The sequence below is a fragment of the Pseudophryne corroboree genome, chromosome 8, assembly GCF_028390025.1.
Source record: "Pseudophryne corroboree isolate aPseCor3 chromosome 8, aPseCor3.hap2, whole genome shotgun sequence".
NCBI classification, from domain to species: Eukaryota; Metazoa; Chordata; class Amphibia; order Anura; family Myobatrachidae; genus Pseudophryne; species Pseudophryne corroboree.
The window spans coordinates 187,484,720-187,556,808 of NC_086451.1; positions in this window are offsets into that span (position 1 = coordinate 187,484,720).

The window sequence follows — 72,089 nt, forward strand, 5'->3', positions numbered from 1 at the left end:
TATCCACTCCGTGCTAACAACAGTCTGGTTCCAGCCAGTATCCACAGCAGCTGTTTTACCTTCAGCAACCCAGCTCTTCCTGGAACACCAGCTGGTACAATCCTGGGTTATCTCCATTGCTACAGCCGGGCCTGGTAAGGACTTTCCATCTAGAAGATCATAAGAACTATCTCACACTACCAGTGCCCTGTGGCTCCTGCCATGCTGTAGTACTCAGGAACTGTATTTATTCTTTGCTGACTTTTACGTTTTCTTTTATTGCTGCTGTGATGCGGAGTTGTCATAATAAACATCATTGACTTTTATCTAAGTTGTCGTGGTCACGCCTTCGGGCAGTTATTATTCATGTTACTTACATGTCCAGGGGTCTGATACAACCTCCCAGGTTCCGGTACATCTCAGCCCCTACAACTGAGGCTGCCTCCCGTCAGCTCAGGCCCTCAGTTGTGACATTCTTATGGAAATGTTCACCGATGCTATCAGTGCCAGCTTCCACTTTGTGAACTGAGCCGATAAGATATGCCAGGTTTGGGCAGGGTTAAGGAGTGCTGAGACTGCATGAGGAGCATGAACTCTTAAATCGTGTCCTAACACCACGTCCTCACTCTTGCTTACTAGTTGTGCTTTTGCAGCTACACTTCGTAAACAAGTGGGGAGTGAGCAAGCTACCATGTCCAGTTGGGCACTGTAGTATGCTATTGGTCGGTTGGCATCACTATGCTTTTGAGTAAGAACCCCTGCCGCACACCCAGCTGATTCCGTACCATACAAGTCAAAAGGTTTCCCATAATCTGGTATTCCCAGGGCTGTGGCCCTGGTCAAGCTTGCCTTCAGTTCCTCAAAAGACTGCTCAGATTACTCAGTGTGAGAGACTCGGTCAGGATTACTTGAAGAGACCATTTCCTGAAGTGGTAATGCCAGAATCGAGAAACCTCGGATCCAGTTGCAACAGTATCCACACATGCAGATGTGTCCTCAAATATTGTTGCTGCATACCGTGTAACGGGTGCCATGGAGCTCGCGTCATCTCCTTGTGTTATAAATCCCATTATAAATTGCGTTATAAATGTAATGTCACGTTATAATTATAACGTGCATACTACTTTCTGTCCACCAGATGTTGCTTTTCCTAAACTGTACAGTGCATGCCTCAAACAGCCAAAGGACCCTTCCTAGTGCCGCCTGCTGATTGGCTGACATTTATTGTAACAATAAAGAACCATTAATCACTTCCCTTTTTTTTAAAAAAAATCCCTTTCTATAAAATATAAGGCCATGCTGCCACCCTGTTCACACAATTAATTTTGTTGTTACATTGTGTACTAAATCACGGATTTTATTAGCATAAACAGCATTATTATCTTGTAAAGCATTTGAGGTTCAGTTGCTATCAAATGGCCAAAAATATGTAATGCATTGTACCACTGGGTCCGTATATCATTAATATGACTTCCAGATGGTTTCCATTGCTTTTCCGCCAGGCTTAGCGGATTCAATATGATTTTTTTTTAACTTGAATCAGACAAATCACATCACATATACACCAGGAGGGCCTACCTTAACCATGGTTAGCTGTGGCCTAACAAATACAGTGTCCGCTCGCAATGCATGCATGCCCGAGTTCGATACTCAGTGGATGCGCAATTATTATTATTTTTTATGTATTTATTATTTTTTAATCCAATAAAGTTATTTAGTGTGTTATACTTCCCTTTATATTAGAAAAGTCCCCTTCTACAAAATACAAGGCCACGCTGCCACCCTGTTCACAAAATTCACTTTGTTGTTATATTGTGTACTAAATCCTGGATTTAATTAGCATAAACAGCATTATTATCTCGTAAAGCATTTGAGGTTCAGTTGCTATCAAATGGACAGAAATGTCTAATGCATTTTATCACTGGGTCCGTATCTCATTAATATGACTTCCAGATGGTCTCCATTGCTTTTCCGCCAGGCTTGGCGGATTCAATACAATTTTTTGAAAATGCAAATCAGACAAAACACATCACATATACACCCGGAGGGCCTACTTTAGCCATGGTTGGCTGTGGCCTAATGAGTACAGTGTCCGCCCGCAATGCGTGCACTCCCGTGTTCAATACCCAGCGGGGTTGCAATTATTGTCTTTTTTTATGTATTTATTATTGTTTAATGCAATAAAGTTATTTGGTGTGTTGCTACTTCCCTTTATATTAAAAAAGTCCCCTTCTACAAAATACAATGCCACGCTGCCGCCCTGTTCACACAATTCATTTTGTCATTACATTGTGTACTAAACCCTGAATTTTATTAGCATAAACAGCTTTATTATCTTCTAAAGCATTTGAGGTTCAATTGCTATCAAATAGCCAGAAATATGTAATGCATTGTACCACTGGGTCAGTATCTCATTAATATGACTTGCAGATGGTCTCCATTGCTTTTCTGCCATGCTTGGCGGATTCAATACGATTTTTTTATGCGAATCAGACAAATCACATATAAACCTGGAGGGCCTACTGTAACCATGGTTGGCTGTGGCCTAGCGAATACAGTGTCCACTCGCAATGCGTGCACTCCCTCATTCGATACCCTGCGGGCGCATTTATTTTTTATTTTTTACTGCAATAAAGTTATTTGGTGTGTTGCTACTTCCCTTTATATTAAAAAAAGTCCCCTCTACAAAATAAAAGGCCACGCTGCCGCCCTGTTCACACAATTCATTTTGTCGTTACATTGTGTTCTAAATCCCAGATATTATTAGCATAAACAGCATTAGTATTTTGTAAAGCATTTGAGGTTCAGTGTCTATCAAATGGCCAGAAATATGTAATGCATTGTACCACTGAGTCCATATCTCATTAATACAGTATGACTTCCAGATGGTCTCCAATGCAAAATTGTCTTCTACATTATTCTATGCCACCGTATGATGATGCGCTATTTACACTGTATTGTTCACAGTCTATGCAGCTCCCTACACCACAGTATGCAACTTAATGCAGGCTTCTGCACCACCCACCATTGATCACTCAGTATTCTTTCTCACTGAGCTCACTGTATGCCTGTACCAAAGCACGTCCCCCAGCCACGCTACCACACGTTCATGCTAGCTATTGATATTGTTGTTACATTGTGTACTAAATCCTGGATATTATTAGCATATACAGCTTTGTTATCCCAGAAAGAGTTTCTGGTTTGTTTGCTCTCAAATGGACAGAAATATGTAATGCATTGTACCACTGGGTCCGTATCTCATTACTATGACTTCCAGATAGTCTCCATTGCTGTGCTGCCACCTTGTCAAAATGATCAAAAACGGGCATTCATTTTTTTGTTATATAATGTACTAAGTTCTGGATTTTATTAGCATAAACAGCTTAATATCTCAGAAAGCATTCCATGTTAACTTGCTATCAAATATGATAAAGGATGACCGTCTCTCCCAAATTCTTATACAGGTGCATTTGCATTGTGGTCAACCAATAGCAGTGCAGACCCACTGGAAACGCATACAATGGCAATTTGCAGCTTTGTCTAAGGTGTCAGCCACAAAGAGCTCACACAAATGAGTCTTCCTTTTTGAAAATTGATATCACAGACTTGCTGGCACTGCAGACAAATCTGCCACACACTTTACAGACACCTCATACTGTATAAAGCCACTTTGTAGACACAAGTAGCTATCCATTCTGTGGCTCTGCATCTAACAGTGTAGACTTGCTACTCGGATCGTCTCTTCGGCCATATCACCCATACAAGCCCTTGAGATACATTCTGCAGCTTCTGCTGACTTCAAAGTCAAGTTGTTGCTGCACTCTACTTTTTCTACCACAAACTGTGCTTATTACTGAACGATCATCTCGCTGATACAGTAAGTTCCGTGTAATTTATACATTATACAGTATGCCGCTGATTGCCGCATTTCTATACACTAATGCTACTTCCGTTTACCTACAGTATAAACTAGCCCCTTGATTTGTGCAGTGAGCAAATTTGTCAGACTCCCTCCTGCTACAGTAGCTAAGGGGTCTATTTACTAAGCCTCAGGTGGAGATAAAGTGGAGGACATAAAGTACCAGCCAATCACCTCCTAACTGTCATTTTTCAAACCCATCCTGTAACATGGCAGTTATGATCAGATTGGCTGGTACTTTATCTCCATCCAAGGCTTAGTAAATAGACCCCTAAGCCCCCTGCTGCTACTGCACTGTATCATACTGTACCTCCAAACATGACCCTCTCCACTGGAGGGACACAATGCTCTATTCCTGGACTTCCCTCTTAATTAAAGATTGCCATCACCTGTGGTGAACTACAGTGTAGTTATTTGAATATGAAGGTGTTTCACCACAGGTGATGGCAATCATTAATTAAGAGGGAAGTCCAGGAACACAGCATTCTGTCCGTCCTGGAGAGGGTCATGTTGGGAGGGTTCCGGTATGAATGGTCGACCACGCTAAGGTTGACAGTCATTAGGTCGGCCACTAGTGGTCGACATTAACATGGTCAACATGTAGGAATAGTCGACACATGACAGTGGTCGACACATGAAAAGGGTGACATGAAATTTTGAACTGTTTTGGGTGTCTTTTTTTCTGTAACATGACCAGGAGCCCCAATCAGTGTACCGCATCCCCTTGCTTGGCTTACTTCACTCACAATGCTGCAGGCAAGGTGCCTCGCTCTGCTGCCGCAGTGCTCAGCACAGGTTACTATTCCCAATCGTAGTCCACATGGATGTTAAAGTATGGAAAAGTTACAAATCTAATTTTAAAAACAACACGTTGACCTTTTCATGTGTCGACCTGTCATGTGTTGTCCATGCTGACCTAGTCAATGTCGGCCAGTAGTGTACGACCTTAACATGGTCAACCATCCAAACGGATAACTGTAGGGAGGTATGCAGTACTGTATGTCCATGTATTGTTACAGTACCTAGCCCCTGGCCTTGTACACCGCCCATGTCTATGGACGCACGTTTACTGTATGTACTGTAATTTGTCACACACCCGTGTGGGAATTACTGTATACTGTATGTGCTGTGTTGCACACATTCCCAGGTGCAGAAGGTTGCCTACTGTATAAACTAGCTCCTTGATTTGTGCAGCGAGCGGCCATGTCTTTGTCATTTGTCGTACACCCCAGCAGGTCGTAAGCAGCAAGCCATGTGCAAGCTCATAGGAGGACAAAATGTCCGCTTTGTCCCCTGAACAAGCCTGTCTTCTCTCCTGTTACAGTAGCTAAGCCCTGCACTGCTACCATATGTCCGTGTATTCTTACCTTGTACACCAGCCATGTCTGAGGATGCACATCTACTGTATGTAAAGTAATGTGCAGTGCTGCAACTAGACATTTTGTGCAAGAAAGTTCAACACCCATTCGCAGACATCACGAGGGGCAATTCAATTGTTTTAACATCCATAATACTGTACACAGTTCTGTACTATACAGTACTGTATACAGTATTGTAAAAAAAACTTAATATAATGGAGTGCAAAAAATTACAATACAGGTCAGTATTTACAGTACAGTGTCTTGTCTCCATAGTTCCTGCCATGAAACATGCCGGTAAAAATCAGCAAATCTATGAGCCTGATAATTGCTAAGATGAAAAAAGAAAAGACAACATGACAGATCCAGGCTTGGCTGAAAGAAAGTGGTGTTGTAGTTCATTTACAGACTGTGCACAATCATGCTTTTAGGAGGATGCACCGCAGATATAGAACTCCTTCTAAATGCACATGGTAAGTACAGTCGACGACTGTACATACAGTACTGTACTTTACAGATTTATTGTACAGTAGATCAGTGACATGTGGTGAGGTCAATGGCTGGGGAGGCACTGGCTTCTCCAGTACATCCCCAGTGCATCCCCAGCAGCACAAGAATTCAAACCTCAGCTCACTTTTTAGGAACAGCAGATAAAGTGCAGTACACATAATGCCTCCTATAGTGTCAGTTACATGTACTGTTCCTGTAGTGCAAGTTACAGTACATGTAATGACACCTTGGAGTGCCACTATTCCCACTCCCCAGTGCTGTCGGCTGTGGGGACAGGGATAATAGCCGGGCGCAGGATGCTCCCACGACAAGCAGCAGGCAAAGAGTCAGGGAAAAATGAACTAGAGAGAAGAGTTGGCAGTTCCCTTGTCCAGAAGACTCGTATGGGTGAATGGACCAGCGGATCCAGCATTGGATACGCTGTCCAATCACGCTGAAAGCCCCATCACTGAGGCAGTTACACTAGTGCTACTTTTCAGTTTTTTTAAAGGGCTTTTAAAAGTCACTGCTTCTTCCCCCCCACCCGCTCTATTCCAGTTCCCATTGTCTATGGGAGGCACTGCTATCAGTGCCTCGCCAAACTAATCTAATGTATTAAAATTATTAGAATACTGTACAATAAAGATACAGTACTTATTGTATGACATATAGTAAAATATGTATCATACAGTAAGTACAGTATTTTCTTTGAATTAGTTCAATCATTAATCACAGGGGAGGCACTGCCTCCCCTGACTGCATGTCCCTGCAGTCGATGTTATTTACTGTAGATTAATACTGTATACAATATACTGTACTGTAGTACCGAGATAGATGGAAAGCGCTAAGTATAATAAAATTAATCGTTAGAATGGTTATAGATAAAGTATAAAAGAGCGGTACCTGTAGGGGAAAAAAAAGTATTAGTAATATGTTTACACTCTTTTGAGTGAATTGGTAAGGAGTGGCCCACGCACTGTTGTTATTAGTCCAGGTTTGCCAAATGATTCTTTCCTACCTGTCCCTGCACTTAGTTGTCCCGGAGCCGCTGGTGAGCACTGCTGCTCTGATCTTGAGTGCGGCGGGTGGCGTGGCTGGCGGCGCTGAGTCCCGCTGCGTCCAGCGGGCTATGCGCGCAGATGGTGTTCTTCCGGCTCCTGTCACCGCTGGTGTCAGCGGGTTGTGTCGCTGCCGGTGTCCTGGCCGTGCAGTGGGCTCTCTTCTCCTTAGAATGCAGTCTCCAACGCGTTTCATGCAGTTGCACTTTTTCGAGGAGTGGATAAAAAGTTATTTATTTAGTTTTCACTTTATATTATAAAATACCGGAATTTCCGCCCGGAAATGACCTCATTTTTGGTGGGAACCATGTGCCAGGTTCTCCACATAGAGGGAATGATAAAAACTTTGGATATAGATTTATTAAAAAAATATTTTTAGGTACCGCTGTATTAAATAAATGGAATGTTAATATTATGGAGTGTAGATTTTTATTATCTATGGGTCATGTCTAATTATTATTGCAGGCAATTTATACCAATTATTAATCTTTAGTAATAATTATTTTTTTCGTAGAAATGGATTCAATTAAAATTCTATGTTCAGGCCTTTCGGGGCCTTAGTTTTCAGGCTGAAGATCCATCTTGTTTCCACCATTTTTAATTTTTCCGAAATGTTACCTCCTCTCCAATTGGCATGTATTTTTCTAATCACCATGAATTTAGTACCAGTTGGATTCCTATTGTGGACTTCATGGTAATGTTTAGAGACATTGTGCGTGATTAGTCCTTTCTTTATATTATTAATGTGCTCTGCAAACCTGGTCTTTGCTTTTCTTTTCGTTTGTCCAATGTATTGGAGGTTGCAGGGGCATTGTAAAAGGTAATTTACCCCTTCCGTATTGCAACTCAGCATTTTGTTAATGTGATACGTTTTCCCTGTTACTGTAGACGAGAAAGTTGTTGTGTTTTTCGTTGTCCTATTACTTATTGTGCAAGCTTTTCAATTTAGGCACTGTCTGTAGCCTTTGTTGGCGGGATCGCAGTCTTTTTTACCTTGATGGTGTAAATGGCTTTTCACAATTGTCTGTTTAATGGATTGGGCTTTTCGGTAAATGATTCTTGGTTGGTCCGGTAGTATATGTTTTAGTGTCTCGTCCAGTTGTAGAAAATGCATGGACACACTGTGGTTCTCAAATCCTTTTTTTAATATTTCGTACATGTTCTGATAAACGTTCTTTAAGCATTCTGCTTGTTCGACCAATGTACTGGGTCCCGCACATACATTCTAAAAGATATATGAAGTTCTTACTGTTGCAAGTAATGAACTCCCTAACTGAATATTCCACCTTTAGTTATATTGGATTTGTACTTTTCCACCTTATTTGGAGTTTTACAATGTTTGCACATAAAGGAGAAACATTGTAACACCTGTATGGTTACATAATCGTTACTGTGTCAGGACAGGATCATGAGATCTTATCAGGCTGTGTTTCTAATGATTTAAATTTTATTATATGTTCTTATATTAAAAAGAAGGGATTATCGCTGCCCTACAATCACCATTAGAGGTTAAGTACACACACCCATTTTATAGAAGTGGCAGCAATATACGGTATATAATACTGCTGTATTGGTTTTTAGCGCAGGCAACCTGAACTATTCTTTTTTCCATGTTGTTTTAACTACGGGTAATGGTGTAACCCGATCAGGCTGTCAGCTGCATTAATTAGAAGCGCAGATTGGAAACATTCCATTGTTTCACACTTGTGCAGCCCTGCTATGCAATAAAAGTTTTGTGCAGAACAAGACCAGGGTAAGAGTTGCTTACCCTGAGCGATGAATCCAGCGTTGCAGGTCCCAGAATTGACGTCAGACATCGGCCCTCCAAACGCCTCGACATGCCTGCGTTTGGATCTCCACGCCCAGAAAATGGTGAGTTGCCGCCCGGTTCCGCCTTCCTCTTGTTAATCTTCTTGCGGTCGTCACTGCAACCGCTTTCTTCATTAGCGGCTTCACTACATGCGCAGTTCTGACCTGATCGCACGGCTGCAGCGAAGCGCAGCATGCGATTCGGGTCGGAATGACCCCTCATTGAGCGGTTCTACTACAACTTCATAATTTGGGGCAAAGGAGGCCAACCACCCACCTGTCCCTGCAGCAGTTCAAGTGGCATGTTTTCAGCAAAGCTGCAATTGGATGCGACACTAGAGCAGTCTCATTTTATACTTTGTAGTTTTTTTAATTTGGTTCTCATTTATCAACACATTTTATCGTTCTAGGGTATATAGTGCTCCTGAGACTCATGTGACTAAGGCCAATGAACACGTGCCATAATGGCTATTTGCAGCACCATATTTTATTGGGTATGATAAAACTTGTTGATAAATGGGTACTAAATTAAACACAGTAATGTTAGCCTAAAGTCAGAGGGTTGTGTTAGTTAAGAAAGTGACCATATGGAAGCTTTATATAAATTGTTCAAATCAGAGGTAATGGGAGAGAATAGTATATGGAGGTTATGTGTGTGGTTAAGGAATTTAATACATTTGCCTGAAGAGGTATGTTTTCCTAATGCTTGAAGTTTTGGAGTCTTAAGAGAAGTCTTGTTGTATAAAGAGAGAACATTCCATAGAGTGGGTGAAGTCCCTAATTAGTCCTGTAACTAAAGGGGAGCAGGTAATGAAAGTGGATGGGAGCCATAGATATGCGCAAATTGAAGGGGGAGGGTTGGAAGATTTTTTGAGAAAAGTGAAGAGAAGTATGTTGTTTTGCCATATTGTTAATAGTCTTGTATGACAGTAGAAGTATTATGAAAATCTCAACTGGACCGTGGATTGTGGTTGTGATGCTTTCAATACTAATGTACAGTACTTCAATTTTGTCTTCAGAAGTTTGCAGCTCTTTACTGCTAATTACATGTCCACAGTAAGAAATTTCTTCTTTAAAGAACACACATTTATCTTGATTGGCTCGCAGCCCATATTCATGTAATTTCTTGAGTAAATTTTTAAGATTTTTTTAAATGTTCTTCATCATCGTTTCCTGCAAAAATACTGTCATAATCAAGGTAATACTGGATAATAGGTATCCCCTATAAACTTGAACCACATCTATGCAACATTTCTGTAGCTAAAACTTTTCCACAGAAAAGACACTTAAACTGAAATAAAACTGTGTAGATTACACAAGTAGCAGCTCTTTCTACAAGTACAATGCTAACCTTCATTCTTTTTCATTCCTCCTTCACGTATACCCTTTTTCAGATATAGTTTGTGCATCATCAAATAATTAAATTAATTTCTTATTAGTAGCGTCATTACTTGATACTGCATTACTTGATACATTACTTGATACCTTCATTGCTCAAACAGGTGTTTCACATCAACCTTATTACAGTCCATCCATTTGCAAAGCATTGTGAATGGATGTACAGTACTGTAATAAGATGGGATCCGGTCTGAAGAGCGACAGTATTTAATAATAGGCAAGTCTCTCTTAAAGTTGTACATGTTAACACGACAAGAGCAATATTTATCCACCGAAGAGGCGTACCCCAACTCACTTTCCAAGCGATAGGTAAAAGACTATAATGGTATCTTTCATCCACCACTGTGTTAGAAAGCATTAATTTGAGTGATGAACCCTCTTTACCAGGAGAATAAGCGTACCTCACTCACACAAAGGAGGTATACTAGAAGCACATAAAGGTTTCTTTTACACTTTAGAAGATGAATGTAAGGCATACCCTACTCACGGAAATAAAGATTATACTCAGACACATCTGGGTTTCTTTCGATGATCAGCCGTGTGGGTTGTTATCATCAATTTTTCTCCATATATTTTCCAGAGAGGGCATCAAACAAAAGTTTGAATCACAAAAGCGTCCATTAAAGATTCTTTTATTAAAAAACACCCCTTACATTTGGGGTATAGCACAGTAAAAATACAAATCGTGCAAAGTCTATCAGGTGTTATAGCAGCAAGACTTATGCATCCAAAACAAAAAACAGTATTCCAAATATATAAAAAAATGGACAAGAAAAAAGTTGTTTTTTAAAAACAAACTCCGTTCATACCTAAATGGTGTAATAGCAGGTCCACACTCTCAGCTGGTCAACATGTTTCGGCCTGTCATAGGCCTTTATCAAGACATACTGAGAGAGTGGAAAGACCAGGAATTTATATGTGGCGTGACCAATCAGAAATCCTCTAATTCTGACATCATCTTAAAGTGACATTTTCTCATGATATAAAACCATTGTATAAATTGTAAAAATAAAAGTACATAGATGATTTCTATATAAATTAACAGAGTTGTCAAAGAAAACAACATTAAAATGAACAATATTGCACATTTTATTCGAGGAGTCTCCATGGCAACCTTGTATACAGAATGGTGTCAGATTTGTATTTACTGCAATCAGTAGCAGGCCTGAGAGATCGATTATACTGGTGGAGATGTTATTTAATGGTGTTAACAATCAAGCTGAACACCTTTTTAAACCACTAAATGGATAAAAAAATAAAATAAAATAAAAGGGGGTTTTCATTTGGAGCGGTCCCCGAGGAGGAAGTGACATCCATATGTGTCACTATCCCCTCTTGTGGAGCGCATCGTGGAACGTGGCACCGGATCAAATGCGGAGGAAGTGATGTCGGCCACTGATCCGTCTCCTGGGACGCACTGTGGAACGCAAACTGGGTCCCAAACTTCCTGTCTATTGACAGGAAGTCCCGGCATGACTGAAAACAATATTAATCCCTTAAACTTTTCAGACCCTAGTGAATCCATGATGGAATTAACTTCTAAATAGAAAAGAAGTATAGCCCGCTCAATGTAATTTTCACTGGTTACTAAAACGAACTGTATCTTAATTCTTCCTAAATAGTATACATAGATACCGGAGCGGCCATTTTTAAAGTGGGCAAACATTGCCCATATCAAAGAATTTTAAGTATTTTAGACAAAGAGATAATCTTACCCAAAAAGTGATGTTGAAAATGATTTTAAACCGTGACATATATATGTACATGTGGGACAAGGCCATAATTGGTTGCCATGGAAATTCCTACCCCTCATTATATAACATATAATGTCTGGATGAATGTCAGATAATCATTTCTTCTTCAGGCGAGGTTGTTCTGAATGAAAAACCGGCTTGGTCTAAAAAACTAAGGAAATAACAGTCAAGATCACTGTACACCGTAAAAAGATCAGTTAAACAGGAATATAAAACAGCCTTACAAAAACCATTTAAGGTCAAAATCGTTATTCAAACCTCCTGGAGCTAGCATATGACAATTGTAAATCAAACTCATCTCTGCTTTTGCTAGTTGTTTTGAACTGTCTCTATATCTTATATTCCCTTTAATTGCTTTTATACCGTGAAAAGATATTAGCCCTGAAGTAGAGCAATTGTGCACTTGTCTGAAGTGGGCCGAAAGTGCATGCGTCTCTAGCCCATTCTTGATATTGCGCATATGTTCATTTAACCTAACCTTAAATGGCCGTGAAGTTCTGCCAATATACACTTTGTCGCATGTACATCTTAGGGCATATATTACATTTTTTACATTACACGTGATAAATTCTTTGATATTTATCATGTATCCATTTATAGTGATTTGTTCAGTTTTGTTTCCTCCTAAATTTTTTAAATTTTTACAGCTCATTCAGGATCCATAACCGTAAAAGCCGACTGATGTTATGGTGGACATGGAAGGTGTTGGGGGCAAAGCACTCGATACCAACATTGATTTTAAGTTTGGTGCTCTTCGATAAATTAGCTTAGGTTTATTGGCTAGTATGGGTCCTAATACTATATCCTTTTTGAGTAACGGACAGTGTTTATTAAAGATTTTTTTAACCACTTTATGTTCTTTCATATAATTTTGTGACAAAAGACAAATTAAAGTCATTTTTTTCCTCCTTTTCTTTTGGTATCGCTTCATTCACAAATAGCTCTACACGCCAAGGTCTTTGCTACCTCAATGGCTTGATCTATCTTTCTGTCATTATAACCACAGGCTTTGAACTTGGTGCCCATAGTCTGTGCTTGATCAGAGAACACCTTATCATTTGTACAGATTCTCCTAAGCCTTTTTAACTGCCCATTAGGTATAGAGCTTAGCCAATTCTCATGATGGCAGCTATTAGCTGACAAATAAGCCCCTGAGTCTGTGGGTTTAGTATAAACTTTGGAGCATATTTTACCTTCTTCTATGTAAACTGTCACATCCAGAAAGTTAATGCTTTGTTATTGAATATCAAATGTTAACACAATATTTTTATCATTGGAGTTTATTTCTGTGCAGAATTGTGTGAAACTAGTTCTATCTCCACCCCAAACAAAGAATATATTATCTATGTATCTCGCATAAGACACCAGGTCTGCCCCGAGCTCCCCACTCGACCGTATGGCGCTCTCCTCCCAAGTGCTCATGAATAGGTTTGCGTAGCTTGGGTTGAACCTGGTGCACCTCGCGGTACCCATTTTCTGTAAATAGAAATGATCCTTAAATAGGAAAAAATTGTTTGAAAGAATAACCTCTATCCCCTCTAACAGGAATTTCTGAAGATTGACAAAGAAGATGCCTCAAGTGCACCACGGGTGGCCTCTACACCATCCTTATGATTGATAATAGTGTAGAGGGCACTCACATCTGCTGTTACCAGGAGATAATTGTCCTCCCATGTTATAGTTTCTAATAGTTGTAAGAAGCTAGTAGTGTCCTTGAGGTGTGATTTGTTCAGTCCAACTAGAGGCTGCAAATAATAATCTATGAAATATGACAGATTCGCTGTAATAGACTCAACCCCCGATATGATGAGTCTTCCGGGAGGTTTAACTAGACTTTTATGCATTTTGGGTAAAATGTATATGACGGGAACTACAGGATCATAATTAATAATAAATGTTGCTTCTTTATCCATAATTGTCCCTTTCGCTACTGCCTTTTCCACTATATGCATCAATTTTTGTTGTGTCTGTTTGGATGGGTCTCCCCGTAATTTTTTATAGGTCTTAAGGTGTTCTAGTTGTCTAAGTATTTCGGCCTCATAGTCTGCAATGTCCATCAACACTATACCCCCCCCCCCCTCCCTTATGTGCTGGTTTTATTATAAGCTCATTTTCTTTTAGATCTTTTAGGGCTCTTTTTTCCTTATTCGTCAAGTTGGTGCCCCTTTTATCTATTTTGATATTGTTAATATCCTCCAAAACCAATGAACTATAGGTCTCAATAAATGGGCCTTTTACATGTTGAGGGAAGAATATGGATTTAGGGCAGAACAGGGTGAGGGACCTCAACTCTGCCTGTCCCTGGTTCATCCTTTCCTGAGTTGCAAAAAATGTTCTTATAGTTAGCTTACGTACAAATTTTTGAACGTCTATGTATGCATCAAAAGGGTTAAGATGGTTTGTTGGGGCATATTTAAGACTTTTCTGAAGGAGAGTGTTTTCCTCCTGAGAAAGTATATGTTTGCTTAAATTGAAAATCTTTATCTGTGGTGAATTCTTATTACTTAATTCTCCCAATGTAGGATCATTCCCATTTTCTATATATCCCTCCATTTGTTTTTGTTTCCATTTATTTTTACTATTTCTAGTCCTTTTTGTTATGATTCCCGTACTCCAGACCAGAGGAGATCTTATGGCAGAGGTCTGAGTACTGGAAAGATATACTGGTTGTGGGAGCAGGAGAGCCTAGTAACCCCTGGCGCCCTAACTCCGTTGTCTCGCCCGTGTTATCAGAAATCCCCTGCGAGACTATGGTTGCTTGAGCCCATGGCAGCCGCGTTCGAAGGGCGGATTATGTCTGCCCAACCCCGATGCCCCCTCAGGTCTTAATGGGAGACAAAGGGAAATCCGAGACAGGGTGATAACAAGGGGCCCTCTGACTAAGCAACCAGGCCAGGGGTTACAAGCTAACTAACTAAACCAAAAAGTATGTGCGGACTAGCCGCCAGGGAAAAGGACAACCAAAGATCCACTGATCCGTAACTCCTATCCAGCACCGCTGGATACCAGAGTGGATCAGGGGGAGCGGAATCCTCCGCAAAAGCTCCAGAACACAAAGATACAAAATAATAAACAGTAAGCGGTCAAGCCGCAACACACGGCTACGCCGCGACTCACGAACACCACAGGATGTTAAAGGTGCTCGGTCAGACTCCAGGAACAGATGACAATTTCCGAGTACAGGATCACTGAGGACAGGAACAACCGGATTGAGCAGGACTGGAAACTCTCTGTAACCAACACAGGCAAACAGGAAGCTATCACCGGCGTCTGTGAGAAGTCCAAAGGGTGCTTATAACTGTGAGCTCCCCAATCAGGAGCCAGACTGGGTAATCACAAGTAATGCCGTGCAGCTTGCATGCTGCATGGCCAGCACACCATTATACAATTAGAAAAGACCCAGCAACGGGGAACGCGGCCCGAACGTGGCGTTCCCGTTGCTAGGGTCTGAGCGGCTCCGTGCGCCCGGCGTCTAGCGTTGCCAGGGAGCCGGCGGCTGTACGCGCACGGCGTCCCTGGTTGCTAGGCGCCGGGCCGCACCGACGAGCGGACCCCGGCGCCTAACAGTACCCCCCCCTTGAGGAGGGGTCAAGGAACCCCTAAAGCCCGGTTTCCGAGGAAATTCTCGAAAAAATGCCCTCTTGAGCCTCGGGGCATGGAGATCCTTATCCAGGACCCAAGACCTTTCTTCTGGACCATAACCTCTCCAATGCACCAAAAAATAAAGCCGACCCCGGGACAACTTGGAATCGAGAACCTTCTCCACCAAGAACTCCTGCTGACCCTGTACAACGATTGGTGATCTCCCCTGAGATATCTTACGAGGAAATCTACTGGACGAAACATATGGTTTCAGCAATGAGCAATGGAAAGTATTTCCGATCCGTAAAGTTTTTGGTAAACGTAACCGGAAGGCAACTGGATTGACTTTTTTGATAATGTGAAATGGTCCAATAAATTTAGGACCCAATCTGGCTGAGGTTTGTCGAAGTTTAATGTTGCGAGTCGACAACCACACCCTATCTCCTACTTTAAAAGTGCACGGCCGCCGGAGCCTGTCAGAAAATCTCTTTTCCTGAAATGCCGCTTTTCTGAGAGCCAGGTGCACTTTTCTCCAAATGAGCCTAAGATGAAAGGTCAAGGTCAGTGAGGAGACAGAGGAATGTTGAAAAAAGGAATTAGCTCTGGGGTGAAAACCAAAAACTGCAAAAAATGGAGACACATTGGTGGAGGAATGACAGGCATTATTGTAAGCGAACTCCGCCAATGGAAGAAACTCAGACCAGTCATTTTGGAGTTTGGCCGAGTACAACCGCAAATATTGTTTTAGTGATTGATTAACTCGCTCAGTCTGCCCGTTGGATTGGGGATGGTAGCCTGACGTTAAAGATAATTTCATCTTCAATGAGACACAAAAAGATTTCCAAAACTGTGCAATGAATTGTGGACCCCGATCGGAAACAATATCAGAGGGTAACCCATGGAGTCTGAAAACATGGCGGAGGAACAAGACTGCCAATCCCTGGGCAGATGGCAATCGGGGAAGAGCAATGAAATGGGCCATTTTACTAAAACGGTCCACTACCACCCATATGACTCGGCATCCGGCTGACAGAGGGAGGTCCACCACAAAATCCATGGAGATATGAGACCATGGCCTAAGAGGAACATTCAAGGGCATAAGCTGACCGATAGGCAAAGAACGGGGAACTTTATGCTGTGCACAGACCTGACACGAAAAAACAAACTCCTTAATGTCTTTGGAAAGACCAGGCCACCATACTGAGCGGGAGACTAATTCCAAAGTCTTAGCGATTCCCGGATGCCCGGCAACTTTGCTATCATGAAACTCCGTCAAAACAGTTGCTCTCAAAAACTCAGGGACAAAAAGACGACCAGCAGGAGTATTTCCAGGAGCCTGATGTTGAAGCAGCTTTAACTGGGTAAATAAATCCTGTGTGAGGCCTGCCCGAATGACTGAAGACGGAAGTATGGGAGTAACAGGACTGTTGTCTTGAACTGGAAGAAAACTGCGTGACAGGGCATCTGCCTTGGTATTCTTGGAACCTGGCCTGAAGGTGATAATGAATTTGAAACGAGTAAAAAATAAAGCCCAACGAGCCTGCCGGGCATTCAGTCGTTTAGCTGATTCAATGTATTGAAGATTTTTGTGATCAGTCAAAACTGAAATGATATGAGTCGCTCCCTCAAGCCAATGCCTCCACTCCTCGAAAGCCCATTTAATAGCCAGCAATTCCCGGTTACCAACATCGTAGTTGGATTCAGCAGAAGAGAATTTTCTGGACATAAAGGCACAAGGGTGTAATTCAAGGGAATCCGGATCCTTCTGAGATAGGATAGCCCCTACTCCAACCTCTGAGGCATCAACCTCAACAATGAAAGGCAATTCTGGGTTGGGGTGTCTGAGGACAGGGGCTGAGACAAAGGCTTGTTTCAAGGCCTGAAAAGATAGCTCGGCTTCACGTGACCAATTGGTAGGATCCGCTCCCTTCTTAGTCAGTGCCACAATGGGAGCAACTAGGTCAGAGAAAGAGTGAATAAATCTTCTATAGTAGTTCGCAAACCCTAAAAAGCGCTGAATTGCTTTTAAGTTGGTGGGTTGCGCCCAACTAAGGATGGCTTGGAGCTTCTTTGGTTCCATACGGAATCCCCGAGGGGAAATAATGTATCCTAAAAAGGATACTTCCGTGACATGAAATTCCCACTTCTCCAGCTTGGCATATAGGTGATTTTCACGTAATTTTTTTAGAACCTGACGCACCTGGGTAACATGTTGTTCTACAGAGTCAGAATAAATCAAAATATCGTCTAAGTAGACTACAACGAATTTTCCAAGAAATTCACGGAGCACATCGTTAATGAGATCCTGGAAAACTGCCGGAGCGTTAGACAGGCCGAATGGCATAACCAGATACTCATAGTGGCCTGACTGAGTACTGAATGCCGTTTTCCACTCATCCCCTGACTTGATTCTGATGAGGTTATATGCTCCTCTCAGGTCAATCTTAGAAAAAATCACAGCCGAACGTAGCTGATCAAAGAGGACAGAGATCAGTGGCAGAGGGTAAGTATTTTTTACTGAGATTTTATTCAAGGCTCTAAAGTCAATGCAGGGTCTGAGTGAACCATCCTTCATCTCTACGAAGAAGAAGCCTGCACTTAAAGGGGATTTAGATGGCCTGATAAATCCTTTCCCTAGGCTTTCTTTAACATACTCATTCATGGCCACAGTTTCAGGTCCGGACAATGCATATAACCTTCCCTTAGGCAAAGTGGCACCAGGAATTAGCTCAATAGCACAATCATAAGGCCTATGGGGAGGCAGAATATCCGCATTGCCCTTGGAAAAAACATCAACAAAATCCTGGTATTCCACAGGAATGGGTGCGGGAATGGCAGCAGCTATTCTGATGGGAAGCGTAATACATTCCTTATTACAGATGGTACCCCATTGTGAGATCTCCCCCGACTGCCAATCAATGATGGGATTATGAAAGGCCAGCCAAGGGTGACCCAGAACCACTGGAACTGCTGGGCAATGGGTGAGGAAAAACTCAATTTTTTCAGAATGCAGAGCTCCTACCGAGAGTAGAACAGGAGGTGTACAGAGAGAAATAACCCCATTGGACAAGGGACTCCCATCTAAACCATGCATGGTGATACACCTACCCAAGGCTAACTGAGGAATACCTAAGGTCTTGGCCCATGTCAAATCCATAAAGTTCCCTGCAGCTCCACTGTCCACAAAAACAGAGACCGAGGAACAGAGGCTGCCAAAGGAAACTTTAGCTGGGACTAACAGTGAATTATTTGAGGAGATAAGCTGCAGACCAAAGTGAACCCCCTCACAATTCACTTGGTCGAGACGTTTCCCGACTTGTTCGGACAACTACGGGCAAAATGTCCCTTACCTCCACAGTATAAACAAAGACCAGAATTTTGCCTTCTGGTTCTTTCTTCAGAAGACAGTTTGGAGAGACCTATCTGCATAGGCTCCTCTATGTCCACACGGATGGAAAAAACACAAGGAGTTGACCCGACAGATGCTCCTTTTTCAGCCCTCCGCTCTCTGAGCCGACGATCAATCTTAATAGAGAGCTCCATGAGTTTATCGAGAGTCTCAGGAGCGGGATACTGAAGGAGACTGTCTTTTATAGACTCAGATAAGCCGAGGCGAAACTGACTGCGCAGGGCTGGGTCATTCCATCCACAGTCATTCGACCAACGGCGAAACTCCGTACAATAAATCTCTGCGGGATTCCTACCCTGTCTGAGAGCACGCAACTGACTCTCGGCGGATGCCTCTCTATCAGGGTCGTCATACAATAGCCCTAAAGACTTTAGAAAGGCGTCTACAGAAAATAAAGCCGGATCGTCTGTCTTTAAACCAAAAGCCCAGGTCTGAGGATCCCCCTGAAGCAGAGAAATAATAATTCCAACCCGCTGAGCCTCCGTACCTGAGGAGACTGGTCTCAAACGAAAATAAAGTTTACAAGACTCTTTAAAATTAAAAAACTGTTTTCTATCCCCAGAAAAACGGTCAGGCAGATGCATTTTTGGTTCAGGAATGACCCTCGGGGAAGTCCGTAACAGATCTTCCTGTGACCTCACCCGAAGAGACAGATCCTGAACCATCTGAGTAAGCTCTTGAATCTGGCTAACTAGAAGCTGGCCAGGATTTGGCCCGACACCGGTGGGATTCATGAGGCCGACAAATCTCCCCACTGAACAAGGGAAAAAATTAACTCCTGTTTAATTTTAAATTTAGTCTGGCCGGTGATAATGTTATGATTCCCGTACTCCAGACCAGAGGAGATCTTATGGCAGAGGTCTGAGTACTGGAAAGATATACTGGTTGTGGGAGCAGGAGAGCCTAGTAACCCCTGGCGCCCTAACTCCGTTGTCTCGCCGGTGTTATCAGAAATCCCCTGCGAGACTATGGTTGCTTGAGCCCATGGCAGCCGCGTTCGATGGGCGGATTATGTCTGCCCAACCCCGATGCCCCCTCAGGTCTTAATGGGAGACAAAGGGAAATCCGAGACAGGGTGATAACAAGGGGCCCTCTGACTAAGCAACCAGGCCAGGGGTTACAAGCTAACTAACTAAACCAAAAAGTATGTGCGGACTAGCCGCCAGGGAAAAGGACAACCAAAGATCCACTGATCCGTAACTCCTATCCAGCACCGCTGGATACCAGAGTGGATCAGGGGGAGCGGAATCCTCCGCAAAAGCTCCAGAACACAAAGATACAAAATAATAAACAGTAAGCGGTCAAGCCGCAACACACGGCTACGCCGCGACTCACGAACACCACAGGATGTTAAAGGTGCTCGGTCAGACTCCAGGAACAGATGACAATTTCCGAGTACAGGATCACTGAGGACAGGAACAACCGGATTGAGCAGGACTGGAAACTCTCTGTAACCAACACAGGCAAACAGGAAGCTATCACCGGCGTCTGTGAGAAGTCCAAAGGGTGCTTATAACTGTGAGCTCCCCAATCAGGAGCCAGACTGGGTAATCACAAGTAATGCCGTGCAGCTTGCATGCTGCACGGCCAGCACACCATTATACAATTAGAAAAGACCCAGCAACGGGGAACGCGGCCCGAACGTGGCGTCCCCGTTGCTAGGGTCTGAGCGGCTCCGTGCGCCCGGCGTCTAGCGTTGCCAGGGAGCCGGCGGCTGTACGCGCACGGCGTCCCTGGTTGCTAGGCGCCGGGCCGCACCGACGAGCGGACCCCGGCGCCTAACACTTTTTTGTTGAGTTTTTCTTTTTTTACCTCTTCTTTTTCCCCTAGGGTGAAACGAACTGTTCATCTGTATGGTATTCTCTTTCTGCCTCTCTCTAAAAAAGGAGACTGGTAATCTTCATTAAGATCAGAATCATAATGTTGATCCTCTCTTAGTGGGGCGTAGCGATTTTGGGTAAATGGAGACTGGTCCTGTTCCCTATTTGAAATCAATCTGTCATTTCTATTAGTTCTCTTAGGGAACGGGATTCTCCATTCAGGGGTACCAGGTGGATTCCACTGATTCCCTGAATAATGTCCATTTCTCCTATACCTCATATTTCTTGGGGGCATTCTAGAGGATCTAAAAGGTCTGGAAGTTCTCCGTTCCCCATTTCCATTTAGGATAGGTTTGGAGGCTTCCCTTCTAAACACAACTTCTTTAAAAATGTTATTTGATTTATGATGCCCTGTCTCAACTGAATAGGAATAACTCTCTTTATTTCCCTGATACTCTTTTTTGGATATGATTAAATCATCTTTATTCCTATGAAATTCTTTTACTTTTTTCTGTATTGTCAATTTTTCAGCTTTTTTCAGCTAACTTTCTATTTCCAGTCCTAATTATCTATAGTCATCTAGATTGGAATAGGGATTTATCAGTGATTTAAGCACTTGAATTTCATCATCTAAACACTTTAGCTCCCTTTTCCTTTCCTGAAAAATTAAATTCATAAGAGACAGAGAGCAGTTTTTTAAGACCTCATCCCATTGTTCCCTAAAATTCTCACCCAAAGTCGAGAAGGTTGACTGTTTAATAATCTGTAGACGTCTAGGTACTAAACCCCGGGCTAAATATTTCTCCATAGTCACTACTTCCCACCATATTTTGCTTTCTTTTGAAAGCGTACTTTCTAGTTTCCTCATGATGCCCCCCAGATCCTCATCCATTAATTCTATGGAGTCCTGACCCTGGTCAAAGGCTTTTTTAAGGTATTTCACCCTTTGTTCTCTGCAGGAAAACATGATGAAATTTATCACAGATATTATAGATAAACCTACTAGGCTGCCTTTACTTAGGATTCTCAAAGGTGAAAGACTAAACAGAAGTAAAAAATAGTTTGTGAATCCCTAGTAAATGGTGCACCAAAAAATGGCCCACGAGCTGGTTCACAACAACAGAACCTCACCAAAAGTTCAAACAATTTCACAGATTTAGATACAAATCTGTGGGACCAAAAATAGCAGGCGCTTAATAAACAATCACAATGAGTATGTATGTATACTCAGAGACACATCCCTGAGGTGTGCAGATGCATTGGATCTCCAAAGCACAACGTGGATGGCCTCCATCCTTCTTCTGAAGACAAGCTCTCCCCTCAGGTTGATGATGACATGAAAAGAGAAATGGTGTATATTTGTGTAGTACTGTATTTAATAATAGGCAAGTCTCTCTTAAAGCTATACACGTTCACATGACAAGAGCAATATTTATCCACCTAAGAGGCGTACCCCAACTCACTTTCCAAACGATAGGTAAAAGCCTAAAAAGGTATCTTTCATCCACCACTGTGTTAGAAAGCATTAACTTTCTGGATGTGACAGTTTACATAGAAGGTAAAATATGCTCCAAAGTTTAGACTAAACCCACAGGGGGCTTATTTGTCAGCTAATAGCTGCCATCATGAGAATTGGCTAAGCTCTATACCTAATGGGCAGTTAAAAAGGCTTAGGAGAATCTGTACAAATAATAAGGTGTTCTTTGATCAAGCACAGACTATGGGCACCAAGTTCAAAGCCCGTGGTTATAATGACAGAAAGATAGATCAAGCCATTGAGGTAGCAAAAACCTTGACGCGTAGAGCTATTTGTGAAGAAAGTGATACCAAAAGAAGAGGAAAAAAATGACTTTAATTTGTCTTTTGTCACAAATTATTAGTTATGAGCGGGTTCGGTTTCTCGGAAACCGAACCCCCCCGAACTTCAGCCTTTTTACACTTGTCCGAGCCGTACTCGGATTCTCCCGTGTAACTCGGGTAAACCGCGCGCGCCCGAACGTCATCATCCCGCTGTCGGATTCTCGCAAGATTCGGATTCTATATAAGCAGCCGCGCGTCGCCGCCATTTTCACACGTGCATTGAGATTGATAGGGAGAGGACGTGGCTGGCGTCCTCTCCGTTTATATAGTTATAGTTAGTTGATCTGATTGCTACTGCTTAGCTTATTGTGGAGAGGATTGGGGAGCAGCTGTTAGGAGGAGTACAGTGCAGAGTTTTGCTAGTTTTTTTTTATCCGTTCTCTGCCTGAAAAAAACGCTCCATACCATATCTGTGCTCAGCCTCAGTGTGCTGCATGATATATCTGACTGTGCTGAGTGCTCACACTGCTTAATTGTGGGGGAGACTGGGGAGCAGCTATAGCAGGAGTACAGTGCACAGTTTTGCTGACAGTGACCACCAGTATACGTTTGTCTGCCTGAAAAACACTCCTGTGGTGTCTTTTTTTCTTTATACTATAAGTATAAATGCAGTCTGCTGACAGTGTCCACCAGGTCCATTATACTGTATATAGCAGTACGGTAGGCCACTGCTGTACCTACCTCTGTGTCGTCACTCGTCGTCATACATAAAGTATACTATCCATCCATCTACATTGTATACCTGTGGTGTCTTTTTTTCTTTATACTATAAACGCAGTCTGCTGACAGTGTCCACCAGGTCAATTATACTGTATATAGCAGTACGGTAGGCCACTGCTGTACCTCCCTCTGTGTCGTCACTCGTTGTCATACATAAAGTATACTATCCATCCATCTACATTGTATACCTGTGGTGTCTTTTTTTCTTTATACTATAAACGCAGTCTGCTGACAGTGTCCACCAGGTCCATTATACTGTATATAGCAGTACGGTAGGCCACTGCTGTACCTACCTCTGTGTCGTCACTCGTCGTCATACATAAAGTATACTATCCATCCATCTACATTGTATACCTGTGTTGTCTTTTTTTCTTTATACTATAAACGCAGTCTGCTGACAGTGTCCACCAGGTCCATTATACTGTATATAGCAGTACGGTAGGCCACTGCTGTACCTACCTCTGTGTCGTCACTCGTCGTCATACATAAAGTATACTATCCATCCATCTACATTGTATACCTGTGGTGTCTTTTTTCTTTATACTATAAACGCAGTCTGCTGACAGTGTCCACCAGGTCCATTATACTGTATATAGCAGTACGGTAGGCCACTGCTGTACCTACCTCTGTGTCTTCAGTCACTCGTCCATAAGTATACTATCCATCCATCTACATTGTATACCTGTGGTGCCTTTTAGTTGTGCGCATTAAAATATGGAGAACAAAAATGTGGAGGTTAAAAAAATAGGGAAAGATCAAGATCCACATCCACCTCGTGCTGAAGCTGCTGCCACTAGCCATGGCCGAGACGATGAAATGCCATCAACGTCGTCTGCCAAGGCCGATGCCCAATGTCATAGTACAGAGCATGTAAAATCCAAAACACAAAAGATCAGTAAAAAAATGACCCAAAAATCAAAATTAAAAGCGTCTGAGGAGAAGCGTAAACTTGCCAATATGCCATTTACGACACGGAGTGGCAAGGAACGGCTGAGGCCCTGGCCTATGTTCATGGCTAGTGGTTCAGCTTCACATGAGGATGGAAGCACTCATCCTCTCGCTAGAAAAAAGAAAAGACTTCAGCTGGCAAAAGCACAGCAAAGAACTGTGCGTTCTTCGAAATCACTAATCCCCAAGGAGAGTCCAATTGTGTCGGTTGCGATGCCTGACCTTCCCAACACTGGACGGGAAGAGCTTGCGCCTTCCACCATTTGCACGCCCCCTGCAAGTGCTGGAAGGAGCACCCGCAGTCCAGTTCCTGATAGTCAAATTGAAGATGTCAGTGTTGAAGTACACCAGGATGAGGATATGGGTGTTGCTGGCGCTGGGGAGGAAATTGACAAGGAGGATTCTGATGGTGAGGTGAAACATAGAAACATAGAAACATAGAAACATAGAATTTGTCGGCAGATAAGAACCACTTGGCCCATCTAGTCTGCCCCTTTTTTTTTTTTATATATTATTTTTTTTTTATCACTAACCTTATTTGTTCCTTATTTCTTTGTAAGGATATCCTTATGTCTATCCCATGCATGTTTAAATTGCTCTACTGTCTTAGCCTCTACCACCTCTGATGGGAGGCTATTCCACTTGTCCACTACCCTTTCTGTGAAATAATTTTTCCGCAAATTTCCCCTGAACCTCCCCCCCTCCAGTCTCAGTGCATGTCCTCGTGTCCTATTGCTTCTCTTCATTTGGAGAATGTTTCCCTCCTGGACTTTGTTAAAACCCTTCATATATTTGAAAGTTTCTATCATGTCCCCCCTTTCTCTTCTCTGCTCCAAACTATACATATTGAGATTTCTTAGTCTTTCTGGGTATGTTTTGTGATGTAGGCCATGCACCATTTTAGTTGCCCTCCTTTGTACAGTTTCTAATGTATTAATATCCTTTTGAAGATATGGCCTCCAGAACTGAATACAGTATTCTAGATGAGGCCGTACCAATGACCTATACAGTGGCATTATTACTTCTTTCTTTCTGCTGCTGATTCCTCTCCCAATGCAGCCAAGCATCTGACTAGCCTTCCTCATTGCCTTGTTACATTGCTTACCTGCCTTTAAGTCATCTGAAATAGTGACTCCTAGATCCCTTTCCTCCTCAGTAGTTTCCAGTATAGTGCCATTAATACTGTATTTAGCTTTAGGATTTTTGAGACCCAAGTGCATGATTTTGCATTTTTTGGCATTAAACTGTAATTGCCAGACTCTTGACCATTCCTCTAGTCTACCTAGATCCTCAATCATTTGTTTTACCCCACCTGGTGTGTCTACCCTGTTGCATACCTTTGTGTCATCTGCAAAAAGGCATACTTTCCCTTTAATCCCATTTGCAATGTCACCAATAAAGATATTGAAAAGCACTGGTCCAAGTACAGATCCCTGGGGTACTCCACTGGTAACATTTCCCTCCTGTGAATGCACTCCATTTACCACAACTCTCTGTTTTCTATCCTTCAACCACGATCTTATCCATTCAATAATCCTAATATCCAATCCCAAACTTTCAAGTTTATTTAGCAGTCTGCGATGTGGAACTGTGTCAAAAGCCTTACTAAAGTCAAGATAAGCTATATCCATGGCTCCACCTTTATCCATCACTTTAGTCACACAATCAAAAAAGTCAATAAGATTTGTTTGACATGATCTTCCCCCAGTGAATCCATGCTGTTTGGGATCCAGTAAATTGCCGGATTTGAGATGATCTACAACTCTTTCTTTTAAGAGTGTTTCCATCAATTTCCCTACTACTGATGTAAGACTCACTGGTCTGTAGTTGTTTGCCTCTTCCTTGCTTCCACTTTTGTGCAGTGGGACTACGTTTGCTCTTTTCCAGTCCCCTGGAATTTCTCCTGTAGCTAATGACTGGTTGAATAATTCTGTCAATGGTGCTACCAGCACCTCTTTAAGTTCTTTTAGTATCCTTGGATGTATCCCATCTGGCCCCATAGATTTGTCCACTTTCAGCTTTGAGAGTTCTGTTAGGACCTTCTCCTCTGTAAATGTACTTGTTTCATTTTCCTGAATATCCCTGCAACTTAACTGTGGCCCCTTCCCCTCTCTTTCAGTAGTAAATACTGAGCAAAAATAATCATTAAGATGATCTGCTATTAAATTGTCTCCCTCAACAAGATTCCCAGTGTCCGTCTTTAGTTTTATAATTCCGCCTTTTGTTTTTCTTTTTTCGCTTATATACCTAAAAAAAGTTTTGCCTCCTTTACCCACTGACTGGGCCATTTTCTCCTCAGCTTGTGCCTTTGCACATCTGATTACCTTCTTTGTCTCCTTCTGTCTAACAAGATATATCTTTTTGTCTTCATTATTTTGTGTCTGCTTATATTTCCTAAAAGCCATCTTTTTTGCTCTCACAATATTTGCTACTTCTTTTGCAAACCACACTGGCTTCCTTTTCCTTGTGTTTTTCCTAACAGTTTTGATACAAAGGTCTGTTGCCTTCAATATTGCACATTTGAATGTTTTCCACCTCTCCTGCACTGTTTCCAAGTTCCTCCACTCTGCCAAAGAATCGCTTACACATTTTCCCATCCCTACAAAATCAGCCTTCCTAAAATCCAACACCTTTGTTTTTGTATGGGACGAGTCAGTCTCTGTCTTAATGCTGAACCATACTGCTTGATGATCACTGGATCCGAGGTTTTCACCCACTTTTACGTCTGATAATCTGTCTCCATTTGTAAGTATTAAGTCTAATATTGCGTCTTTCCGAGTGGGCTCCCTCACCAATTGGTGGAGGGATGCTCCCTGAAGGGAATTTAAAATGTTCCTACTTCTAGTGGAACTAGCAACAGACACCTCCCAGTTTAGGTGGTTTGTTTAAGTCAGGCACCCGGGGAGACACCTGTTGTCCGTGGGAGGAATATGGCCATTGACATGCCTAGTCAAAATACAAAAAAAATCAGCTCTTCGGTGTGGAATTATTTAATCACAAATGCGGACAACAGGTATCAAGCCGTGTGTTGCCTTTGTCAAGCTGTAATAAGTAGGGGTAAGGACGTTAACCACCTCGGAACATCCTCCCTTATACGTCACCTGCAGCGCATTCATCATAAGTCAGTGACAAGTTCAAAAACTTTGGGCGACAGCGGAAGCAGTCCACTGACCAGTAAATCCCTTCCTCTTGTAACCAAGCTCCCGCAAACCACACCACCAACTCCCTCAGTGTCAATTTCCTCCTTACCCAGGAATGCCAATAGTCCTGCAGGCCATGTCACTGGCAAGTCTGGCGAGTCCTCTCCTGCCTGGGATTCCTCCGATGCATCCTTGAGTGTAACGCCTACTGCTGCCGGCGCTGCTGTTGTTGCTGCTGGGAGTCGATGGTCATCCCAGAGGGGAAGTCGGAAGACCACTTGTACTACTTCCAGTAAGCAATTGACTGTCCAACAGTCCTTTGCGAGGAAGATGAAATATCACAGCAGTCATCCTGCTGCAAAGCGGATAACTGAGGCCTTGGCAGCCTGGGCGGTGAGAAACGTGGTTCCGGTATCCATCGTTACTTCAGAGCCAACTATAGACTTGATTGAGGTACTGTGTCCCCGGTACCAAATACCATCTAGGTTCCATTTCTCTAGGCAGGCGATACCGAAAATGTACACAGACCTCAGAAAAAGAGTCACCAGTGTCCTAAAAAATGCAGTTGTACCCAACCCTGGCACACCAAATGCACCAGATACCTACAAAAATGCTCACGTACTGCCGAGCGACAGTGGAGGAAATCACGCTCTAAAGCAGACTTCCTCCATTTCAAATTCATGCTCTCATCCTTCAGTACTGCCCTTTCCCTTGCTAAACAATCATACTTCAAAATCCTCATTTCTACACAGTCTTCCAACCCCCGGCGCCTCTTTGCCACTGTTAACTCCCTCCTCTGCCCACCACCACCTCCTCTCCCTTCCTCATTGTCTGCTCTTGACTTTGCCACTTATTTCACATCCAAGATTGACTCCATACGTCAGGATATCACTTCCCACCAGACCAGCAACCAGCCACCACCCATCCCTTGCCACCCCTCCCCTTCCCTCTTACCAACTCTGACATCTTTCTCCCATGTATCTGGCGAGGAAGTCATGGCCCTCATCCGTTCCTCCCCCCCCACAACCTCCCCGCTCGACCCTATCCCCTCCCACCTCCTCCGTTACCTCTCCCCTTCTGCCTGTTCCCATCTTGCCCTCCTTCTCAATCTCTCCCTTTCATCAGGCACTGTCCCCTCTGCCTTCAAGCATGCTCTTGTCTCCCCTATTCTTAAAAAACCTACCCTTGATCCTAACACTCTCTCCAACTATCGACCCATCTCTCTCCTCCCCTTTGCCTCCAAACTTCTTGAGCGTATTGTCTATAATCGCCTCACTGCCTTTCTTTCCTCTCACTCACTGCTTGACCCATTCCAGTCTGGTTTCCGTTCTCTCCACTCCACTGAAACTGCCCTCACAAAAGTCTGCAATGACCTCCATGCAGCCAAATCTAAGGGCCACTACTCTCTGCTTATTCTTCTTGACCTCTCTGCTGCTTTTGACACTGTGGACCCTCCTCTCCTTCTGCAAATCCTTCACTCTCTTGGTCTGCGTGATACTGCCCTCTCCTGGCTGTCCTCCTACCTCTCTGATCGTTCCTTCTCTGTCTCCTCTCATGATGCTACCTCCCCCCCACTTCCACTAACTGTTGGTGTCCCCCAAGGCTCTGTTCTTGGTCCTCTCCTTTTCTCTCTCTATACGTCCTCTTTAGGTGAACTCATTAGTTCTTTTAACTTCCAATATCACCTCTATGCTGATGACACTCAAATCTACCTCTCCTCCCCTGATCTCTCCACGGCTCTCCTCACTCGTACCTCAAACTGTCTTTCTGCTATCTCTTCCTGGATGTCTCAGCGCTTTCTTAAACTCAACATGTCTAAGACTGAGCTGATCATCTTCCCACCCTCCCGCACAGCCTCACCTCCCACAATCTCATTATCCATTGATGGCACAACTATCTCCCCTAGCCCCCAAGTACGCTGTCTTGGCGTAATCCTTGACTCCTCCCTCTCCTTCAAACCACACATTCAGCACCTCTCACAAACCTGTCATTTTCATCTCAAAAACATTTCTAGAATCAGACCTTTTCTCACACAGGATGCCACTAAGATCATTATTCACTCACTGATTATTTCCAGACTGGACTACTGTAATCTCCTCTTAACTGGCCTCCCTGACAATCACCTCTCTCCACTCCAATCTATCCTCAATGCTGCTGCCCGGCTCATCTTCCTCACCAAACGCACTACGTCTACCTCCCCCCTCCTACAGGCCCTCCACTGGCTTCCCTTCCCTTTCAGAATCCAATTCAAACTTCTCACACTCACTTACAAAGCCCTCACCCACTCCTCTCCCATCTACATCTCTGACCTTATCTCCCTTTACTCTCCCACCCGTCCTCTTCGCTCTGCTAATGCACGCCGTCTCTCCTGTCTTCTGATTACTTCCTCCCACTCCTATCTCCAAGATTTTTCACGTGCTGCTCCATTTCTCTGGAATTCTTTACCTCTCCCCCTCAGACTCTCCACCTCTCTACAAAACTTCAAACGGGTTCTTAAGACCCATTTCTTTACCAAACCTAGCCAAATCTCAACATAACCCTCTGTTCCACGCTCTCTATGTACCCCATCTGTGTCATCCCTGTCTGTCTACCCCTCCCCTTAGAATGTAAGCTCTCACGAGTAGGGCCCTCTTCCCTCATGTGCTTATACTTTTCTTACTTTAATAATCCTCAACTGCCCAGATCCCACAGTTTTTTGACCACCTGGAACTTATCTCTATGTTTACTGGTGTAGTTATGCTTAGTTGCCCTGTACTTGTCCTATATTGTATTCAACTGTAAGTCACTGTTTTCCTATTTTTTATGTGCATTTGTACTCTGTAATCGGGCGCTGCGGAACCCTTGTGGCGCCATATAAATAAAGGATAATAATAATAATAATAATAATAATGTCTACTTAACCACGGACATGTGGACAAGTGGAGCAGGGCAGACTCAGGACTACATGACTGTGACAGCCCACTGGGTAGATGTATTGCCTCCCGCTGCAAGAACAGCAGCGGCGGCACCAGTAGCAGCATCTCGCAAACGCCAACTCGTTCCTAGGCAGGCTACGCTTTGTATCACCGCTTTCCAGAATACGCACACAGCTGAAAACCTCTTACGGCAACTGAGGAAGATCATCGCAGAATGGCTTACCCCAATTGGACTCTCCTGGGGATTTGTGGCATCGGACAATGCCAGCAATATTGTGCGTGCATTACATCTGGGCAAATTCCAGCATGTCCCATGTTTTGCACATACCTTGAATTTGGTGGTGCAGAATTATTTAAAAAATGACAGGGGCGTGCAAGAGATGCTGTCGGTGGCCAGAAGAATTGCGGGCCACTTTCGGCGTACAGGCACCGCGTACAGAAGACTGGAGCACCACCAAAAACACCGGAACCTGCCCTGCCATCATCTGAAGCAAGAGGTGGTAACGAGGTGGAATTCAACACTCTATATGCTTCAGAGGATGGAGGAGCAGCAAAAGGCCATTCAAGCCTATACATCTGCCCACGATATAGGTAAAGGAGGGGGAATGCACCTGACTCAAGCGCAGTGGAGAATGATTTCAACGTTGTGCAAGGTTCTGCAACCTTTTGAACTTGCCACACGTGAAGTCAGTTCAGACACTGCCAGCCTGAGTCAGGTCATTCCCCTCATCAGGCTTTTGCAGAAGAAGCTGGAGACATTGAAGGAGGAGCTAAAACAGAGCGATTCCGCTAGGCATGTGGGACTTGTGGATGGAGCCCTTCATTCGCTTAACCAGGATTCACAGGTGGTCAATCTGTTGAAATCAGAGTACTACATTTTGGCCACCGTGCTCGATCCTAGATTTAAAACCTACGTTGTATCTCTCTTTCCGGCAGACACAAGTCTGCAGAGGTTCAAAGACCTGCTGGTGAGAAAATTGTCAAGTCAAGCGAAACGTGACCCGTCAACATCTCCTCCTTCACATTCTCCCGCAATTGGGGGTGCGAGGAAAAGGCTACGAATTCCGAGCCCACCCGCTGGCGGTGATGCAGGGCAGTCTGGAGCGACTGCTGATGCTGACATCTGGTCCGGACTGAAGGACCTGCCAACGATTACTGACATGTCGTCTACTGTCACTGCATATGATTCTCTCACCATTGAAAGAATGGTGGAGGATTATATGAGTTACCACATCCAAGTGGGCACGTCAGACAGTCCGTACGTATACTGGCAGGAAAAAGAGGCAATTTGGAGGCCCTTGCAGAAAATGGCTTTATTCTACCTAAGTTGCCCTCCCTCCAGTGTGTACTCCGAAAGAGTGTTTAGTGCCGCCGCTCACCTTGTCAGCAATCGGTGTACGAGGTTACTTCCAGAAAATGTGGAGAAGATGATGTTCATTAAAATGAATTATAATCAATTCCTCCGTGGAGACATTCACCAGCAGCAATTGCCTCCAGAAAGTACACGGGGACCTGAGATGGTGGATTCCAGTGGGGACGAATTAATAATCTGTGAGGAGGGGGATGTACACAGTGAAAGGGGTGATGAATCGGACGATGATGATGAGGTGGAAATCTTGCCTCTGTAGAGCCAGTTTGTGCAAGGAGATATTGATTGCTTTTTTTTTGGTGGGGGCCCAAACCAACCAGTCATTTCAGTCACAGTCGTGTGGCAGACCCTGTCGCTGAAATGATGGGTTCGTTAAAGTGTGCATGTCCTGTTTATACAACATAAGGGTGGGTGGGAGGGCCCAAGGACAATTCCATCTTGCACCTCTTTTTTCTTTCATTTTTCTTTGCGTCATGTGCTGTTTGGGGAGTATTTTTTTGAAGGGCCATCCTGCGTGACACTGCAGTGCCACTCCTAGATGGGCCAGGTGTTTGTGTCGGCCACTTGGGTCGCTTATCTTAGTCACACAGCTACCTCATTGCGCCTCTTTTTTTCTTTGCGTCATGTGCTGTTTGGGGAGTATTTTTTTGAAGGGCCATCCTGCGTGACACTGCAGTGACACTCCTAGATGGGCCAGGTGTTTGTGTCGGCCACTTGGGTCGCTTAGCTTAGTCACACAGCTACCTCATTGCGCCTCTTTTTTTCTTTGCGTCATGTGCTGTTTGGCGAGTATTTTTTTGAAGGGCCATCCTGCGTGACACTGCAGTGCCACTCCTAGATGGGTCAGGTGTGTTAGGCGCCGGGGTCCGCTCGTCGGTGCGGCCCGGCGCCTAGCAACCAGGGACGCCGTGCGCGTTCAGCCGCCGGCTCCCTGGCAACGCTAGACGCCGGGCGCACGGAGCCGCTCAGACCCTAGCAACGGGGACGCCACGTTCGGGCCGCGTTCCCCGTTGCTGGGTCTTTTCTAATTGTATAATGGTGTGCTGGCCGTGCAGCATGCAAGCTGCACGGCATTACTTGTGATTACCCAGTCTGGCTCCTGATTGGGGAGCTCACAGTTATAAGCACCCTTTGGACTTCTCACAGACGCCGGTGATAGCTTCCTGTTTGCCTGTGTCGGTTACAGAGAGTTTCCAGTCCTGCTCAATCCGGTTGTTCCTGTCCTCAGTGATCCTGTACTCGGAAGTTGTCATCTGTTCCTGGAGTCTGACCGAGCACCTTTAACATCCTGTGGTGTTCGTGAGTCGCGGCGTAGCCGTGTGTTGCGGCTTGACCGCTTACTGTTTATTATTTTGTATCTTTGTGTTCTGGAGCTTTTGCGGAGGATTCCGCTCCCCCTGATCCACTCTGGTATCCAGCGGTGCTGGATAGGAGTTACGGATCAGTGGATCTTTGGTTGTCCTTTTCCCTGGCGGCTAGTCCGCACATACTTTTTGGTTTAGTTAGTTAGCTTGTAACCCCTGGCCTGGTTGCTTAGTCAGAGGGCCCCTTGTTATCACCCTGTCTCGGATTTCCCTTTGTCTCCCATTAAGACCTGAGGGGGCATCGGGGTTGGGCAGACATAATCCGCCCTTCGAACGCGGCTGCCATGGGCTCAAGCAACCATAGTCTCGCAGGGGATTTCTGATAACACGGGCGAGACAACGGAGTTAGGGCGCCAGGGGTTACTAGGCTCTCCTGCTCCCACAACCAGTATATCTTTCCAGTACTCAGACCTCTGCCATAAGATCTCCTCTGGTCTGGAGTACGGGAATCATAACATTATCACCGGCCAGACTAAAATTTAAAATTAAACAGGAGTTAATTTTTCCCTTGTTCAGTTGGGAGATTTGTCGGCCTCATGAATCCCACCGGTGTCGGGCCAAATCCTGGCCAGCTTCTAGTTAGCCAGATTCAAGAACTTACTCAGATGGTTCAGGATCTGTCCCTTCGGGTGAGGTCACAGGAAGATCTGTTACGGACTTCCCCGAGGGTCATTCCTGAACCAAAAATGCATCTGCCTGACCGTTTTTCTGGGGATAGAAAACAGTTTTTTAATTTTAAAGAGTCTTGTAAACTTTATTTTCGTTTGAGACCAGTCTCCTCAGGTACGGAGGCTCAGCGGGTTGGAATTATTATTTCTCTGCTTCAGGGGGATCCTCAGACCTGGGCTTTTGGTTTAAAGACAGACGATCCGGCTTTATTTTCTGTAGACGCCTTTCTAAAGTCTTTAGGGCTATTGTATGACGACCCTTATAGAGAGGCATCCGCCGAGAGTCAGTTGCGTGCTCTCAGACAGGGTAGGAATCCCGCAGAGATTTATTGTACGGAGTTTCGCCGTTGGTCGAACGACTGTGGATGGAATGACCCAGCCCTGCGCAGTCAGTTTCGCCTCGGCTTATCTGAGTCTATAAAAGACAGTCTCCTTCAGTATCCCGCTCCTGAGACTCTCGATAAACTCATTGAGCTCTCTATTAAGATTGATCGTCGGCTCAGAGAGCGGAGGGCTGAAAAAGGAGCATCTGTCGGGTCAACTCCTTGTGTTTTTTCCATCCCTGTGGACATAGAGGAGCCTATGCAGATAGGTCTCTCCAAACTGTCTCCTGAAGAAAGAACCAGAAGGCAAAATTCTGGTCTTTGTTTATACTGTGGAGGTAAGGGACATTTTGCCCGTAGTTGTCCGAACAAGTCGGGAAACGTCTCGACCAAGTGAATTGTGAGGGGGTTCACTTTGGTCTGCAGCTTATCTCCTCAAATAATTCACTGTTAGTCCCAGCTAAAGTTTCCTTTGGCAGCCTCTGTTCCTCGGTCTCTGTTTTTGTGGACAGTGGAGCTGCAGGGAACTTTATGGATTTAACATGGGCCAAGACCTTAGGTATTCCTCAGTTAGCCTTGGGTAGGTGTATCACCATGCATGGTTTAGATGGGAGTCCCTTGTCCAATGGGGTTATTTCTCTCTGTACACCTCCTGTTCTACTCTCGGTAGGAGCTCTGCATTCTGAAAAAATTGAGTTTTTCCTCACCCATTGCCCAGCAGTTCCAGTGGTTCTGGGTCACCCTTGGCTGGCCTTTCATAATCCCATCATTGATTGGCAGTCGGGGGAGATCTCACAATGGGGTACCATCTGTAATAAGGAATGTATTACGCTTCCCATCAGAATAGCTGCTGCCATTCCCGCACCCATTCCTGTGGAATACCAGGATTTTGTTGATGTTTTTTCCAAGGGCAATGCGGATATTCTGCCTCCCCATAGGCCTTATGATTGTGCTATTGAGCTAATTCCTGGTGCCACTTTGCCTAAGGGAAGGTTATATGCATTGTCCGGACCTGAAACTGTGGCCATGAATGAGTATGTTAAAGAAAGCCTAGGGAAAGGATTTATCAGGCCATCTAAATCCCCTTTAAGTGCAGGCTTCTTCTTCGTAGAGAAGAAGGATGGTTCACTCAGACCCTGCATTGACTTTAGAGCCTTGAATAAAATCTCAGTAAAAAATACTTACCCTCTGCCACTGATCTCTGTCCTCTTTGATCAGCTACGTTCGGCTGTGATTTTTTCTAAGATTGACCTGAGAGGAGCATATAACCTCATCAGAATCAAGTCAGGGGATGAGTGGAAAACGGCATTCAGTACTCAGTCAGGCCACTATGAGTATCTGGTTATGCCATTCGGCCTGTCTAACGCTCCGGCAGTTTTCCAGGATCTCATTAACGATGTGCTCCGTGAATTTCTTGGAAAATTCGTTGTAGTCTACTTAGACGATATTTTGATTTATTCTGACTCTGTAGAACAACATGTTACCCAGGTGCGTCAGGTTCTAAAAAAATTACGTGAAAATCACCTATATGCCAAGCTGGAGAAGTGTGAATTTCATGTCACGGAGGTATCCTTTTTAGGATACATTATTTCCCCTCGGGGATTCCGTATGGAACCAAAGAAGCTCCAAGCCATCCTTAGTTGGGCGCAACCCACCAACTTAAAAGCAATTCAGCGCCTTTTAGGGTTTGCGAACTACTATAGAAGATTTATTCACTCTTTCTCTGACCTAGTTGCTCCCATTGTGGCACTGACTAAGAAGGGAGCGGATCCTACCAATTGGTCACGTGAAGCCGAGCTATCTTTTCAGGCCTTGAAACAAGCCTTTGTCTCAGCCCCTGTCCTCAGACACCCCAACCCAGAATTGCCTTTCATTGTTGAGGTTGATGCCTCAGAGGTTGGAGTAGGGGCTATCCTATCTCAGAAGGATCCGGATTCCCTTGAATTACACCCTTGTGCCTTTATGTCCAGGAAATTCTCTTCTGCTGAATCCAACTACGATGTTGGTAACCGGGAATTGCTGGCTATTAAATGGGCTTTCGAGGAGTGGAGGCATTGGCTTGAGGGAGCGACTCATATCATTTCAGTTTTGACTTATCACAAAAATCTTCAATACATTGAATCAGCTAAACGACTGAATGCCCGGCAGGCTCGTTGGGCTTTATTTTTTACTCGTTTCAAATTCATTATCACCTTCAGGCCAGGTTCCAAGAATACCAAGGCAGATGCCCTGTCACGCAGTTTTCTTCCAGTTCAAGACAACAGTCCTGTTACTCCCATACTTCCGTCTTCAGTCATTCGGGCAGGCCTCACACAGGATTTATTTACCCAGTTAAAGCTGCTTCAACATCAGGCTCCTGGAAATACTCCTGCTGGTCGTCTTTTTGTCCCTGAGTTTTTGAGAGCAACTGTTTTGACGGAGTTTCATGATAGCAAAGTTGCCGGGCATCCGGGAATCGCTAAGACTTTGGAATTAGTCTCCCGCTCAGTATGGTGGCCTGGTCTTTCTAAAGACATTAAGGAGTTTGTTTTTTCGTGTCAGGTCTGTGCACAGCATAAAGTTCCCCGTTCTTTGCCTATCGGTCAGCTTATGCCCTTGAATGTTCCTCTTAGGCCATGGTCTCATATCTCCATGGATTTTGTGGTGGACCTCCCTCTGTCAGCCGGATGCCGAGTCATATGGGTGGTAGTGGACCGTTTTAGTAAAATGGCCCATTTCATTGCTCTTCCCCGATTGCCATCTGCCCAGGGATTGGCAGTCTTGTTCCTCCGCCATGTTTTCAGACTCCATGGGTTACCCACTGATATTGTTTCCGATCGGGGTCCACAATTCATTGCACAGTTTTGGAAATCTTTTTGTGTCTCATTGAAGATGAAATTATCTTTAACGTCAGGCTACCATCCCCAATCCAACGGGCAGACTGAGCGAGTTAATCAATCACTAAAACAATATTTGCGGTTGTACTCGGCCAAACTCCAAAATGACTGGTCTGAGTTTCTTCCATTGGCGGAGTTCGCTTACAATAATGCCTGTCATTCCTCCACCAATGTGTCTCCATTTTTTGCAGTTTTTGGTTTTCACCCCAGAGCTAATTCCTTTTTTCAACATTCCTCTGTCTCCTCACTTACCTTGACCTCTCATCTTAGGCTCATTTGGAGAAAAGTGCACCTGGCTCTCAGAAAAGCGGCATTTCAGGAAAAGAGATTTTCTGACAGGCTCCGGCGGCCGTGCACTTTTAAAGTAGGAGATAGGGTGTGGTTGTCGACTCGCAACATTAAACTTCGACAAACCTCAGCCAGATTGGGTCCTAAATTTATTGGACCATTTCACATTATCAAAAAAGTCAATCCAGTTGCCTTCCGGTTACGTTTACCAAAAACTTTACGGATCGGAAATACTTTCCATTGCTCATTGCTGAAACCATATGTTTCGTCCAGTAGATTTCCTCGTAAGATATCTCAGGGGAGATCACCAATAGTTGTACAGGGTCAGCAGGAGTTCTTGGTGGAGAAGGTTCTCGATTCCAAGTTGTCCCGGGGTCGGCTTTATTTTTTGGTGCATTGGAGAGGTTATGGTCCAGAAGAAAGGTCTTGGGTCCTGGATAAGGATCTCCATGCCCCGAGGCTCAAGAGGGCATTTTTTCGAGAATTTCCTCGGAAACCTGGCTTTAGGGGTTCCTTGACCCCTCCTCAAGGGGGGGGTACTGTTGGGCGCCGGGGTCCGCTCGTCGGTGCGGCCCGGCGCCTAGCAACCAGGGACGCCGTGCGCGTTCAGCCGCCGGCTCCCTGGCAACGCTAGACGCCGGGCGCACGGAGCCGCTCAGACCCTAGCAACGGGGACGCCACGTTCGGGCCGCGTTCCCCGTTGCTGGGTCTTTTCTAATTGTATAATGGTGTGCTGGCCGTGCAGCATGCAAGCTGCACGGCATTACTTGTGATTACCCAGTCTGGCTCCTGATTGGGGAGCTCACAGTTATAAGCACCCTTTGGACTTCTCACAGACGCCGGTGATAGCTTCCTGTTTGCCTGTGTCGGTTACAGAGAGTTTCCAGTCCTGCTCAATCCGGTTGTTCCTGTCCTCAGTGATCCTGTACTCGGAAGTTGTCATCTGTTCCTGGAGTCTGACCGAGCACCTTTAACATCCTGTGGTGTTCGTGAGTCGCGGCGTAGCCGTGTGTTGCGGCTTGACCGCTTACTGTTTATTATTTTGTATCTTTGTGTTCTGGAGCTTTTGCGGAGGATTCCGCTCCCCCTGATCCACTCTGGTATCCAGCGGTGCTGGATAGGAGTTACGGATCAGTGGATCTTTGGTTGTCCTTTTCCCTGGCGGCTAGTCCGCACATACTTTTTGGTTTAGTTAGTTAGCTTGTAACCCCTGGCCTGGTTGCTTAGTCAGAGGGCCCCTTGTTATCACCCTGTCTCGGATTTCCCTTTGTCTCCCATTAAGACCTGAGGGGGCATCGGGGTTGGGCAGACATAATCCGCCCTTCGAACGCGGCTGCCATGGGCTCAAGCAACCATAGTCTCGCAGGGGATTTCTGATAACACGGGCGAGACAACGGAGTTAGGGCGCCAGGGGTTACTAGGCTCTCCTGCTCCCACAACCAGTATATCTTTCCAGTACTCAGACCTCTGCCATAAGATCTCCTCTGGTCTGGAGTACGGGAATCATAACAAGGTGTTTGTGTCGGCCACTTGGGTCGCTTAGCTTAGTCATCCAGCGACCTTGGTGCAAATTTTAGGACTAAAAATAATATTGTGAGGTGTTCAGAATAGACTGGAAATGAGTGTAAATTATGGTTATTGAGGTTAATAATACTATGGGATCAAAATGACCCCCAAATGCTATGATTTAAGTTGTTTTTTAGGGTTTTTTGAAAAAAATACCCGAATCCAAAACACACCCGAATCCGACAAAAAAAAAATCGGTGAGGTTTTGCCAAAACGCGTTCGAACACAAAACACGGCCGCGGAACCGAACCCAAAACCAAAACACAAAACTCGAAAAAATTCCGGTGCACATCACTACAAATTATACGAAAGAACATAAAGTGGTTGAAAAAATCTTTAATAAACACTGGCCGTTACTCAAAAAGGATATAGTAATAGGACCCATACTACCCAATAAACCTAAGCTAATTTATCGAAGGGCACCGAACTTAAAGGTTAGGTTAAGTGAACATATGCGCAATATCAAGAAGGGTCTAGAGACGCATGCACTCTTGGCCCACTTCAACCAAGTGCACTATTGCTCTACTTCAGGGTTAATATCTTTTCACGGTATAAAAGCGATTAAAGGGAATATAAGGTATAGTGACAGTTCAAAACAACTAGCAAAAGCAACGATGAGTTTGATTTACAATTGTCATATGCTAGCTCCAGGGGGTTTGAATAACGATTTTGAGCTTAAATGGTTTTTGTGAGGCTGTTTTATATTCCTGATTATCTGATCTTTTTACGGTGTACAGTGATCTTGACTGTTATTTCTTTCGTTTTTTTAGACCAAGGCTGTTTTTCATCCAGAATAGTCACATCTGAAGAAGAAATGATTATCTGACATTCATCAAGACATTATATATTATATAATGAGGGGTAGGAATTTCCATGGCAACCAATTATGGCCTTGTCCCACATGTACATATATATGTCACGGTTTAAAACAATTTTCGACATAATTTTTTGGGTAAGATTATCTCTGTCTAAAATACTTAAAAAATTTTAATATGGGCAATGTTTGCCACTTGAAAAATGGCCACTCCGGTATCTATGTATACTATTTAGGAAGAATTAAGATACAGTTCGTTTTAGTAACCAGTGAAAATTACATTGAGCGGACTATACTTCTTTTCTATTTAGAAGTTAATTTCATCATGGATTCACTAGGGTCTGAAAAGTTTAAGTTTAATGGATTAATATTGTTTTCAGTCATGTCGGGACTTCATGTCAATAGACAGGAAGTTCTGGACCCGGTTTGAGTTCCACAGTGCGTCCCAGGAGATGGATCAGTGACCGACGTCACTTCCTCCGCATTTGATCCGCGTTCCATGATACGCTCCACAAGAGGGGATAGGGACACATATGGACGTCACTTCCTCCTCGGGGACCGCGTCGCCATGGCAACGACACGCGGCTCCAAATTAAAAAAAAAAACTTTTATTTTTTTATCCATTCAGTGGTTTAAAAAGGTGTTCAGCTTGAATGTTAACACCATTAAATAACATCTCCACCAGTATAATCGATCTCTCAGGCCTGCTACTGATTGCAGTAAATACAAATCTGACACCATTCTGTATACAAGGTTGCCATGGAGACTCCTCTAATAAAATGTGCAATATTGTTCATTTTAATGTTGTTTTCTTTGACAACTCTGTTAATTTATATAGAAATCATCTACAGTATGTACTTTTATTTTTACAATTTATACAATGGTTTTATATCATGAGAAAATGTCACTTTAAGATGATGTCAGAATTAGAAGATTTCTGGTCACTCCACATATAAATTCCTCTTTCCACTCTCTCAGTATGTCTTGATAAAGGCCTATGACAGGCCGAAACATGTTGACCAGCTGAGAGTGTGGACCTGCTATTACACCATTTAGGTATGAACTGAGTTTGTTTTTAAAAAAACAACTTTTTTTCTTGTCCTTTTTTTTATATATTTGGGATACTGTTTGTTGTTTGTTTTGCTAAACACCTGATAGACTTTGCACAATTTGTAATTTTACTGTGCTATACCCCAAATGTAAGGGGTGTTTTTTAATAAAATAATCTTTTATGGACGGTTTTGTGATTCAAACTTTTGTTTGATGCCCCCTCGGGAAAATATATGGAGAAAAATTGATGATAACAACCCACACGGCTGATCGAAAGAAACCCTGATGTGTCTGAGTATAATCTTTATTTCCGTGAGTAGGGTATGCCTTACATTCATCTTCTAAAGTGTAAAAGAAACCTTTACGTGCTTCTGGTATACTGTTACGCACACCAGTGCTAACAGGAGTATACCGGTGTATGAACAGAGAGGGATGCGAAGCAAACGAACTCACAGACAGTATAACATAACATACACAGGAGGTGATGGAATAACTAATAAACACAAAGTGAACGGAGAAGCCCAAAGGCTCAGGAACTGGGTGTCTCCCTAGTGTCAGGAATGCTCAGATGGAATAGAGCGGACAATGAAGCGAGATGTAGTGATTTAACATGTGGAGCACCCGAAATGATGTTGCTAAGAGCAACAGGAAAAACCCCAAAGGGTTACCAACGGGTGTGGGAATAAACTCCTTGGTCAGAGATAGAAATATAGACACAAGGAGAGTATCCACAATCCTAACCCCAACTTGCAGGGTACAGGTTCAGCTTACTGCCACTAAACTGACACCTGGACGCCCTGCACAGTGAGGGAGGATTAAGCAAGCATGTCTGAGAGTACCAAAAAGAAAAGAAATATGATAGCGCTAATAATTTTAACTGAACACAGATGTTTTCTTAAAAATATATCACATTTATTTGTTAATATTCAATATATAGTCATAAATGACTTAGCACATATAAAACCATATGTTTAAAAAGCCTCTTATAGCCAGTCTCTAGCCCACGACAATTGATGTTAATCAAGCACACCTTTTTGTGTTATTAGAGTCCCTGTGACCGGTCACAATATCAACAGGATCCTTTATACTGGTTTGCAGACGTGTCCAATTTTATGGTATAGTTACCAATATTTTTGTGGATTAGCCGGGTATCCCACCTAGCGAAGGTCCAGAGGCTTATCTCCGTTCCGACACAGATGTATGATGGTTCTCCCTGTATTAATTTTCCACATCCATAGATGAAATGGGTCCAAAGGGACAACGTCTGACAAGGTGTCCTGATGGTGGCTTCGAATTGTCAAGGTGTAGACTGGTCTCCTAACGCGTTTCGCTGGCGTCTTGGCAGCTTTCTCAAAGGTGCTTATACTGGGCTTGTATGGCTCTTATATAGGGATATCAATTATCCACATAAACAACACCTGTTAAACTTTTATTGTAATCATGATCACAAAATAATCATATAAATACATCCATAGCAGCAGTAAGGCAAACAAACCTCCATGGTATTAATCTACATAAAAAACGAGGTGGATAAAGGACTAAAAAAGCAAAATCTCAATAAATGGGAAAAAAAAGCACTAAATAATCTATTAAAAGATACTTCTCTTGTAGTGAAACAAGCCGATAAAGGCGGGAGTATAATTATACAGAATAGGGATGACTATATAAAAGAAGCCCTACGTCAATTAGAGGACAAGAAATTCTATGGAAAGTTATCTAAAGACCCTACGACAAATTATAAATTGGAGCTGCAATTATTACTAGAGAGGGCACAAGTGGAGGAAGTTATTTCTAAGGAGGAATTTATGTTTTTATTCCCACACCACCCGGTCACACCCATTTATTATCACCTTCCAAAAATCCACAAATCCCTCACAGCACCCCCTGGTCGCCCTATAATTTCAGGAATTAATTCCCTCACGTCCAATTTGTCTTTTTACGTTGATAGTCACCTGCAACCACGTGTGCCTCTGTTAAGATCCCATATCCGGGATACAACCCATTTTCTGAAACTTATTCAGTCTGTAGTGTGGAAACCGACTTACGCTTTCCTTACCCTGGACGTTCAGAGTCTATACACCAATATCCCACATACACTAGGGATAGAGGCTATTCAACAACAGTTAATGAGAGATGGAGATCTAACAGAGGCACACAGAAATTTCATAATAGACTGTATCACTTTTATCCTTAAGCACAATTACTTTCTGTTTTTGGATTGTTATTATTTACAGGTGATGGGTACGGCCATGGGGACCAGGTTTGCGCCGAGCTACGCCAACCTATATATGGGCTGGGTCGAAGACCAGCTCATTTGGGGGGGGGACCTCGGCGCACACCTGGTCCTCTATGGCCGATACATTGATGATTTATTTTTCATTTGGGATGGGGATTCTGTCACAGCTTCACAATTTGTCACTTCACTGAATGAAAACACTTTTAATTTATCTTTTACTCACACCTTCGATAGGAATAAAGTCAACTACTTGGACCTTATGTTGGAAATTGTGGATAACAAAATACAAACTACCAACTATATAAAAGAAACTAGCAGCAATGCTTATTTACATTTCAGTAGTGCACATTTTGCACCTTGGAAGGAGAACATCCCTAAGGGACAGCTGTTACGTATCAAACGCAACTGTTCCAAAAGGGAACTCTTTTCAGATCAAGCAGAGTCCATGATTGAATCATTCCATTCACGAGGATATCCTAAAAAATTACTTCTAAGAGCTTATGATGAAGTAAAAAAAGTAGATAGAGAATCTTTAATAAACAATGAGAAAAAGAAATTGAATACGTTCTCTAGCGATCTGGCATTTATTTCTAAATTTAATAATAAGTCAAGAGAAATCAAAGAGGCATTTAATCGTAATTATACCATCTTAAAACAAGACCCATTGTTAAAAAATGAACTCCCTCTTCATCCAAAGGTGATCTTTAAGAAGAATAGATCCCTTAAAACCATTTTAGCCCCAAGCATGTTGAAAAATCAATCAAAAAAAGATGAAAGAAAATCAGAAGGGGATTGGATGTCCATAAAACCCAATGGTTTCTTTAAATGTGGAAAAACTCGGTGTACAACATGTAAACATGTGAAGAACCGAACAAAAATTATAGACATAGATAAGGAAGGGAACACCTGCGAAATAAAAAGCTTCATCAATTGTGATACAAGTTGGGTCATTTACCTTCTAGAATGTGGGTGTAATTTAAGATATATTGGTAGAACAACACGGAGTCTAAAAATTAGATTCATGGAACACCGTCGGAATATTTTAAATAAAAAGATAGATCATAGTATACCCAGACACTTCTTGGATTACCATCAAGGAGATCCTAGTACATTAAAATTAATTGGTCTCGAACATATTATTCAAACTGAAAGAGGTGGAGACAGGTTTGGTAAATTATGTAAACAAGAGGTGTTTTGGACTTTTAAATTGAATTCACTCCATCCTCAAGGTGGGAGAACAGGGAGAACCATCATACATCTGTGTCGGAACGGAGATAAGCCTCTGGACCTTCGCTAGGTGGGATACCCGGCTAATCCACAAAAATATTGGTAACTATACCATAAAATTGGACACGTCTGCAAACCAGTATAAAGGATCCTGTTGATATTGTGACCGGTCACAGGGACTCTAATAACACAAAAAGGTGTGCTTGATTAACATCAATTGTCGTGGGCTAGAGACTGGCTATAAGAGGCTTTTTAAACATATGGTTTTATATGTGCTAAGTCATTTATGACTATATATTGAATATTAACAAATAAATGTGATATATTTTTAAGAAAACATCTGTGTTCAGTTAAAATTATTAGCGCTATCATATTTCTTTTCTTTTTGGTATTTTCAGTATATGAGAGACTGACTATCTCTCACCCTGGTAGCAGCTTAGAGAACCAGCACAAGTCTTAGCGCCAGAACCTGTATTAAGTAATTAATACTAAATTTTCACCTTGCACATGTCTGAGAGTACAGCCACAAACCTGCTGGGTTCACAGAGTAGCAAAAGAACCCCAGCAGGTTAAACAACTGACTCCAGTCTTACTGCTAGGTCCGGATTGGCAGAATGAAGTATCGAATCCCAAGGCCTATTTGCAGTAAGCAACAAGTAAATACAAAGTCACACAGTACTAGCTAACTCTCTGGAACTGACTAACAAACAAAGATTCAGCAGCATTTGCCTAGCCTGAGAGGATGGTTTATATAGCAGGTGCTGTCCACGCCCCACTCAGACCTTACAGACTGTGAGCACAAAACCAGCGCCGGATTCCCTGCTGTGCACAGAGCCTGTAACCACTACACAGTAAAAACCCGGACCGGAGTATCAGCTGCGCTCAGGTTACTTCGCTAACACTTGCCTCCCGGTTGCCATGGTGACGTGGCAGCACAGAGCAGGACATCCTAACAGTACCCCCCCTCAGACGAGGGGTCAAAGAACCCCTAGCACCGGGTTTATCGGGGAACTGCGAGAAGAAAGAGCGTATCAGTCTGGGGGCATGAAGATCACAACTGCGCACCCACGACCGCTCCTCCGGGCCATACCCCTTCCAGTGCACCAAAAATGACAGCCGACCCCGAACCATCTTGGAGTCAAGAACCCTTTCAACCACAAACTCCCTCTGACCCCGTATCAGAAGAGGAGAAGGTCTTCCACTGGAAGAAGGATCACTAACCGCCAGTTTTAAAAGGGAACAATTAAATGTTTTATTGATACCCAATGAACGGGGCAGATCTAACTGAAATGCCACCGGATTGATAACCCTGGTGATCTTATAAGGGCCGATGAACCGGGGGCCTAACTTATGAGATGGCTGTCTCAACTTCAAATTCTTGGTGGACAACCAGACGAAGTCTCCTAATTTGAAGCTGCAGGGTCTTCTCCGCTTATCAAAAACCCTTTTGGTCACTAATGACACAGACACAAGGGCTTTCTTCACTTTCCTCCAAATACCCCTAAGGGCCGAAACCACAGAGGAACCACCAGGCGTGGAATCCAGGGGGTCAAAAGAATTGGCCTTAGGATGATGCCCATACACACAAAGGAAGGGAGAGATCCCTGTAGCAGAGTGATCCGCGTTGTTATAGGCAAACTCCGCCATGGACAGATGAGCAACCCAGTCAGTATGACACTTGGAGACATAACACCTGAGGAACTGCTCCAAGGACTGGTTCACCCTCTCAGTCTTCCCATTAGACTGTGGATGGTAGCCTGACGACAAGCTCACAGAAATCTGGAGATCAGAACAAAATGCCCTCCAGAATTTGGCCACAAACTGGGATCCACGGTCAGAGACCACATCAAGTGGCAACCCGTGGAGGTGCACAACATGCTGCATAAATAACTCAGACAGGCGTCTGGCCGATGGCAACCCAACCAGTGGAACGAAATGCGCCATCTTCGAAAACCTGTCAACGACAACCCAAATGGCTGTCATCCCCGAGGATTTGGGCAATTCCACCACAAAATCCATGGAAATGTGGGTCCATGGCTTAGATGGAATAGAGAGTGGATGTAATGGGCCGACAGGAACCCCTCTAGGAGTTTATTTTGGGCACAAACGTCACATGCCCGAACCCACTGGTCCACATCCCTAGCCACCGAGGGCCACCACACCGCCCTAGACAGCAACTCCCGAGTTCTGGCAATACCCGGATGCCCTGTCGACCTCTTGGCATGGAATTCCAGGAACACTCGCTGTCTTAACCTAGGAGGCACAAACAAGAGACCTACCGGAAGGTCTGGAGGAGCCTGCTCCTGTGCTCTAAGGACTAATGACAAGAGGTCCTGGGTAATGCCCACTTTAATACATGATGGGGACACAATGGGCAATGGCTCCTCTGTGGTCTCTTGGACTGGAGCAAAACTCCGCGAGAGCGCGTCAGCCTTGATGTTTTTTGACCCAGGGCGATATGTTATCAAAAAATTAAAGCGAGCAAAAAACAAAGCCCATCGTGCCTGCCTGGCATTGAGCCGCTTCGCTGACTCTAAATATGCCAGATTCTTATGGTCGGTGAGAATTGAGACCACAAACTTAGCCCCCTCAAGCTAGTGTCTCCACTCCCCGAGTGCCTCCTTTATAGCCAACAATTCCCGGTTACCCACATCATAATTCATCTCGGCAGACGAAAATTTACAGGAAAAGTAAGCACAGGGATGAAGGCGATTATCAGACACCCCCATCTGAGAGAGCACTGCCCCAATACCTATCTCAGAGGCATCCACTTCTACCACAAAAGGACGCTCTGGATCTGGTTGTCGCAGCACCTTGGCCGAGACAAATGCCCTTTTGAGACGGGCAAAGGCCGCTTTGGCCTCACAAGACCAGTGAGCAACATCCGCCCCTTTCTTAGTGAGTGCCACCAAGGGGGCCACTATAGACGAAAATCCAGCGATAAACCGTCTATAAAAATTCGCAAAGCCCAGAAAACGCTGAAGCGCCTTCAAACTAGTGGGCTGCACCCAATCCAGGACTGCCTGTACCTTAGAACCCTCCATTTGGAAACCTTCTGAGGAGATAATATACCCTAGAAATGTGATTTGCTGGACTTCAAATTCGCACTTCTCAAGCTTCGCCCCAAGCTGGTGTTCTCTGAGTTTCTGGAGGACTAAGCGTACATGCTTCCTATGTTCCTCCAGGGAATGGGAGAAGATTAGGATGTCATCTTGATAAACAACTAAGAATCTATCCAAATATTCCCTGAGCACATCGTTCATGAATTCCTGGAAGACTGCCGGGGCATTAGAGAGCCCAAAAGGCATCACCAAATATTCATAATGCCCTGAGTGGGTATTAAAGGCAGTCTTCCATTCATCCCCCTCTCTTATTCGGATTAGATTGTAAGCACCGCGTAGGTCAATCTTAGAAAAAATGGTGGCAGTACGAAACTGGTCAAACAAAACCGAAATGAGAGGCAGTGGGTACGAGTTTTTAATCGTGATACGGTTCAAGTCCCTGAAGTCGATGCAGGGTCGCAACGAACCGTCCTTTTTACCCACGAAGAAGAACCCCGACCCAACTGGGGACTGTGAGGGTCTGATAAATCCCTTAGCCAAGTTCTCCTGAATGTACTCTGCCATAGCCTGAGTCTCAGGACGTGACAGGGAGTACAACCTGCTCTTGGGAAGCTTAGCATCCGGCAACAAATCAATGGCACAGTCATAGGGGCGATGGGGAGGTAGTACCTCCGCAACTTTTTTGGAGAACACATCCGCAAAATCTGCATAACATCCTGGCAATCCTGGCAAACTTAGCTGCGAGAGCCTGACTGGAAGGCTCAAGCAACTCCTGAAACAATCACTACCCCAACTAAGAATCTCCCCAGAGACCCAGTCAAATTGAGGGTTATGGGCCCTTAACCAGGGTAACCCCAAAACCAATGGGGCAAAAGAACAGACAGTCACATAGAAAGACAATTTTTCAGAGTGTGTGGCTCCAATAAACAAAGAAATTTGGCTGGTGCAGGAGGTAATTTTACCCTGGGACAATGATTCCCCGTTTAACCCACAGATCTTAATCTCTGATGCCAAAGGTACTGAGGGAACAGAGTGTTCAAGGGCGAATTGACGGTCCATGAAAACCCCATCGGCCCCACTGTCAACAAAGGCCTCAGTTTTGACAGTTTGACCGAGGATCTCCAAAGTCACCGGAATGAAAAAAGTATTTTGGGGAAATTCTGACTTCTGGCCTGACAGGATATTTCCCATCACCCTCAGGCCCTGAAGTTTTCGGGCTTTTCTGGGCATGATACTACAACATGACCTTTATTCCCACAGTACAAACACAAACCCTGCTGTCTCCTCTGCGTCTTCTCACGCGAGGAGAGACGGGTAGCCCCAATCTGCATAGGCTCCTCGGAATATTCCTCAGAGTCTGAGGTTCCCTTGGGAAAAAAGGAAACTGCGGTCTCCCTTTCAAGCCTACGCTCTCTCAGCCGTCTATTCACCCGGATGGATAACTGCATGAGCTGATCTAAGCTATCAGGCGAGGGATATTGTACCAGTTGGTCCTTTATCTGGTCAGAAAAGCCCTTTCGGTACTGGTTTCTCAGGGCTGGGTCATTCCACTGGGTATCATGAGCCAACCTCCGAAACTCCGTACTATAAACCTCAGCTGGCCGTCGCCCTTGCTTAAGGACCGTAATCTGAGCCTCGGCTGAAGCAATCTTGTCAGGGTCATCATACAAAATGCCCAGTGCCGTAAAAAAAGCATCAACACTTTTAAGCGACGGACAGTCAGGCTGCAACCCATATGCCCAGACCTGTGGGTCTCCTTGTAGCAAGGAAATCACCATGCCCACCCGCTGAATCTCCGACCCAGAAGACTGGGGCCTAAGCCTGAAATATAGCTTACAGCTCTCCTTGAAACAAAAGAACTGCGAGCGATCTCCAGAAAAACGATCCGGGAGATTTACTTTCGGCTCCTTAACCCCTGAACTTGCCGCTGCTGCTGCGGGAGCTCCGCTAGCGGCCTGCGGGGTGTTCATTTTAATGGACATCTCATTAAATTGTCGAGTCAGGACCTGCACCTGATCGACCACCTGTTGCAAAGTATTTTGAGGGGTATGCTCCATATTCCCACAAAATTTCAACAGGAGTAGGGCTGCTGAATATGTTACGCACACCAGTGCTAACAGGAGTATACCGGTGTATGAACAGAGAGGGATGCGAAGCAAACGAACTCACAGACAGTATAACATAACATACACAGGAGGTGATGGAATAACTAATAAACACAAAGTGAACGGAGAAGCCCAAAGGCTCAGGAACTGGGTGTCTCCCTAGTGTCAGGAATGCTCAGATGGAATAGAGCGGACAATGAAGCGAGATGTAGTGATTTAACATGTGGAGCACCCGAAATGATGTTGCTAAGAGCAACAGGAAAAACCCCAAAGGGTTACCAACGGGTGTGGGAATAAACTCCTTGGTCAGAGATAGAAATATAGACACAAGGAGAGTATCCACAATCCTAACCCCCACTTGCAGGGTACAGGTTCAGCTTACTGCCACTAAACTGACACCTGGACGCCCTGCACAGTGAGGGAGGATTAAGCAAGCAGGTCTGAGAGTACAGCCACAAACCTGCTGGGTTCACAGAATAGCAAAAGAACCCCAGCAGGTTAAACAACTGACTCCAGTCTTACTACTAGGTCCGGATTGGCAGAATGAAGTACCGAATCCCAAGGCCTATTTGCAGTAAGCAACAAGTAAATACAAAGTCACACAGTACTAGCTAACTCTCTGGAACTGACTAACAAACAAAGATTCAGCAGCATTTGCCTAGCCTGAGAGGATGGTTTATATAGCAGGTGCTGTCCACGCCCCACTCAGACCTCACAGACTGTGAGCACAAAACCAGCGCCGGATTCCCTGCCGTGCACAGAGCCTGTAACCACTACACAGTAAAAACCCGGACCGGAGTATCAGCTGCGCTCAGGTTACTTCGCTAACACTTGCCTCTCGGTTGCCATGGCGACGTGGCAGCACAGAGCAGGAGATCCTAACATATACCTCCTTTGTGTGAGTGAGGTACGCTTATTCTCCTGGTAAAGAGGGTTCGTGACTCAAATTAATGCTTTCTAACACAGTGGTGGATGAAAGATACCTTTATAGGCTTTTACCTATCGTTTGGAAAGTGAGTTGGGGTACGCCTCTTCGGTGGATAAATATTGAACTTGTCGGGTGAAAGTGTACATCTTTAAGAGAGACTTGCCTATTATTAAATACAGTACTACACAAATATACACCATTTCTCTTTTCATGTCATCATCAACCTGAGGGGAGAGCTTGTCTTCAGAAGAAGGATGGAGGCCATCCACGTTGTGCTTTGGAGATCCAATACATCTACACACCTCAGGGATGTGTTTCTGAGTATACATACATACCCATTGTGTTTGTTTATTAAGCGCCTGCTATTTTGGATCCCACATAATTGTATCTAAATATGTGAAATTGTTTGAACTTTTGGTGTGCTTCTGTTGTGGTGAACCAGCTCGTGGGCTGCTTTTTGGTGCGCCATTTACTAGGGATTCACAAACTATTTTTTACTTCTGAAGATCGACAGTGTCTAGGTTGAAAATGTTTAGGTCGACCACTATAGGTCGACAGTCACTAGGTCGACAGGGTCAGAAGGTCGACATGTTCTAGGTCGACAGGTCAAAAGGTCGACACGAGTTTTTAAAATTTCTTTTTTTTACGTTTTCATGCTTAACGATCTATGTGGACTACGATTGGAATGGTAATCTGTGCCGAGTGAAGTAGTAGCGGAGCGAGGCACCTTGCCCGAAGCATGGTGAGCGAAGCGAGCCATGCGAGGGGACACGGTGCACTAATTGGGGTTCCCGGTCACTCTACTAAGAAAACGAGAAAAAAAAAGCTCATGTCAACCTTTTGACCTGTCGACCTGGAACATGTCGACCTTCTGACCCTTTTGACCTTCTGACCCTGTCGACCTAGTGACTGTCGACCTATAGTGGTCGACCTAAATATTGTCGACCTAGACACTGTTGATCTAATGATCCACACCCAATAAAATAGATGTGGAATACTTGAGTTTAGGTACGAACAACCCTCAGCCAACCACATGAAGAAGGAAGGCACAGTACATTTTACATATTCAGTCAAGCAGCAACACATCTTGAGAAAGGAGTCATCTCTGAAATGCGTTGATGCTGCTACCTGTAAAGGGAAATGCAGCGACAGACCCTTAAGCTTGAGGCTGCAGACAAGACCACCTCTTCTGAAAGTACCTGGGACATTTCAGATCCAGTATGCAGCCCCTAACTGAAAAGGGTACAATACCTGCTACTCTGCCTATTTCTGCTATATATCTTTTATCTGTCCCAACTTGTTTTTTTTTTATATTAAAATATTGGTACTATATAGGAGTTTCTTTTTTCTACTTTGTATGCATGTCTCTTCACTTATGAGAGGAGGACATTTGATCATACAGTTCTATCAGTGACAATTGTAAACTAAAATGTCTGAACAGGGCACATGTAGACACATTATAAAAGAAACCTTTATATTAAGGCACCAAGCTGTCCGATTGGGAGCCTGTATATCGTTGTTGCCTTGAGAGACCTGAGATCAGGGCCGGACTGGCCATCTGGCAATTCTGGCACATGCCAGAAGGGCCGATGGCTAGTTGGGCCGGTCTGGCAGCAGCAACCCCTCCCTCTGGACACTCCCACCTCCTTGCTCCGGCCACTGTGCTCCGCGGAAAAGTCCTCTCCTCCCTCTTCCCTTCCCAGAATGCCGATAGGGGAGCGACGTCATCGCGCACAGCATTCTGGGAGCAGCCGCGGTGATGGGAGAAGGCCGGGGAGCAGCAGCAGCCCCAGCATGGCGTGTACTACACGCAATAACTATATCTGCTGCCTGCCTGAGCCCCTGAGGAGGAGTCCCGCCACCATGCAGTACCGGATCCTGGCCCCAGCAGCAGCACACACATGGCCAGCTGCAGCATCAGCACTGCCACATGCTTGAACAAAACCTCAGTACTCACCAAATTCTGGTTTCTTCTGCTCAGAATAAAATCTGGAGTCTCATTCCAGAGACAGTTAGATTTGGGTGGGTTATATTGTTTCTGTGCAGGGTAAATACTGACTGCTTTATTTTTACACTGCAAATTAGATGCAGATTGAACACACCACACCCAAATATAACTCTCTCTGCACGTTATATCTGCCTCCCCTGCAGTGCACATGGTTTTGCCCAGTTGCTATCAAAAATCCTGCTGCGATCAACGTGGAATTACCCCCATAATACATGCCTTCCAATGTTCTCATTGGATCCAGGCTCTTTCACACCCATTTAAACCTAGCCTTTACCGATACCTCCTAGCAAGTACTGCCTCCATTTGCTGTATTTGTGACGAATTGTAATTGCACAGGCTACAATACTAGACAGATTTTAATTTCTGCACATCCATCATCCTTCTTAGTGATCTCCATAAGTGGCCATCCACTTCAAGGCAGCATGCAGCAGCAGAGTTTATACTGAGCATTCAGAGAGAAGGGCTGTTTCTGCTTATTTCAGGGAGAAAAAGGATTAGGAGTCCCTACAGATGCAGCAAAGGAGAAAGATGAAACAGGCAGCTGCAGTAACTATGGTGGTCATTCCGAGTTGTTCGCTCGTTGCCGATTTTCTCTATATTGCGATTAGTCGCTTACTGCGCATGCGCTTAGTTATTTTACACAAAAGTTAGGTATTTTACTCATGGCATAACAAGGATTTTTCATCGTTCTGGTGATTGTACTGTGATTGACAGGAAGTGGGTGTTTCTGGGTGGAAACTGGCCGTTTTCTAGGCGTGTGCGAAAAAACGCTGGTGTTTCTGGGAAAAACGCGGGAGTGTCTGAAGAAACGGGGGAGTGTCTGGGCGAACGCTGGGTGTGTTTGTGACGTCAAACCAGGAACGAAACTGACTGAACTGATCCCAATGTAGGAGTAAGTCCGGAGCTACTCAGAAACTGCTAAGAAATTTCTATTCGCAATTCTTCTAATCTTTCGTTCGCAATTCTGTTAAGCTAAGATACACTCCCAGAGGGCGGCGGCTTAGCGTGTGCAATGCTGCTAAAAGCAGCTAGCGAGCGAACAACTCGGAATGAGGGCCTATAAGAGAAAAACTACAAGGGTGCCATCTGGTGGTCAGAAGGTAAACAATGGAAACCAATCTGCTTTTTTTATTAACATTATAAAGGACATTCTATAAAATTATAGGCTGTATCTGATTGGTTAGAAAAAAAAGGGGAAAAATTCCTGGGCGCTGACAAACAAGTCCTGTAGTGTTGTAAATACCTGATTTATGACTGCAGCTCCACTAAGAGTGATGTCCCCTGGCCAAGGTGAGTGTGAGTGTATACATGCTCTGGCTGATTCCTCCCTGTCTCTCTCTATCTCTCTGTCCTTAACCCCCCCCCCTGCCTCTCTCTCTTGCTTTTGTCCTTACCTCTCTATCTTTTGTTCTCACCCCTCTCTCTTGTCCTCACCTCTCTCTTTTGTTCTCATCCCCCCTCTCTCTTGTCCTCACTTCTCTCTTTTGTCCTAACCCTCTCTCTGTCTCTTGTCTTCACCTCTCTCTTTTCCTCACCCCTCTCTCCCATCCACATCCCTCTTTTTTGTACTTAACCCCTCTCTTTCTTTTGTCTTCACCTCCTCTTTTTTGTCCACACCCCCTCTCTCTTGCTTTTGTCCTCACCCCATCTTTTTTGTCCACACCCCCTCTCTCTTTCTTTGGTCCTCACCCCCTCTTTTTTGTCCTCACCCCCTCTCTCTTTCTTTTTTCCTCACTCCCCCTCCCTCTAGTCCTCACCACTCTCTATCTCTTTTGTCCTCACCTCTCTCTCATCTTTACCACCCCTTTTGCCCTCATTTCTCTATCTCTTGTTTTCACCCCCCTTTTGCCTCACCGCGCTCTCTTTCTATCGTCATAGCACAGAGCATTCTGGGAGCGGCTATGGGGGAGAGAAGTCCTAGGAGCAGCAGCACGGCGTCCGCCCACAATCACCCAGTTTACAGCCTGCCTGAGCCCCTGGCCCTGAGGAGGAGACACGTCACCAACACAGTCCCGGAACCCCGCCACAGCAGCACCACAGCACATGGCCAGCTGCAGCATCAGCACTGCAGGGAGAGCGCTGCCTCCCACTAGGGTGAGTATGGGTATATCCATGCCATGGCTGTCTATCTCTCTATTGGTCTCACCCTCTCTCTCTGTCCTCACCTCTCACTCTGTTGTCCCCACCTCTCACCCCTTCCCTCTCTTGTCCTCAGCTCTCTCTCACTCTCCTGTCCTCCTTGTCACCTGCCCTCACCTCTCACTTTCATCCTTACCTGTCTTTCTCTTGCCCTCACCTCTCTCTGTCACCCTCACCCCCGCCCTCTCTCAAGTCTTGACCTCTCTCCCTCTGTCTGCACCTTTCTCACACTCTCTCTTTTGTCATCACATTTCTCTCTCTATCTCGTCCTCACCACTCTTGTTCTCACCTCCCTCCCTCTCTTTCTTGTCCTTGCCTCTCTCTCTCTCTTTCTTGTCCACACCTCTCTCTCTCGTTCTCACTTCTGTCTCTTCTGTCCTCACCTCTTTTACTCTCTTCTGTCCTCACCTCTCTCACTCTTTCTCTCGTCCTCACCTCTCTCTTGCTCTCCCTTCTCCCTCTCTCTCATGCCCTCACCTCTCTCCTGCTCGTCCTCACCTATCTTTCTCTCTCGTCCTCACCTCTCTCTCTTGTCCTCACCTCTCTCTCTCGTCCATACCTCTCTCTCTCTTGTCCCCACCTCTCTCTCTCTTGTCCCCACCTCTCTCTCTCGTTCTCTGTTTGGTTTTAAAATATAGATTGCCTTGCTCTAGATGGGCGTACAGTGAGGAGCTAAACTGGATAGACCTGTGCCCTCAGTCCTTCTCTGCACCTCCGCCAGCTCCCACAGCCTTCTCCTCCTCACCATCTTCGAGGCCCACAGCCTCCTCCACCCCGCGCCGACCACAGCCTCCTCATCCACCACACCACAGCATCCTCAGAATCGCCGCTGCTAAATAGGTAATCTTACCCTGCTGCCTTTCTCTCTCCCTAGTCCCTACTGTATGCCCTTGCTGTCCCTCTCTCTATCACTCTCCCTGTCCCTACTGTCACTTTCTCTGTTGTCAAAGTCGAAAAATATCATGCTTCACGTTGCCATATATATTAACCCCATGCATATGCACGCTGATCGTGCATATAGTCTGCCGTACGTGCACATGTACGCAAGTGCGTACACTCGCTCCGGCGAGTATGCGCGGTATATGCGTATTTACGGTAGAGTTTATGAGCTTGTAGCGGGCGACTCGTTTGTAGTATAGTTAACCCACATAGCGTGTTTTGTACGTAATGTTCCCTTTAATCATATCAGCGAGTATGGTTAGTATAACTGGTTCATGGACAAAGGAATTCCTCTTTGCATGATACGAAGGGTCAGATAGGGTCTGAGCGGTGGTGTTTAGTACCTAACTAAAGAGCATTTTATTAGAAACAATCCGGTGCTGGTTAGGTAGAGATTAATCGCTCCTGCGTATAGTTATGTCTATAAGTTGTTTGTGGACATTTACTGTATTTGCGGTTCATTATCCATGCGGCGGGAATCCTGAGAATCCCTCCCATCTGAGCAGTTTGGAATAGTCACAACCCACCTGTTTAAACTAACCTATGACCTTTTGTTATAATGCGAAGACAGGTTTCTGTGTTCAATGAACAATAAGATTGTAGGGCCCTTTGTAGTGTACTGTACTTTGTGTATATAAGGCAGCCAGCCTGGGCCAGATGTCTCACTATTCTCCACAAAGGTTTTCATCATTGACTAACTGAGAGCTGGTTTCCAGGACTGCGCAGCGATCATTCCCACGTGTGTAAGTTTCTCTGTGACCACCTTGTCCTCCTTATGTGTTTTTGCCACTTACTCTCTCTCTCTCTGTTATTGTTTATGATTATGCCGCTATTGTATATTCATGTCTAGATATTCTGTTTAGGTATTAATGTTATTCTTGTAGTGTATAAGCTGTTAACTGTTTTCCCCTTTTACATACAAATTATCATCAGTAAAGGTTTTGGAACCTTAGCAAGGAGTCTGTGTTTCATTAGTTAGTACAGAGGGTATTTGGGGTGTCATAATCGTTCACACAGCTTTTATATTACTAAGGTCTATAAGCGATACATTATTACAGTGTTACAGTACTAAGATATACAGTGAAAGCATATTCTGTGTTTTATAAAGGTTACTGTCTGTGTGTGAGCTCGCTGTGTGTATTCCGTACACCCAGCGCAGCGTGTGTACGTAATTTGAATACCACGTGCGAGGTCTTCATACGCAAATAGCGTACGGAGTGCGTAGCACGTGCACGTGGTTTAGCGGCCATTACGGCTATACAGTGTTAGGAAATAGCTTGTGTTATAAGATAAATAATTAGCTTTATCACTGTCCCTCTCCCTATGTCCCTGCTGTCACTATCCCTGTCCTTCTGTCACTCTCCCTGTCCCTATGTTCCTGCTGTCACTTTCCCTGTCCCTCTGTCACTCTCCCTGTCCCTATATCCCTGCTGTCACTTTCCCTGTCCCTCTGTCACTCTCCCTGTCCCTGCTGTCACTCTCCCTGAACTTTGTCTCATTCCATGTGGCATAATGTGAATTTTGGCTCATTCTGTGTGCTATAATGTGAATTTTGTCTCATTCTGTGTGCTATAAAGTGAATTTCGGCTCATAACATATGCTATTATGTGAATTTCGGCTCATTCTATGTGCTATAATATGAATTTTGGCTAATTTTGTGTGCTACAGTATAATGTGAATTTCGGCTCATTCTTTGTGCTGTAATGTGAATTTCGGCTCATTTTGTGTGCTGTAATGTGAATTTCAGCTCACGCTGTGTGCTATAATGTGAATTTCGGTTCATTCTGGGTGCTATAATGTGAATTTCGGCTCATTCTTTGTGCTACTTTGTGAATTTCGGCTCATACCGGGTGCTATAATGTGAATTTCGGCTCATACCAGGTGCTATAATGTGAATTTTGGCTCATTCCGTGTGCTATAATGTGAATTTCGGCTCATACCATGTGGTATAATGTGAATTTTGGCTCATACTGTGTGTTATAATGTGAAATAGGCACCAGTACTAGATAGTATAAGGGGTCCTACTATTGTGGTGCATAATTTGTATAACGGGTAAATGGTGTGGTAAACTACACTGAAGGACACGCCCCATTTTGAGTGACCACGCCCCATTTTTCGGAGTGGCGCGCACTTAATTAAAACCTTCACTTTTACATGCCCCCACTTCAAAATTTCCACTTCAACCACTGGTTGTGTGTATTTTAATAGAGAATGATGTACGCTTGTATGTTGTTATAATATTAATTATATTTGTAAGAGCATAGACTAAGAAGTAGGAGGCATCAGGAATAGTAAGGGGAGGAGTTCCTGAGGTGTGCATGTGTGCTTCAAAAATGCCAGGGCCTATTTTTAGTCCCAGTCCGGCCCTGCCTGAGATTATCTGATACTACCAAAAGTGAACTAGCATCGGTATTTGTGTATCATGGGCACGTTTAAAGGAAGATACTTTCTGTTCTGCACAAACTTTTATTATATCAGCCCACATTACCTTTAGGTGTACTTGTTCAATATATTCTGATTCATTTATGTGGGAAGTATTGGAGTGTCCAGAGCTGAGGTCTACCACTTTTGATTATTGTGATCCTATTGTTGGTGTTGGTGTACACCAGTGGTTCATGTAGCAGCAGGATTTCTTTGTAGTGCAGGTGGTGACTATTTTCTGTTTTATGAGATTTGTAAAGATAAGTAGTGTTCCCACCAAGATATGATACAGGCAGGGCGCAGGGGTTATGGGGCAGTGTGTTTGAAAAGGGGGCACAGCTGTCCAGGGAGGGGGCGCAGCCCCTCCAGCTTCACTTACTGTACAATAGAAAACCCTTTAGTGATATGGATACAGAGGCGGAACTACCGGCAGTGCAGGCAGTGCACTGCACTGGGGCCCGCCTCTGTCCAGGGGCCCAAGCATGTAATGAGTCAAACTGACTCATTACATGCCGCTGTGCGCTGCGGGCAACCGCTGCCCGCAGCGCACAGCCGCCCGGCGAAGAGAGGAGAGGAGAGGAGCAGCGGTACTACAGACGGGGGAAGGAGGAGGAGGGAGGCTGAGAAGGGAGCCGCAGCAGCGCTTTGTTACTGGTGGAGGCGCTGCTGCTGCTGCCCCTCTGCTTCCCTATAGGCTGTCTTCCGAGAACAGCCTATAGGGAAGCAGAGGGGCAGCAGCAGCAGCGCCTCCACCAGTAACACAGCGCTGCTGCGGCTCCCTTCTCAGCCTCCCTCCTCCTCCTTCTCTCCAGCCCGGGAATCGTCTCTGACGCTGCACCGAGGAGCCTGAGCCAGCGGAGAGGGTAAGTATAATTCTTCTTTCTTTCTTTCTTTCTTTCTTTCTTTCTTTCTTTCTTTCTTTCTTACCTTCTTTCCTTCTTTCTTTCCTTCTTTCCTTCTTTCTTGTGCCTGCCTGCTGCAATGTGTAAAAATGGGGGACTACCTGCCGCATTGTGTAAAAATGGGGGACTACCTGCTACACTGTGTAAAAAGGGGGGACTACCTGCCGCAATGTGTAAAAAGGGGGGCATACCTGCCGCAATGTGTAAAAAGGGGGGATTGCCAGCAGCAATGTGTAAAAAGGGGGGACTGCCTGCAGCAATGTGTAAAAAGGGGGGACTGGCTGCAGCAATGTGTAAAAAGGGAGGACTGCCTGCCGCAATGTGTAAAAAGGGGGGACTGCCTGCCGCAATGTGTAAAAAGGGGGGACTGCCTGCCGCAATGTGTAAAAAGGGGGAATCAGCCTGCCGCAATGTGTAAAAATGGGGGACTGCCTGCCGCTATGTGTAAAAAGGGGTAATCTGCACGACGCAATGTGTAAAAAGGGGAATCTGCCTGCCGTAATGTGTAAAAAAGGGGGACTGCCTGACGCTATGTGTAAAACAGGGGGACTGCCTGACGCTATGTGTAAAAATGGGGAATCTGCCTGCTGCTATGTGTAAAAATGGGGAATCTGCCTGCCGTAATGTGTAAAAATGGGGACGCTGTCTGCCGTAATGTGTAACAAGGGCACGCTGTCTGCCGTAATGTGTAAAAATGGGGACGCTGTCTGCCGTAATGTGTAACAAGGGCACGCTGTCTGCCGTAATGTGTAACAAGGGCACGCTGTCTGCCGTAATGTGTAACAAGGGCACGCGGTCTGCCGTAATGTGTAACAAGGGCACGCTGTCTGCCGTAATGTGTAAAAAGGGCACGCTGTCTGCCGCTATGTGTAACAAGGGCACGCTGTTTGCTGTAATGTGTAAAAAGGGCACGCTGTCTGCCGTAATGTGTAACAAGGGCACGCGGTCTGCCGTTATGTGTAAAAAGGGCACGCTGTCTGCTGTAATGTGTAAAAAGAGGAATCTGTTCGCTGTAAGGTGTAAAAGGGTCTCTACCTGGTGTAGTGGTGCTACTGTGCGGCGTAATTTGAATAATGGAGACTACTGTGTTGGTATTATTTTGTGGCCACACCCCTTCCCCACGAAGCCACGCCACTATGTATTTTTGCGCGCGCCTGCGGCGCGCACTGCCCCTGGGGTGGACTTGGATGGGGGGGGGGGGGGCCAAAGCATTTTGTCGCACCTGGGCCCACCGCTTGCTTGTTCCGCCACTGTATGGATACAACCGTGCAGTCCAGGTAGCCTTGTAGTGCAGATAACAAAATAAAAGTGTCTCTCCAAAAAACTGTGCAGAACTTTAAAAAAAAAATTGTGAAAGATATCTGCTCCACTGGGCGCTTCACATTAATATAGCATACACCAGACCCTCCAACATGACCCGCCCCACTAGGTACAAAATGCTCTGTTCCTGGACTTCCCTCTTAATTTATGATTTCCATCACCTGTGTTGAACTAGTTAAATGATAAGAAAGCTGTTTCTTCACAGGTGATTGCAATAATAAATTAAGAGGGAAGTCCAGAAACAGAGCATTTTGTACCTAGTGGGGCGGGTCATGTTGGAGGGTATGATACACAAATAGGCTAAATAGTGTATTTCATACATCCCTTCAATATACTGTATGTTGTTCATCCTCATGTTATGCAGTCCTCAAAACCCGTTTTGTCAGCACATAGCGAAAGTTTTAAAAAACAAATCGAGACAGGTGTCATCAATTTGTTAAGATCCGGTGCTAAAATAGAATATACTTCAGTATAGATTTGTGTTTATCAGCAGCTGAGTAAAAGCAACTTGCTAGGTTGCAAACCAATGGAAACTATAGAAAAAGAATACTCTGCGCTATAAAACACTGTATCAAATAAAAGTGTGCAGTCTGTCATAGAGAGTAATTGACTCAGTAAGACTTGAATGTAAATAGATACATTTATATATCTGTTAAGAACAACATATACAGTATAACAAACATTCAACATGCAGTTAGTAGCAAGTTATTTGGGGGGTAATTCCAAGTTGATCGCAGCAGGATTTTTGTTAGCAATTAGGCAAAACCATGTGCACTGCAGGGGAGGCAGATATAACATGTGCAGAGAGAGTTAGATTTGGGTGGGGTGTGTTCAATCTGCAATCTAAATTGCAGTCTAAAAATAAAGCAGCCAGTATTTACCCTGCACAGAAACAAAATAACCCACCCAAATCTAACTCTTTCTGCACATGTTATATCTGCCTCCCCTGCAGTGCACATGGTTTTGCCCAATTGCTAAAAAAAAAATCCTGCTGCGATCAACTTGGAATTACCCCCTTGGTTTGACAGGGTTTTGTAAGGATTGGGGTAATAGAAAGTATTCTGCCTGGGAAAATCCTCGGCCCGATGTCTATTTTGGTAGTCTGCACGGTCTCTAGTAATGGGTCTGTAGGCATTCTGTTGTTTCTGGGGTTTGCTTTGTCTCGGTGTGTGTGTAGCCACTTCTGACTTTTGATAATGTCAGTTATTATCTTAGACCGTAAAGCTATACCTCTAGATACACTATTACCGTGGAACCGCTATGGCCGCTAGACTGAATACAAGTGCTGCGCACTTTGTACGCTATTTGCGTACAGAGTCCCGCACGTGGTACGTACTTGGCGTACACACGCCGTGCTGCGCACACACAATTGATAACCTTTAAACCTTGTTAATGATATAATGCAATGATATGATTACACTTTAAACCCTTAGCAGCAAAGTACTGCAACGATGTTATACCTTAAACCTTAAGTAGCGCTGACGGTATAAAGTACCCGCAGTGCGTACACCTTATCAATGCCTATACACATTATACAGGTTGAGTATCCCATATCCAAATATTTCGAAATACGGAATATTCCGAAATACGGACTTTTTTGAGTGAGAGTGAGATAGTGAAACCTTTGTTTTTTGATGGCTCAATGTACACAAACTTTGTTTAATACACAAAGTTATTAAAAATATTGTATTAAATGACCTTCAGGCTGTGTGTATAAGGTGTATATGAAACATAAATGAATTGTGTGAATGTAGACACACTTTGTTTAATGCACAAAGTTATAAAAAATATTGGCTAAAATGACCTTCAGGCTGTGTGTATAAGGTGTATATGTAACATAAATGCAATCTGTGCTTAGATTTAGGTCCCATCACCATGATATCTCATTATGGTATGCAATTATTCCAAAATACGGAAAAATCCCATATCCAAAATACCTCTGGTCCCAAGCATTTTGGATAAGGGAGACTCAACCTGTACAGATAAATACACTTTAAAACCCTTGCAGGAAAGTGAAGACACAGCACAGTTTTGTAGTTGAACCACAGGGTTTCTAAGGCCACAGTGGATTATTCAAAAAGGTTAAACAGTACAAATTATACACTACAGGCTAACAAGATAAACCTAAACAGAATAATGGCTACAGAGAATGTACATATGTGAGAATGTTCGCAAGCGCAACCCAGCCGGTCCTCCGCTGGTCATACAGATAGCGTTTAGAGTCTTCTGACCGGCCAGGCAACAATGGTCTTTTATACACAACATGCATACACAATACAATGGTCACTGTAATCTCATTGTCCATTGGACACAGGGATGTGACTTTACATTACAGAAAAGGTCATAGGTGGATTTGAATAGATGCGCGATGTCTTTCCCCAACTGCTCTTGTGGGTGGTACCCTCTGGATTCCCGCCGCATACATAATATACAGTAAATACTGTTAATGTTCATATTCTACTTTTGCACATAACTATACGCAGGAACATGCGATCTTTCTCTAACCAACACCGGAATGTTACCCTCAAAATACCCTACAGCTGGATACTAGACATCACCTTCCAACCTTTATCTGACCCTTTCTATCATGCAAAGGCGAATCTCTTAGTCCAGGAACTGTTTAAACTATTAATACTCGCTGATGTGATGCAAGGGAACTATGGGTACAAAATGCACTATTTGGGTTAAATATGTAATGTTCTAATAACCCTCTACGCGCTCACAAACTCCGCCGTAAATACCCATATCACGTGCATGATCGCCGGAGCGATCCTACGCAAATTGCGGATATGTGCACGCACGGCGGACTGAGTGCACGAGCAGCGGGCATGTGCATGGGGTTAGTACAAGGCATATGCATTACGATATTTTTCGACTTTAACAGTCCACCCTTTGGCAGTCAACAATAACTGCCACTATCTAAACATTAAACAGAAAAATATACAATATTATATCTACAGATGATTGGATGGTAGGAGGAGAGGTGTAGGTGGGAAATGTATGACCTAGTGGGATAGTAAAAGCATGTATGTATGAAATCCAGCCTGAGGGGCATGTATCATCATGCCGTACATGTTCTAGATAAGCTTCGAGGTATTGCGAAGTATACATTAAATCCTTCTTATCCTGTATTAAGGGTCTGTAAGTGGGCCAACAAACACTACCGAGCTCTTTTAGGCTTCTTGTTCCAACAAATGGGGTGCACATTTAGATGATGATACATCATCCCCCTGAACATATGTGAATGCTAATATATGGGTATTACCTATCGACTATGTGTGACACTACCTGAAGGATGTAGAGATGAAGATAAGACACGTATCACAAATACATTCACATAACATTTGTGCAATCGTTCTTGGGTGTTGGTTGAAGTCTTGTCCGGATGGGTGTATCTTTGCTGAAAGTATCAATCAAAGTCTTTTCTGGATGGATGTAGTGTTCAGCAAAGTCTTTTCCGAATGGATGTATTGTTCATCAAAGTCTTTTCCGAATGGATGTATTGTTCATCAAAGGTCTTTTCCGAATGGATGTATTTTTGCTTGAGGGAAAACAAAGGAGAAACAGGTGAAAGAAATGGACCGTGGAATCACGTCTTATCACAACATTGTCTCTATTGATGGGTCATAAATTAAATCAGTTGTTGTAACAATGCCCCCGCTCTTTAAACTCATCACTTTGGTACAGTGCTTGCGCCGCGTTAAAACTCGAACACACCTAAATATCAAGCCAATCATTATGAAAACTCCCAGGATACAAAGGAGAAACTTTCCTACACTCACGATAACATTTTGAGCCCATTCTCCTAAACCTGAGAACCAATTGCGTGGGTTCAACCATGAGACCCAGCCGGTCAGTTCCTTACTCACAGCAGTAAGGGTAAGGTTGTGTCTCCTTCGGAACTCCCACGTCAACTGTAAGATATCGTCCATCTTTTGATCTATGACCTCGGTCGGGTCATCAGTGCTGTTTGTAATATACGTGCAGCACTTCACACCATACTGAGTTGCCAAAGTGACGCAGTACCCGCCGGTCACCGCTGTGATATAATTTAGAACCATTCTGTGCTGGATCAGTTCCGTTTTGTAAGCTTGCAATTCCCTCCCTGTATACCTGAAGGTGTCATCATACATCTCGGTGATATTATCTATCAGGTTCGCTAGCGCATGGATATTCCTATAATTTATAATTCCTCTGGCGGTACGAGTGATATCTAACGCGAGTAAGAATTGAATCCTGGTGGATTTGTGGATCAAATCAGAGGCTGCGTGCTCTGTCCTATCTATAAGGTGTCTCTTAACGATGTGTTCATAGTGAGTGTGAGTGTAAGGAGCTTGAGCATTGCGGTGAACATCTTTCATCTTATTATGGGTTATGGTCATAACTTCTGGCAACACTCTTCGAATGTAACACAATCCCTCTGAGTTTGGGGCAAGCCACTTATACGCCTTCCTCCCGCATATGAAATATGCATCATCGGGTAGAACATATGGGACAGAATATGAAATTACCATATTGCAAACCTTCCAAGCGAAAAATCCTATCCCTAACTCTCTCATCTGTTCAGTACACGTATCAGGCTGTATGATATGCTCACAGTACCCTGGTGATACTTCTCCAACCCGCATGGTCCTACTTCCTAGAGTATACCTGTACCAAAAATACCTTCCACCGTCCGCTATTTGGCGTATAAGTTCTGAGTCTTCGGGCATTCTGTCGGCTCTGTGTGAAAATGCCATAGTTTGGTTATTCCAAGTCACTTCCCAATTTCCCGGCTTTCGGGAATTGGAAATATTGAAACATACTAAGGATCTATCCACATGATATTGGTGGAGCTTCAAACTAGGGGGCCTAGAAATATTAAATTTCTTGTCCACCGGTCTCCCACCCCTTAATTAAAGTACCTCATCTATTGTTAATGGATACGGTACTAGTCCTGACTTGCTCTGACCTTGAGGTACTTGTGAGCACACCCAGCATTCTGTTTGGTTTAAAACCTTACCCAATACTGAGTGATAATCACTCAATGGATGATGGTCCATGTTGATATTAAGGCTGGACTGACATCTCTGGATGCACCCGTCCTCAACTATGCTTTCACAGTTTCTACAAATATAATTTTCCTCAGCCAATTACCCTTCACAGTGTCTCCTAGTTTCTTGACTACCAGATCGTTTTCTGATACTCGCCTTTGCTCGATGGATGTGTTGCTCTTGGAATTCTACAAATCCGTCCTTGTCATCAGAACCCATTCCAGATCCTTTATCGACCTCTCTGGTACTCTCACCGAAACAGACTGCTCTGGTCAACAACAGGGTCAACAGGAAAACCCGGAATGCAGTCTCTTGGGGTAAGTCCATCTTGTTAAGGGGAGAGAAAAGGAAACAAGAAGGGGGAGGAAAGGAAGGTAATGGGAGATGGAGAAAATAATAAAAAGGAAAAAGAAAACTGGTACGACAACCGCCTCTAGTCTTGTTGTTCTCCGTGCTCAGATACCGTCTCAACAGTGCTGCCTCTCAGTCTTCCCGGAACAGAAGCTCCAGTGATACGATATTCTTTCCAAGTCAGCGACCTTTCTGTATGGAACATAAATCCTGCATTACAATGTGTTTAACTGTTGTGTGAAATAAACCATCCGTGGAAAATGAAAAAAAGAGAGAGAAATAAAAAAGAAAAGAACATTTGTCAGATTTGCGTTCACCATCAGGCTGTCACACCAACATGTCCATCGGTATCTCTGCACAGTCTCCCTTTACCAGTATTTCCACTCTCCATCCTCTGTGCATGGCCAGGCACAATGATGCTGGTGAGATATACTGGGGTTGGGCAGACCTCTGAAAAGACCGAGTAGATATGTGACGTTTGAGCTGTAAATCTGTCGGTGAACTTCAGAGATGAAGAGGAAACTTTAAAGATAAATCACAGAGTTTACCTGGCCGCCCCTGTATCTACAAGAAATGATCTACCAACTACATCAACTGTGACCTCAGGTTCACTACCAAGGCTAGCAATCAACTTCACTGGCTGCAGACTACAGGTGTGGCCCAAAATTTTTCCTATGTGATCCCTGATCCCAATTACGTGTATCATAACTTTGCTCGTGTTCTTGTCTAGGGGGTCTATATACGTTGCTTTTATAATTACAGTTTCGTGCGTAATGTCCTTCCCTTTGACAGTTATAACATTTTACTACATACGACTTACCATCAGGGGTCTGGGGTTTTGGCTGATGTGGCTTCGTTGTCAGGGCTTTGATACTTATGGTCATCAGCTTATTCCCCTGTGACTCCCTGTGCTTAATGATGTTCCGATCGTGCTCGATAGCGGATTCTCTTAATGCAGCCACCGAAATACCTCTCCAGTTAGGTTGAGTGGTTTGTACCCTTGTTCTCAACGTTTCTTTCAAGCCGTCCATTAATACGGACACAGTTACCTCTCTATGATGTACATTTTCCTTAATGTCCTCGACCCCAGTGTATCTAGCCATTTCCTGCAGTGCTCGATGGAGATATTCAGAAGCAGCTTCACCTTCTTTTTGTCTTATGGAAAAGATTTTATTCCACTTGACAACAGTAGGGAAATTTACTCCTAACTGCAGATTGATCTGTCGTACATTCTCCTGAGTGTATTCATCAGTGAGAGGTACCTCTGCGTCTAATTTACAATCAGCAATGAATTTCACAGGGTCAATATTGGAGGGCTAACATGCCCATAGCACTGTCCACCAATCTTTGTTTGTGGGTTCGGTGGCGTTACCTAGTTCTCTAATAAACCTCTGACATGTGGCTAGATCTTTTCTGGGATCGGGAAATTCAGACATAATTGTCCTCAATTCTGTCCGAGACCAAGGACAATGCATAGCAATGTTCCTGATGGGAGTGATTCCCTGAGCGTCAGTCTTCCCATTAGGGACTGCGATCACCCTGATAGGATTTAGTTCAATTACATCATTCTGGGTTGCTTCTACAATGTGAGGTGCTATTGTCTCTGCATAATGTACTGTTACCTGTGGACACAACCTCACCTGTCCCTCCGCTAGGGGCCTTTGCTACTGTTCTTACTGGTTGGGCCGTGCCCACTTGTGTGTCTTGTATGGTGGCTGCTAGAGAGTGCCGATATCGTGCTGGGCTCATCTTCTTGTTCCCAGTCCTGAGTGAAGTTTAAGATGGGATACAACTTGCACGGGTTAGCATTAATACATTTATCAAGTTCACTCTTATCATATATTAGTATGCCATTCTCTGTAGCCACTTTCTCCCCTGTAATATACGGTGGTGGTGGTGGTGGTGCAGTTGCAATCAGTTTCCTGCTAGGGTTGGAACCAGCTGCGTGAGCTAGTTCCCTTTGCATATCACTCTCTCGTTGCCATAAATGTAAACAGTTTGAGTGTCTGATCCTTTCTTTTCGGGATTTTATCAGACATATCCTAATCCTTAAATTCTGCAACACCTCTGGATTAAAACTGCCTACCTTAGGGAATGGTTCCCTATCTTCCGCAGTCATACGTTCCCATTCATTGCATAAAACCTCTGTGTGTGAGCCATATTTCTCACACATTATGTACCTCGCCGACCCCTTGGGCCGCGGAATATCAACCTGAACCCTGGTTGATCGTACCTTACTTGAGCAACTGGCCCCCATCTTTTGCAGGTATTGACTTCTCAGCAAATTCCTACAAAAAAACAAAATACTCAGTGATAAGGCAACAGTGAAAGTTCTCGTCAGCGCCGGTCGTACCCAAACTAGGGCCCCTGTGTAACCTCTATTTACTGGAAATGTGTGGGAGTGACTTACCCTAACCAGTAAATATTGGTCGTCGGAGATTTTTCTGAGTGACCAGAGAAACTCCCTTAAAACAAAAAAAATTGTTACACAAATCACGTTGCGTGTACTACACCTAGCGCCAATGGTCCCACGATTTTTGCGCACAACTCGTAAAAGGGTATCGCGGTGGGCTAAGTATTGCATTCACGAACCCGCGGTACAATCGCACAGCGTATAGGTAACTGTTACTTATCCGCCGTGCGACCAATGGAATTGTTTTTCAGGCTGCGAAACCTCAGCCAGAGCGTATCTGAACGGGCCTATATGGGTACTACGCCAACCCCCTGGGCTGCGCTCTCTACACAACTGGAAGTTTTTGATAAAATATGGCCGGAAGGGCCAATAGAGACTTGTGTTATTGAGAGCGGAGTTCATACGTCATAATGTAAAACTGTGTATAGAAACCACTGATTGTGTAGGGGTGGTTTTTAACAGGCCTGAGGACGGGGAATGATCATACTGCTTTAAAAAAAGACCCAAAGCATAGGTTCAAAATGTGTTGGATTTCAGAGAAGGGACCCCACAGTTCCTGTATCAGGTTGGACTGCTGAACATGTACCAGAGAGACATCCCAGATTGCCTACCTGGGTGGACTTTTTGGTGACTATAAAAACTTTTGTTGAGAACTGTTTTGCCATCAGTTCTTAGTACATCTGGTAATTGTTCAATTTTTTTCAGTATTCATCCAGGACAAAGGGGACATATTGCACTTTATTTTATTTATGGTTTTATGTATTTATGTTCATTCACTGTGTGATTAAATAGATTTTACTGCACATGATGATATTATGCTCTTTCCCTATGTGCTGACAAAATGGGATTTGAGGACTGCATAACATGATGATGAACAACATATATTGAAGGGATGTATGAAATACTTACCCTATTTGTGTATGCTATATTAATGTGAGGCACCCAGTGGAGCTGATCTTTCACATTTTTTTTAGACCACCAGCTTCACTATTGGGGTCGGTCCAGCTCCTTCAGTGTCACTAATTGGGGCATGCCCCAGCTATTGAAGTCACTGATGGGGGCGTGCCCAACAACTCTGGAGGTGCTGAGCTTCCACCAAGCTCTTCCTTTAATGTGAATAGATGCCATGCACATGTGCACAACATCTAGTCACGCAGCAGCAGAAGGCAGGCTGTTTTAGCAAGGTGCTGCTAAAGGGGCATGGTGCATTTTGCCCTTTAAAAATCGGGCAGAGCATGGTGCCCTGCTAAAACAGCCTAGCAACACTAATAATGTTGGTATTTTCTCATTGTATTCTAAATCAGGAATACGGATTTTTTTTTTTAATAGAATTTCCCTAAATAAATTGTAATACTCTTTTGATGTAATAACTGAAAAGGTGCGATACGCTGTGCAGTTCCAGTTTCAACTTACAGTAACTCCTGTCACTTCACAGGGAGTGATCAACATTCCGTGGTTATCTGCTGCCATAATGATGTGCAATTCAAGGTAAGATAAAAATGCCATTTCATTTGGACTAATTTTTTTGTCACTTTGTATACCAGTGAAGGTTTATTTAATTTACATTTGCTGTTAAAACAAGTAATTATTTTTAAAACCATTTGTTATGAATTGTAGAACCATTTGTTGTAATTAGAGATGTGTGGTTCAGATTTTACGAAATCTGAGCCCCCCCTGAACTTACAGTTTCTCTGTAAATCTGTGCCTTTACTTGGGTTTTCCTTCCAGGCTCGGATTCCAAATCAAGGCAAAGTGTCATCATCCCGGCGTTGGATACTTGCAAGTTTTGGATTCTACAGTATATAATGCCATCAAGTGGCTGTGCTGTGTCCACCCACAAGTGGTTGTGCTGTGTTCATCCACAAGTGGCTGTGCTGTGTCCACCCACAAGTGGCTGTGCTGTGTCCACCCACAAGTGGATGTGCTGTGTTCATCCACAAGTGGCTGTGCTGTGTCCACCCACAAGTGGTTGTGCTGTGTCCACCCACAAGTGGCTGTGCTGTGTCCACCCACAAGTGGCTATGCTGTGTCCACCCACAAGTGGCTGTCCTGTGTCCACCCACAAGTGGCTGTGCTGTGTCCACCCACAAGTGGTTGTGCTGTGTTCATCCACAAGTGGCTGTGCTGTGTCCAGTCCCCTTAGTCTAATTATTCTGTCACACAGTGGTGCTTTACATACTCCACTGCATTCATGTATGGGCAGTGTGGCTTCACAGTGTCAGTTGAGAAAAAGCTTTTTAAACGTAAAATCAAAATGCAACCTGTGTGCCATGTAACCAAGTGCATTTGTTCACATATATAAAAGCCATTTAAAACCCTGCAGTGTGAGCTGAGCCGCAAATTAAAAGATAAAAAAGATTTATTGTTTTATTCTTTGTACTGTTCTGTGTGCTGTATCCCAGTATGTTTGTTCACATACATATAAAAACCCAGTGACTCCTCGCAGTATGAGCTGAGCTGTGAATTGGAAAATGGATAATAGTCAGATTAAAGCAGGAGCAGCAACCAAAAACTATCACTACCAGTCATGACAATGCTAGTCCTTCAATATCATCTACTGAAGACCATGCTCAAGGGTATAGAGGGTTTAAGTCAGGGCATCTGAAATAAAAAACAAAACATTATACAGTGGTAAAGAAAAAAAAACACTCATTAAAGGGAAAGTTTAGGCAGACAAACATAATATTGGCAACATGACATTCACCAAATGCAGTGGCAAGGAATTTATGAGGCCTTAGCCTTTATTTATGAGTTGTGGTTCTGCAACTGTCAGTGAGGAATCTTCTTCTCCCTCTCATGATGATGCAAGACTTTTTGACTCTGTCTAGAAGGTGTGCAAAAAAAAGTCTGAGTTTGTCTATGAGTGCTATGACCTTTTGGATACTGTACTAGTTGAAAAGCCTCCTTTCACCATTTCTGCACCCTCTGCAAATATGGGATGAGCAGCACAAGTAAACATGCTGACACAGAAAATAAGGATGCAACCATGAAAATGCAAGAGAATGAGGGAGGTATTTGTGTAGCTGATGCCAGCAATAATGAGGATGTTGAGAATGCTGTTTGTGTAAGTCAGGCTCCAGTGGAAGCAGTTCTTGCCCATGATAAGAAGACGACTCTGGTTTAGATATGTTTTCTTTTTCAAAATTTGATAATAACAGCTAAAAATCACATAATTTGGGCCTCTTTGTTTCTACAGTATTATTAACCTCAGTAACATAAATGTCCGGTAAATTTTGACCACCTCACAGCTCACAATATTGTTTTCATCCAATTTAGGCCAGGTTAGCTGGATGACTAAGCTAAGTTACAGCAGTGGGTGGCACACACACGCACATGAACGTTCAACTTCAAACATGGCACATCTTGGAAACAGAGTGGCACTGCAGTGACAGATAGGATGGCAGTTGGATAACCTACATGACCTCATAAAAAGTAGCCAAGAATATTTTCATAAATCAAGAACTAGATCAGAAAGTAGGAAGGACTGATTTGTAAGTTAATTTAATTGTTTAATTCAGAAAATTTGAATAAAATGGGGACGTAATGGCTGAACATTTGTCTTTCATGGCCTTTTCTCTTCTGAATTGCTGTTAAAGAAAGAAGGATACGCTCAGAATTTGATGGTGGGAATCGAACCCATGACCTCAGTGCCCTGAGGCAGTAATGCTAACCATTTCACCATCTGTACTGCCCTAGTTTGTTAATTTCATTGTTTGGTTCTGAAAATTGTAATCAATAGCGGCATTGGGAACAGTAATAATTTACATTTTGTTCTATCATGGTGGTGATGATTGAAAATTCTTCTTTTATGGTCTTCTTTCGGTTGCTGTGAAAGAAGGATTGATTAATTAGTTAATTTAATTGTTTGACTGACTAGGAAAATGTATGAGGGAGGATGGCAGTTAGTATTGCCAGCAGGTCATCAATGCTTCTGGTTTAAGATGATTAATTTATTTTTGTATTAACAGTTTCTTATATAGTGCAGCAAATTCCATTGCGCTTTACAATTGGAAACAGCAGTGATAAAACAAAACTGTGTACAGACATTCATAGAAGTAGGGAGACTCTGCTCATAAGCTTACAGTCTATACTGAAATAAGCATTGATACATGAGGATAGGTGTTATCTTTTGCATAATGGTCCACCAAATTGTGAAGGTTCTTGGTGGGCTGTATTATGTGGTCACACAGCAATGTTGGCCAGGGGTCAAGAGGATGTGAAAGTGAAGAGAGTGATAATGTGAGGGTATGTGTGGACTGTACAGTGGGGATGTAATTGGATAGGAAAGGTTATAAAGGTTATGTTGGTGGCTCCAAAATTTGATAAGCTTGCCTGAATGGGGAGATTTCAGGGAATGCTGAAGGTTTGGATACTAGAGGAGAGTCTTTTTGTACGTGGGAGGGAATTTCACAGAGTGGGTGCAGCCTGAGGATCGTCCTGCAATCGTGCTTTTTATCCGCTCTGTGTTACATGCATTTGTTTTCACAGTTCCCATAATCTAATTTTATACCCAAAGATGTATTTCAATC